Source organism: Amblyomma mixtum, chromosome 3 (assembly GCF_055824585.1).
Source record: "Amblyomma mixtum isolate Tamu chromosome 3, ASM5582458v1, whole genome shotgun sequence".
Taxonomy (NCBI): domain Eukaryota; kingdom Metazoa; phylum Arthropoda; class Arachnida; order Ixodida; family Ixodidae; genus Amblyomma; species Amblyomma mixtum.
The window spans coordinates 343,146,823-343,218,911 of NC_143014.1; the positions used below are offsets into that span (position 1 = coordinate 343,146,823).

The 72,089-nt window shown below is 46.8% G+C and overlaps 1 protein-coding gene across 1 annotated transcript; it reads right to left on the minus strand.

Annotated features, from left to right (window-relative positions):
- Positions 1-10,076: 10,076 nt before the first annotated feature.
- LOC149356178 (uncharacterized) lies at positions 10,077-38,391 on the minus strand. The gene is made up of 7 exons (XM_089576271.1): positions 38,208-38,391; positions 38,039-38,127; positions 33,173-33,385; positions 31,390-31,417; positions 22,953-23,014; positions 14,000-14,222; positions 10,077-10,189 (listed from the first exon to the last, which is right to left on the minus strand). Exons 1-7 carry the CDS (start codon positions 38,389-38,391, stop codon positions 10,077-10,079), a joined length of 912 nt encoding a protein of 303 aa, XP_089432397.1.
- Positions 38,392-72,089: the final 33,698 nt, after the last annotated feature.

Genomic DNA, 72,089 nt, shown 5'->3' on the forward strand with positions numbered 1-72,089 from the left:
CACTGGCAAGAATCTTCAGTAATTACGATATTCAAATCTGTCATGTGCCTACTAACAAGCTCAGACAGCAACTCGTGCAAGTGAAAGACAAGCTTGAACGCACCAGATACCCCGGGGTTGTGTACAAGATCCCTTGCCAGGGTTGCGACGTAGCCTACATCGGCGAATCTCGGGATTACAGGAGACGGCTCAGGGAGCATAAAAATGACGTTGCCAAGGGGCGCACCGAGGAAAACGCCTTGGGAGATCACCATAAAAGCACCGGCCACATTATCGCTTGGGACGCAGCCAGTATCATATCCACCGAGAAATCATTATCACCCCGCCTACTCCTAGAGTCATTCCATATCCAATCAACTCCGCACGCACTTAATCGGACACGTGGGCCCATGCCTGCAGCATACGCATGCTCATTACAGCGACCTTCGCTTGTATAAACGCGGCCGATCCGTTTTTCGTTTTCATTGTGAACAAGGGATCCGTAGGGGTCCCGAAACGTCTTTGTTTTTTACCCTGTTGTTCTTAAATTTCTTGGCGAGTGTTAGGTTTTTTAGAAGGACGTAATTTCCTTGCCAGACGAGTTTTCGTCGAACTCTGGACTACGTTAGTCAAGATTTGTCTGCCATGAAACAGCTCAAGAAATATCACATGAGCCAGAACTGTGTTGCATTACAAAGACAAGTGACCTCGGGTGGCGTTCACGGTTCATCCAAACACAAACCATCTCAAAGCTAATTATCCTCCCAGACTGACACTCCCCGAAGGAAATTTGAGACAAACACGCATTTCTACAACGCATCTGTCCAGGCCATTATCCTGTTTGAATGCTCGTTGTGAGAAAACTAGGACTGTTACTGCTCAGCAATAATACCATTAGATCGTGCTACGTAATATTTAAATGCCGCTACAATCTTTTGTTATCGTGTTTTCGTCCAGGTAGCTTGCTGAAGGTGTTCCTTGGCACAGCCAAAAGGGCGCCGTAGCCATGCACGGTGGGAGCAAACACCCCGCCCGCTTGACTCGTGGCAAGGACTAGCAGTTAGCTTTACGTTTACACGGCGTTTATTTTTACTTCAACTTATTAGGGCGCAGTTATAGTTGATTACATCTACACGCCGTAGTTTTGTTGTGGCTTGGTATTGTGGAATTTTGTAGCGAAAGCTACATTGGCCACGAACCTGCGATTTCGCTGTGGCGGTGCTCCGAGGAGGCACAGAGACCGACCTTGAGCCGTTGCCTAGCAACCGCCGCAGCTGGCAGACGCCACGCGCTCGCTGCGCCATCTGGCATGACATCACACTGCGCCCCTCGCCGCGGACTCGCTGCCGCCGTTTGGTATGACGTCACACCGCTTGCCTCCGCTCGCTTCGCCAGCTGTGTCGCATGCCTGATAACATGTGTGAGGATTGAAAAGGAGATCTCGCGTGCGCCACAGCCACAGTTCAGGCGGCAGTATGGCATATCCTGGCATAGCCGAGCTAAGCCACTGCGAATTTTGTGGTCCCCTTAATCACTCATAATGCGCAGCATTTTAGTTTTCCATTCCATTTGACCTAATTAGGAGCAACTCATTTAAATGACACGTTGTTTTAACTTCGCTGCAGTACATCTCTGCAGGAAGGCCCAGTCCACTTAGCCCGCTAGTGGTGGTGATGCTTACCACAGCTAATAAATCAATGCGGCGGCAGGCTGCTCTGATACTAGACGTGTTTCTCACAAGTTGAACACTAGGCAGACGGTCAGGACGCCAGAGGATGTGAATCGAATGGTCCTGAAGCTATAAATTCGGCCCACCTGAGATTTTTTAATTGACAGCATTTTTTTTGCGGCAAGGTGCTCTAAAGTTCGCCAGCACTGGTGCATTCATGACAAGTACTTGGAGTTTGATTCACGTGAACTGTAGTGAATGCTTGAATCAGCCGTAGCATGAATATAATAGTGACTACTCAATAGCACTAAGTTTAAACACCCAACCACAGCCGGGGCGCAGTAAGCCGGCTTTTGCAACGTGTGTCACAATATTGTCACGTTGTAGTGACGGCAGTCCAGCGGTCAGGAAGACACCAACCAGTCTTGGAAACAAAGCTCTTTATTTGGGCTGACTTGCGCCCGCAAAAGAACTGAATCACTCGGCGGCGGCGTAAGCAACAAACGTGCTCGTCAGTCGTCGAACTACGAATGTCCGCAGCTCGCGGAATCGCTCTATTTAAAGCCGGCGAGGAAACTTCCAGATAACAGGTCAAGATCATCTACAGTAATCTGGAAAAAACTAGATGCAGCCTTTCATGGCTGCGATCAATCGAGATTAGTCTAGTCGCTTCTCGCATCACGAACAGAAGTGATAGCGACCCTTTCCTGCAGCCTTGGGCGTGAACGAACAAACACTACAATGATACATGGCATTATCCCCATTCCAAAGAAGCATCGTCTCGATGCTTTAAAATGAAAATAAACACGGATAATGAAAACTTCGAGTCTTTTAGCGTTCATAATATTGCTTCAGGCGTACGACATGTACGACTTACGGGTGTTTGCGGCGTCGCTGAGATGCTGTCGTGCCGTCGCGGATGACTTCACAGTCGAGGTGACCGATGCGACGGAGAACCCTGTACGGGCCAAAGTAGCGTCGCAGCAACTTTTCACTCAATCCACGGCGGCGAACTGGCGTCCATATCCAAACACGATTACCTGGCTTGTAATGCGTTTTCGTCGGCGCAGATTGTAGCGTCGGGCGTCGGTGTGCTGCTGGTCTTGAATGCGAAGCCGCGCAAGTCTTCGGGCTTCCTCGGCGCGATGAAGGTAGGCGGCGACGTCGAGGTTGTCTTCGTCAGAAACGTGCGGGAGCATTGCGTCGAGTGTTGTCGTGGGCTTCCTGCCGTATACCAACTGGAATGGGGTAAACCTGGTTGTCTCCTGGACGGGAGTATTACAAGCGAAGATCACGTAGGGCAGAATGGAGTCCCACGTCTTGTGTTCCACGTCGGTGTACATGGAGAGCTTGTCTGCGATCGTCTTGTTCAGACGCTTTGTGAGTCCGATGCCGTGTCTGGCAGTAGTTTAAAATGACTTGCGCCAGCTCCGCTGTAAATGCCGTCCCTCTGTCTGTGATGAGCACTTCGGGGGCGCCGTGCCGCAGGAGAATTTCTTCGACAAAAAATTTTGCGACTTTTGTTGCGGTACCATTAGGCAACGCTTTTGCTTCGGCGTATCGGCTACTGTAGTCGGTGGCCACGATGATCCACTTGTTACCTGATGATGAAGTCGGAAAGGGGCCGAGGAGGTCCATTCCTATTTGCTGAAAGGGCGTAGTTGGAGGTGGTATGGGGTTCAGGAGTCCGGCTGGTCTAATCGGAGGCGTTTTGCGTCGCTGACACTCACGGCACGTTTTCACATAATGGGAAACGTCGGCAGCTAGCCGCGGCCAATAGTACCCAGGTAGCACACGGCAGCGGGCCAATATTGGAAATCCACTGGCAAAGCGTGGCCCTAACTAGGCCCAGAGTTGTCAGTGAGCATCCGATATTGGTTGTGCCAGTCCTTAGCACATCCAACAATGGCCCTGGTTGTCCGTCGCTTTACCAGTATTGGCTGAGCCGTTATTAGATCCTGGCTATCATGGGCCAGGTTTGCCAGGATTGCCCCACTGTTTGCCATTGCTGGCTGTGCCATCATCGAATCCTGGCTATCATGGGTCATGTTAGCCAGTGTTGTTCCACTCTTTGCCAGAATTGGCTATGCCATTTCCGGGAGCTGGCTATGTTGGCCTAGGATTGCCACCGCTTATCCAGTGTTCAAAGTATACTGGCAAACGTTGGTAAACATTGTGTCATCCATTAAAATGGGTTCAAAATTATTTTTATTGTCGAGTACCATATCAGCAGTTCATAATTTTCGAACGCGCTAAAACATGCGAGTTCAAAGGTTTGGTTTTATTTATTACTATATTTTAACCGAACACATTTGCAGTTTGTGAGCAAAGCTACCCACGATTCCGTTGGAAAAGCTGCACTCTTGTTGCGCAGTGAGCAGCAATGATACGTTTAGGAGAATTGCGATCGAAGTCCTGTTGATCAGAATTAACGTTCTGATTACACCCGAGATGCCTTCAACAAAAATTGTCAACAGGCGCTTTCAACAAAAATCAAATAAGTTTGATTTGATTAAATTTTTGGAATAAAAAATCACTTTTTTTTATTCGCTCTAGGAATTCACTGCCGCAGTGCGCAGCTGGTGTCTGCTTCATGGAGATCGCGATACAAACGTAATAGATTAGCGCAAGTGCATTCGCTAAACCGAAATTGTGCTCAGTTTTGGCAACGTCCAGAAACGAAGCAGTCGCCTCGTAATTTCGAATTATGCGTTGCGCTCGTGAAATATTAGGCGGGTGCTTCATAAACGCACGCGGACATGTGCTAAGCGATTCCTACGCTTCCCTATGTCGTGCCCTGTGATCGCGCCTTTCCCGTGTTTTCTGATTTGCTATTTCCTTCCTTTTCTCCAAATCGTATTCTTGGAAATTGTTGTTTTTTACCATTTTATTCTTCTGTTGCGTAATTTGCATTGGGGGCAATATAGCTCTTGCTCACGTCCTTGCATATTTACTCGCAAGTTTTTTTTTCTTTCGGACATGACCTTTATTGATGAAAACCATCGAAAGTAGTTGCGAACCACAATTCAACATGCCTTTGTTTGTTTTTGCTTTTTTTGCGCGAAACTTCCACACCAACAAACAATTTGAGGATTCTTCGACGACCACTGAATAAATGGACTGACAACTGGCGTTAGACGCATGTTAACCTAGCTTGTTTGGCGTATGTACGGCACATGAAACTATGAAAGAGCGCGCATTCTGCTTGGATATTTTTTTTTGCTTTATATTTTTGTTATTATGTGGTAACATTTTAAGCCATCTTGAACTAACAGAAGCGACATCATACGGTCCCACAAAATACGCGATTGTCTGAAGTTGTTTTGGCGAAATTCATCTTGAAGCTCCAAGTTTTTCACTTCAAAATTTTCGGGCTTTTGCTGCAGCTTTGTAGCAATACTTTGACGCTTCCGTGTTTCCCATCCACTTGTTCCTTGTAGGTATTGCTTTCCGTACTGCCTGTGGCCATGTGACTCGTTCTCCAAAAAATCCAAACCCTTTTCACGTGTTTTGGCCCCTTTCCATCTCTCTTTCAAGTCTTCCCATATCTCCCCACCTGTTCTCCGGGCCGCGCCCCTTTTTTTAGGTAGCGGGCTAACCCCCCACCCCACGAAGCGCTTTTTTTTCTTTTTGGTTGTCACTTCCTCAAAGCTATTTTCCCTCGCGCGCAGCTACGCGCTTCGCTTTTCGTGCACCCTTCCACGATCTCCCTGTCTCCACCTTTCAGCTCGAGGACTTTTCTCGGAACCACAAAACCTGTGTAAAGAAAAATGACTCTATCTCCTCCAGCCAACCCCTCCCCCCCCCCCCCTCCCACCATCGTCTCCACTGCTCGTCTTGGAACCGCGCGACGCATCACAATAAGACATTCTTGACTCCACGGCGGAGCCCAACCAGGTGCACAACCAACAGGACGAAAATGCATGCACACTCGAGCTAGCACCGTTCATAGTCTGTGCACGCAAAAAGCCACGCTCATATATTAGGAGAGCTCCGACGCTGTTCGTACCGCCTGCAAGATCTTATTTGTAAGTACTAAAACCCTTTTATCTTGTTATACGTCTGGAAGTTAAAGTGGTTGTTGTAGTAAATGTTGCTTTCACTACATGCGCCTTTCTTTTTTCGGCAGGAAAAGAGAGCGAGCCAAAAAGCACGAGGACTACTTCTGTGTACCCACTCTCATTGCGAAATGGCTTGCTTGACGTCGTGCGCAGTGGAATTGTGGCCGAATGGTGAGAATTTAATTTTTCGTCTTTGGTGAGATGAACTCACTGAAGATTCACTACTTTGGCTAACAGCGGGTTTGAACTCATATGACCTGAGATGGGATGCATTCGGGAATATGTCCTTTACCGCTTATGCTCGACGGAAATCAGAACCACTTAATTAACTTTCCACTGCAGACGAGTTGGTAAGAATATGTGTAATACTTCCGTACTGTTTCTTTTTGCCTTCTACACTTGCAGACTCAATAGAAAATCCGCAATTTCTGGTTAAAGCTTGTGCCCAAATTCTCTCGCAATGAAAAAGGGCATTACTCTGGACTATCAGACTAATATTTTTGTGTGGTTTGCAAGTCGCAGTTTCGAATCCAATTATAGCATGCATGCGAAGCGACTAAGGTAAAACAAAGGTACCCTGAGTTCCTTGCGTTCAGCCTATTTCGCAAAAAATCGCAAGCCGTATTTTTAACCCTATTAAAAAAAACTGATCAAAAATGTTGTTTTGACGTCCATGTGGAAGAGACGCTACAACCTGTGCATATTTACTTGAATAAAAAATTAGCTCGCAATTTAGAGATACGAGTTATGATATTAAAACAAAATAATACATTAATCTGTTTTCAGTATCACATTAATTTGCTTATCTCGCATTGAATATATTTACTGGGAGTGCGACACGACGCATTGGACTAAATTAAACCATTTGGTATAAGAGAAGTTTAGTAAATTAAATTCCACTTTGTGCAACTAATGTGGTGCTGGTTCTTAAGAATAAATTTAAAATTATCCTGTAAAATATGTTGCTAGTGTCTTCACGATGACTGTGTTTCACAAAATTCGGTGTTAATCATTTTTGTTTTTGTTCTGTGATGGCCATAATTCAACTTACCATGACATGATGCATCTCGATCGTTGCAGGCTTGGCGCTTTGTGAGGCCATCGTGCAAGAGCTGGATGAGGAATTTGTTTGAACGCAGTCCAGCAGCCCTCTTGCAAGTGGAGTGCAACGATTACTTCGGATATGACTGATCAGTTCACTGGAGGACAGCTCCGTTGAGCATTTTATGGATGCCTTAGCCGTGCCGCAGCAGCTTGCCCAGATGCTTTGCCCAACCTGATCGGCACGCACCAAACTTGAAAATAAATTGTTTTCCCACAGCCTCTGCCACCATCCTCTTGGGCCCCCTTTCTTTACTCCCCAGGGTGGCTGGTGGTAGCGCAAACCATCCTGTGCGGGCTAAAAGCCTGATTCTTGTAACTCAAAGCAATAAACGGGTCTGTTTTCTGGAATTCTTTCGCACCCTCTATTATGAATATTTGCTCGGTAGAATGGTATGTACATCCATCCATAATTGCATGTGCCAGCGTTCGAAAGCTGGATGACATTATTCGAAAGCTGGATGCCATTATTCGAAAGCTGGATGCCATTATTCGAAAGCTGGAAACCATTATTCGAAAGCTGGAAACCATTATTCGAAAGCTGGCTACCAATGTTTGAAAGTTGGCTACCAATGTTTGAAAGTTGGCTACCAATGTTTGAAAGTTGGATACCAGTATGAGACCTTTGCTGGCCCATGCTGCAGAACGAACATAGGTACTGCGTTGGCCGCTTCATCGTCCGAACATTTGCCCAAAACTGGCATGAAAGTAGGTCCAATGTGTAAAGTGGTAGCGCTCGGCCGAAATGCTAGTGTAGGATCGATGTTCGTGCCAATTTTTGCCAACAGTTGACCGACCTTCGGCCAATGTTGTTGTGCTGCCTGGGACTTCTCCTGGATGAGATGCAACGTGCGAGCAATCCCGAGATGCCCCGCAGTCGGCACATCATGACATGCCTGCATAATTTCTTCCCTAAGATTCTTGGGCACGACAAGATGTACTGTCCTGCTGGGCGCGAAGTTCTTCAGGAGTACATTATTGTGAAGGACGAAGGACGACAGTTGGCGCTTGACCCCCCGGGGAGGCGATGCGGTCTTGCCTTTCAAATAATCAACTAGGCTTTGCAACTCAGGATCCGAGCGCTGCTGTTGCGCGAAACTGCTGGCGCTTACCGGTCCTAGGAAAGCGTCGTCGTCTTCCTCTTCCGGTGCTGCGTCTACGGGGGCTCGCTATAGGCAGTCTGCATCGGAATGTTTGCGGCGAGATTTGTAGACTACAGTTATGTCGAATTCTTGAAGACGCAGGCTCCAACGAGCAAGGCGGCCGGAGGGATCTTTCAAATTGGCCAGCCAGCACAGAGCATGGTGATCGCTCACAACCTTGAATGGTCGTCCGTATAGGTAGGGGCGAAATTTGGACGTGGCCCAAATAATGGCGAGACATTCTTTCTCTGTCGTCGAATAGTTGGCTTCGGCTCTCGACAGTAAACGGCTAGCGTACGCGATAACTTTCTCCTGTCTGCCATTTTTCTGAACGAGGACCGCTCCTAAGCCTACACTGCTTGCATCCCCAGTCAAAACGCACTACAGGAATTTACGACAGAAAACTTCTGTAGTCTGTCGTATTTTGGGCATGTAGTATTTGTGTAGTCTATCTTCTGTAGTCTGTAGTGTCGTATTTCTGTAGTCTGTCTTCTGTAGTGTAGTATTTCTGTAGTCTGCCTTCTGTAGTGCATTTCTGTAGTGTGTTGTATTCCTGTAGTCATTATCAAGTACGCTTTATTTGTTAATTAATATGCAGTACAGAGCAGCAGTCTGACTGAACATTCCATGCATTCCTGCAGTACAGCCAGGCACAATAACATCTCACTTGGAGCAAATCGACTATTTATTAACATATATACAGGATTTTCAGTAGGTCTCTCTTGTCGACTGTCCTAGCCGAAGAAAAAGAACAATAATATATATAGTATGCATACACAACAAATGCATGCAAATGTTACAAAAGTCATAAGTGGAATCTCAATTATGCATTTCCCTTTCATGGAACGATCCACATTTAACGTCAAATTGGCAAGGGCCCGACGTAAATCCATAGGAATAATTCATTAAAAGCCTCAATTATACAACTGAAGAATATGCACACCCAGCTTCATACGATGGCTGGCGGGAACCGTCCGGAATGTGAGAGGCATTGGCATGCAGAGCACTTTATTGGCAGGAGTGACGTCAACCAAGCTGTTTCCAAATAGAAATCAAGACGGAGACGTGCATGCAACGTGTGACCAAGTGCACCATGGCCTGTAATGACGGGTCTGCCGACGGCTCAGATTGAGTCCGTGCATGCAACCCGCATCCATCAGTGCGAGGCGGTCCGCCTGGCCAGTTTTTCCACGCGCTTCACTTACGAGGACGTTGGGGAAATAAACTGCTCGTTCATACCACCATAAAGTTATTGTAGAGGCGGTAACAAGATTAGACATTTCTGTGATAGTTGGTGGCTAGTTCAAAAGCGCTTCCCGCTACATCTTGAGTAAAGCGCAGGTTAGGCCTACAACACCAAGCAAGCAGTGTACTGTCAGCCGGCAGAACGCACATCACTGCAGAAATCGTGCCAAAGGTGAACATTGTGCTTTCTTTTTTTCCTTTAAGATACGAATTCTTAGTACAGATACTGCTACTTGCTTCTGCGTAGTGACAGCGGTTCTAGAGAAAGTTTGAACAGAAAGACATGTCCTGGCATGGCCGTATATTGCGCGCTGCACATCTCCGAAGGGTTGGAGTAGTCATATTCCTGGCGTGTCGTTCATATAATTTTTTCAAGATTCATCCGGCATCTACTTAATGTGCAGGAACAGAGCGCTTGCATGCCTTGTCTAAAGCTGTCTCTTCCACGCTGAAAAGCCTGGCTGCGCGCGGTCTCATAAGTCTCAAAACATGAACGCAAAGGGAAGATCGTTTACTTTGGATGACAAGAAAATAATCACAAGATGCTATCTTCAATAACGCCCAGTGAACATTAGAAAACACTCCCGATCCTTGCTTTTATGTGTCTGCTAACATGGTACATAAGTGCTGTTAACAGTCTGGTTCATAAATATAATCTTCCGTGCGCTCATCTGAGCAGTCGACTACCCTTAAGCAGAAATTGGGTAAAGCAGTATCTCACTATAGTAGGAAAATTCCAGTAATATTTGCAGGTTATTCCAGTGCCTAAGTGTCCCATACAGATAGTTAGGAAATACAATCAAGTTTACGAGTTTTGTGAGCACATGAGCTTACCCAATCTATTCATGCATATAACAGACTATTGGCTTGAACAGATATTTACCGCCGCAGGTCACAGCACTTCTGTGCCAGGTAGCGCGTCACCTTCTTGCGGCGCTTTTGCAGGTCCTCAGCCGAGCAACCCTTCTGCTTCAAATAGTGCCAGAAGGAATCTGCGCAGATGGGGTAATAAGTAATGTTAGTGTGGTTGAATATAAAAAATGAGCAGATGCTGGGGCAGTGATCGAATAACGAGCATTAATACACCTAACATAGGTCGCCAGTTCGAATCCGTGCTGCGAGATAGGCTCTAATTTAACTACTAAGTTTATGTTGAACGACAGGCTGAATCGTATGACACCATCTGGTACATTCTGTGCCAAACGGTTCACCCACAAATATTACACGAATGTCGAGACTAAGCAGCCAGACTTTAATGCCTGCCAGACAGATATACATATACTGATCGACATAGTTTAGTTTCGAGCTGTGGTGCTCGAACATCACACTGCCACCTGTTATTATTTTATTCCATTATGTAACCACCTCGGTTCCCATGACAACTGCTTGGATACACTGCTGCATTGGAGGCTGCCATCTTGGATTCTATCCATGGAATCAGCACAACTCTGAGGCTCAAAACGCAACCAGGCTCAGAACGCAACGCTCTAAAATTACTACCTCGGGCCAATAGCTCTGGGGAACAAAGCTTCAGACACTGGTGCATAATATTACACTTCCGATACACCCAGCAAAGCGGTAGAGAGAAAAGCCCTTTAATGAATAACAAAATTTAGCTGGAGTTTAAAAACCCACTTACACTCGCGTAGGTTTGGGACTTGGGGGAAAAACAGGAGAGAGGTGCAGCAAATTGCAAAGGTTTTCAAGAAATCTCAAAATTTCAAAAATTATACGGGCCCTGAATTTGGGATGGCATGCACGAAAGTGGAGACAAATGGAGTGACGAAGTTCCTTACACAGAGTGTGCATTGATGAGGAATGAAGTGGTTTTAGTGCTTATCTGGGAGATTAACAGCAAATAAAGTTTATTGCGCATCTCTGCTGGCTATGAAAGGGTAACCGCCAAATTCAGAAGTGCGCCTCAACTCGACACCCCATCTCCACTCTGTGGAGTGGAGAAAACAATTGCTCTTCCATTTGATGGGCAGTTAGGATTGAAGAATGCTACTCGGCATTTTTGCAGACGAGGAGCTGCTATAGAAACCTTCTTCCAACCCCAGTCCCTCGAGGAAGCATGAACGGCAAATGAAGGTGAGAAAAAGGCGAAAAATTGCCTTTGGCTATAAAAAGAGCATGGCATGTCTTTAAATGTCTTTTGTCACGTTGCACCCACTGATCTCCACTAGGGGAGCTGGATGCCGCATCGGGCGATCGAAAGTGAAGCCACCGGAAGTAAGTGGCCTTGTCCCGGAAGTCAGCCTTTGGCAGTGCATGAAATCGGACCTCAGCACGGTTTTTCAGTTCCAGTTTTGTTTTCCCACTTAGCATTTCGTCTTTTCGCCGTTCTCGTCTTATTCCATGACAATGCCTTCCTGTTGCGCCGTCAACTGAGCGAGGAAACCAGCGGAATCTTCGGGAATGGCGTTTCAAAAATAAGGGCCCATTGCATCTCAATGGGACTACAGTAGCAGACGACAGGACGCCGCTACGCACAGCAAGTATGGAGCCTCGTCTACTCGGCTCGGTGTCGTCTCGTTTGCCTAGCTTCGCCAACTGTGCTCTTTACTGCGATGCTTGTTCCCACGCTCAAGCCCAAGTTATGCTATCAATGGGGGATAAATATAAGAAAGAATAGACGAAAACCTTCACCAGGCAGCTGACATTGCAGTGACAATTTTTCCGAATAATGTTTAGACAAAACCGGAGCGACGGCTAGGCTACTATCTGGTGAGGTGTCGACGGTGTTCGGTTGGTTCACATTAGCGCCTCCAAAAGGTATGGTACTGCTTTTTCGACGGAGCGTGTCATGTACTGTTTCGTATTGTAGCAAGTTAAGCCTGAATGGTCTTTAATTCGTGGTGCTTGGTGCAGTTGACTTCTAACAGCGCTTCTCACGCGCACTGCACCATTCGCCTTTCTTGTCAGTCGTTCCTCTCGCGCTGTGCCTTTTCTTTGCTGCACGAAAATTCGGTTTTAAGGTGACCTAGCCTCATCGTCATTCCACTACTTCTCCTTTACGCTCGGAATACAAGAACCAGGCAAGAACATAGTGTTTAATGCACGTACCCCTTTGCCGAGGCAGGGTGAGGCCTGCATGCCTGTTTTCTTCGCTTTCGCAGAAATTACAGGGTTCTGCACTGTTGGGACTGAGGCATCCCACCGCTGCCACCACTGTTGGGACTGGGAGTCCGAGCCAGGAAACGGTCGAGGCGACGGTGAGTCAAATGAACTTTATGTACAGTATGTACAAGGGCTTTTACATGATACAAGGGCCAAGAGCACCACGGGCAGCACAAAGACGAAGGGCGGCCCCGGCGGCGAGCGTAGCTCCGGCGTGATGGCTCTTCTGCTGCCCGTCTGCTGCTCGGGTTCAGCGCGGCTCCGCTTTTAAAGCCGCTGGAAACGGTTACGGCAGCCAGCCGTTCAAATCCTCCAATCACTGGCCACCGTTCAAATTAGACCAATGGTCGAGGGGCGACGGCCGATGACGCGTCGGAGGAGCCCGCACCGACGGAGAGGAGGGAAGGAGGAAGGGTCCGTGTCGGCGCCGGCGTGGCTGGATGAGTCACGCTGCATGTCGCGACTTGTCCGAGAAAGTCTGGGCCTGCTTTGAGCGTCGGCGAGCGCGCAGCGCTTGTTTAGACAGGCCCGCCAGCGAAATGTGGGCGCCGGCACGACAGCACACAATGCTCACATTTCTCGCGTTAGCTTGCTTGTTCCTTTCATATAACAGCAGACATCACACGAAAACAACGCAAAAAACTGAGAACGAAAGGGCGAAAGACACGACTTTTTGCATTGAAATACACAGCAGACACCCGACTTCCGGGACAAGCGGTCCAACTTCCGGTGGCTTCACTCGCGCTCGTCTCGGAAAGCGGGAATGCGGCATCCAGCCACCTAGTGGAGATCAGTGCGTTGCACCACATTAAAAGCACAAAAAACCTCACCGTTTATTAGCCTAGTAAACCATCTTTTGCAAGCTGCATGAAGAAAGCAACAGAAAAACTACCGGAAACGTTTGCACGTCTGGCAACCTTTGCCGCCAATGATGTAGCGTCTATGTAGGGATTTACTCATCGCATGGAAAACTGCCACAAATGGAGTAAAAAACTGCCGTTCGTCAACTTGTGGGAGCTTTCGCTGGCCTGCAGAGGCCATCGGCGAAACTGAGAAGTAGCAAAATGGGTTTATGGGGTTTAACGTCCCAAAGTGACTCAGGCTAAGAGGGATGCCATAGTGAAGGGCTCTGATAATTTCAGCCACAGGGGGTTCTTTCATGTGCACTGACATCGCACAGTACACGGGCTTCCAGCACTTTGTCTCCATCAGAATGCGACTGCCGCGGCCGGGATCGATCCTGTGTCTTTGAAGTCAACAGCTGAGCACCGCAACCACTCAGCCACTGTGACGGCAGCAGAAAAAGAAGATTCCCCAGAAGCGAACAGTGCATGCCAGTTTGGAGCCCAGGGGGTTTCTTTTGAGCCACACTGTGTCGTTCTTAATGGATCTCTAGTGCTCCAAATTTCCTGGACATGAGAAGATTTCTGGTACTGCCTCCTTCAAGAAGTAGGACTTCCAGGAATGCTCTGGAGTCCCAGTATAAAGCTTGGAAGTGAACCCCCTGGGCTGTAAAACTTGTGACAGAGACTGTACCTTATACAGAACACAATGGGCCACATTGCAAACTAAAACAAAAAAGTATAGGACACTAGTAAGAGTTGGTGATGAAACACATGCAGCTGAAAGCAGATTTATTGAAATGCATAGTGCACTGCGATAGTCTAATGATTTTAGCTTACCTGACACTGAAGCCACCTTCACTGGGGACAGTGGAGGGTACGTTTTTGTCAGCCCTTTCGACAGGGCATTATTTGACAGAGTGCCTGTCAGGCTCCTCTGCGCCTGTGTTTCGCTGCCCCACAGGGACACGGCCAACTGTTTACAAAAGGTGGAGTTCATTGCAGACCCCAGCAGCCGCTCCCATGTGCAACTACTTAAGTAATTGCCATGGCCAACATGTACCTGAAGAACAGTTATGAGCAAAGCATAAATGGTTTGTAATATTATTTTAGATACAGAGCTCACTTGACCTAAAACTCCGCTAATATCAGAATACCTATTTCTGTGGCCTATGAGGCAAAACAAAAGACATGTAAAAGATGTAAGAAATATGAAGCAGAGTTTTTTAATGTGATTCCTGAGGAACAGCTTCAGATCATCTTTGCAGATGCAATCAAGCACCTCTAAATCTTCACTTATTCATCCTAGCAGTAACCAAGTGACAACATATGCCCCTCACAATTTGCAACCTTTTTGCGGAACATCGCAAGACCAACAGGCTAAGGACTGCTGTCAGGTGGGCGAGTTGGTACTCATTCTTTGCAGCAAACAGCACAGAAGATGGCGGTCTAAAAACAAGAAATATATATGGCACAGCACTAAATGCGTGACAGAAAAATACGATTATAAATTATTTAGCGGTCAATAGTGAGTACCCCATGGTGATTCATGCATAGTGTCTTCCGGCCGCATCATTGTAGAGACGAAAACATGCCACAAAAATTAAGTGCCTTACTCTTTTAATAGCTACACGGCTGGGAGTTTGACTCGAACATGGCAAGCATGCGGAAGGCAGCAAATTCGATGTGGACAAGTAGTGCGTTCGGCGACGGCACAACCAAAAGGATGGATGCATTGAGGAACACAAGCTGCAAAAAGCATGCTACCTGAGGCAAGTCATGCCAGTTTCCTGAACCGGAAGAACAGCTGCTCTGCTATGTGATAGAAGTGCAGATCAATGGCTACGCGTTGACAACAGACATGCTGTGCGATTTCTTGTGGGACGAGCATGCACCAGCCAAGAGTAGGAAGACTCCGTGAGTAATGACTGAATGTAGAATAAATGCCATTCGCTCCCCTGTTGGCGCTCCCCTGTTGGCGCGTATATGGGCGACACCCTGAAAACCGCAGCCCCTACACACGTTTATGCAGAATTCAATGTGGACGAAACCACTCTTATCTACAAGCTGTTGCCAAGCAAGATGACACATAACGAAGATAGCTGTGCAAGGAAATGGAACAAGAGCATAAAAGTCATGAATGCGGCAAACATGCATAGGACAGAGAAACTGCAGCTCCCTATTATAGGAAAGGCTCTCAAACCTCACTGCTTCAAGAATATCCAAATGCTATAAGAAGGGGTGTGCGAATAGTGGTTTTTTGATTCGAAGCGAATAGCAATTTCTTCGAATAATTTCGAAGCGAATAGATCGAATAGTACTTCTGGCACTAAAAATAAGGCTAAATGACAGTAGGCATTTCTAAAACCATTTATTTTCCTAACACACGATGGCATTACATACTGCATATGGCTTTATTTAAAACCATGCTTCAAAATTTTAAGAGAGCACCTAAAGTGAGTTAAGAACAATTTTTACCGGTTTGGAAATAAAAAATTATAACACAAAAATACCGTCTGCTTTCTAATAAGAAATTGGAGATAAAATATAAAAAATTGCAGTATAACAGAACGGTACCAGTAGTACAACCAATAATTGAAACCATAGGAGTAACTGCACTACACTGCAGCAAGAGCACTGAGAACAATAATGAAAAAAAAAGGACATTCTGCACTACCGGTGACCAGTGGTCGAACGGGTCGAATGTCCAACACTGAGCTAGGCAATCACGTTCGGTGCACCGACTTGCCACTTGCGTTGCTTGCGTTTCTATAGTTTAGGATCCTCACTTCTTGGCTTGGATTGCGCCTTCTTTTCGGTTACGCCGATCGGACTGCTGCGTCCAAAGATGTTAAAATGGAACATAGGCTGGCCGGACCTCCTAGAAGCACTGGCAGCATCGCACCATCGCGTATCCAAAGCTCCCACAGCACCGACAGGTTGGCCGTACTGTCGGGGACAGAGCGTTCAGGACGCGCTGCCCATGGATCAAATGCATCGCCGTCACCTTGCGGCCGGAGATTGGCGCGTCTATTTCGCTATCCGAGGGGTGCTCGTAAGGAAACATCGGCTCAGCTCTGTCTCTCTTGGGTTTAGTGCGGCTATCTGGCGCTCTTCCCGGTCTATGCCGTCACTCAGACAAGGCGTGTCGTACGATGCATTTTTTTTTTTGCATTTCACTAGCAGCACACGGCTGCTGTTTGCCGGAGCGTTTCTTCGTTTATCAAGCTGAAGGATCGGAACATCGTTCCGGTTACATTCCCAGACTAGCAAGAATGGAAGCGGCTGTACAAAACTCTCGCGCCGCAAGCGAAACGTCATTCGTACCGCTCGCGCCTCCTAGCGAAATTGTCCCCGGTAGTACCTCCGAGCAGCACTTAGGATCGCGCTTCCAAGAATGCTCTGAGTTGCGGCGACGGAATGCGGCACACCACCGAAGACGGCTCAATGCCCTGATTACGACGGCGTTCCGCTCCCACCAATGCGCAAGCAGTCAGAATAAGCAAGAAAAGACGCAAGTCATAGATGGATGCGATCATTTCGTTCTACTAAAGTTCGTCCGCAGCCTCCCCGATGCCGAGCGTTAACGGCAGTAATCCTCAACGGGTGCACAATAAGCTTGACGTTATCACACGCTAAATCAAACCTAAATGTTCTAACTAGAGAGGACGTGGTAGCACTCCACAGACTGCCAGCAAAACCAGGAAACACACCAGGGATTATAATGCGCTGTGCTCGCCAAGAACTTAAGAATGCTTTCATGGCTAAAAGGAAAGCTTTGAATGGACCTGACGAGAAGCGGTACATCTGTGAAAATATGACGTCTCGGTCTAAGAAGCTGCTTACATTCGCTAAAGAATGGGCGAAAGGAGCAGACTACAAATTTGTGTGGCACACAGGCGGCAAGGTTCTCGTGCGCAGGGCTCCAGGTGAAACAGCCACAGTTATCAAATGTGAAAGTGACTTAGACGCTCTACATTCGTAGACGTCCTTTCTAGTTTGTAGCTTTTTGAAACTTTCTCTCCTTATGGACAGCTTGCAATCTATACCAAAAGAACAATGGTTCACTCTTCATAACTTGGGTTCAAAACGACTGAGCTGTGTTCATATGAATGTCCAGTCACTAAATAAGAAAATTCCAGAGTTGGAGGCCTACTTTGCTGGCATAAACATACACTGTGATGTTGTTATGTTTAGTGAAACATGGTGTAATGAAGATTCTGAGGTATTTAGATTGCCCAATAAAAACACATTTTATTTGAACAGGACATCAAGACGTGGCGGAGGTGTTGCAATGTTGATAGATGACTCTATGAAAACTGATTTGCTATCTGATTTCTGTTCGGTGACCGATGACTACGAAATGCTCTGTGTTGAAGCCAATTGTTTACTTTTTGCTACATGTTATCGGCCCCCTGATGGAGACCATAGTGCATTTTTCAATTTTCTTGAGAAATTTTTTGTCTTTGCAAGTCAGAATAGGCAGAGAGTTATTATTGGCGGCGATCTCAACATTGATATCAAAGGTGCTACTCGCAAATCAATAGACTTTGAAAGACTACTTGCATCCTATGGATACGCGAATGTTATAAAATCTGAAACAAGGATAACTTCCACGTCAGCTACTTTACTTGACCTTTTTATCACAAACTACGATCTGCCATGTGTCTCCAGTGCCGTACTAAGCTGCTGTATAGGCGACCATATGCCAATATGTATGTCCGTTAAAGCACCCGAAAGAGCACCGAATACGAAGAAAGCATGTATAAACTTGCAAAGCATCACTGAAAACTCTCTAGAGGCTTTCCGCATCGACATACAAGGTACTTGCTGGGATACCGTGTTTTTACAACATACAGCACAGGAGGCTTATGATACCTTCATAAGTCACTTTGTGACAGTATACAGGAAACACTTTGTCTCTAAAGAGCAAAAAATAAATAAAAAGATTCGTAAGCCTTGGGTAACCAATGAGCTTTTAAGGAAAATTAGAAAACGAGACAGGTTGTATGCGAAATTTCTAAAAACTCGAGAACCCTCACATCTCAAATTGTTTAAGACCTTCAGAAATAAGTTAACTAAGGAGTTAAGAATAGCAAGAGACGCGTATTATATTCAGGAACTTGTATCCTGTACCGGACAGACGGCTAAACTCTGGAACAAGGTAAATGCTCTTACAGGACGGAAACAGAAGGGGGAACAACCACAAGAGATTTCGTTAAATGGACGCTTAGTGAGAGACCAGGAGCTTGCTGATGCATTTAATCAGTACTTTGTAACAAAAGATACAGACCAGAATGCTCGTCCTAGCAATGACCTCACAGCACCCAGAAACAATAATTCCATTTTTTTCGCGCCAACTGACAGTGAGGAGGTGTGTTCCATTTATCTCAACCTTAAAAATTCACGCAGCTGCGACATGGACGACCTACAGATACGGCCTGTTAAATATGCCATACGTGAACTCGCCCCTATACTGGTGTACATTTATAACATGTGTATCTCTTGCGGGGTTTTTCCCGACAGAATGAAAACCGCAAGAGTAATTCCTATTTTTAAAAAAGGCGACAAACAGAATATAAAAAACTACCGTCCAATATCGATTCTCCCCATTTTTTCTAAAGGTTTTGAGAAAATTATCCTCAGTAGGCTGTCTTCATTTTGCAGTAAACACCAGCTTATAACCGAAGCACAGTATGGATTTCAGAAAGAGAAGTCCACAGAACTAGCGCTTTTAGATCAGAAAGAGCACATATTAAGAAACTTTGAAAACAAGCTTTTAACTCTCGGTATATTTGTTGATTACACTCAGGCGTTTGACCATATCAATCACAATATTCTCCTCAATAAACTAGAATGGTACGGCGTAAGGGGCACACCTCTCGCTTTATTATCTTCCTACCTCAAAAACAGGCACCAATTTGTCTCATTAAGCGAATTCAAATCGCAAACCCAGAGCATAATCTCAGGTGTACCACAGGGAAGTATTCTCGGGCCGCTACTTTTTAACATTTATGTTAATGATATAGTATCGATTTATCAAGAAGCAAAATTTATAATGTACGCAGATGACACGAGTATTTTTTTATCGTCCCGCAATTACACAGAATTAATAAGAATGGCAAATGAACTTCTCGGGAGACTTTCGATTTGGTCGAAAAAAAATTGCCTACAGGTTAATTGCAGTAAAACAAAAGCAGTAATTTTCCGAACTCAAGGAAAAGAAATCCCACAGTACCATAATATACTGTTCGAGTCTATGCAAATTGAGGTTGTTAACTCAATTAAAATTCTTGGTGTAACCTTCTCCAGCAGCCTACAATGGGACGAGCATGCAGATTCAGTCCTCAAGAAGCTAAGCAGTACGGTTGGTATGCTAAATCGCAATCGACACATTTTTCCTACTTTTGTTAAAATACTTTTGTATAATGCCTTGTTTGCCTCGCACATTAATTATGGTCATTTAGTATGGGGTACAACGACACAATCAAATCTTAATAATATATTAATCATGCAGAAAAGGGCTCTACGTATTATTGCCAATGTATCCTTTACGGAACACACTGAACCACTCTTCGAGAAGTATAACATAAGAAAGATTCACGACATTTACACATACAGACTTCTGCGGGATTTTTACTATAGCAGCAGGAAACATAATTTTACGTTAGTGAAAATCGCGAACCTGCATCAGAATGTACCTGCCTACACCACACGCCGCGCAGAAATATGGAATGTTTCGAGATACAGAACTAATTATAGCAAACAGATGCTTGAGAATAATTTACCAAGGTTGTTAAATTCTCTAATTGAAATGGGTATCGACATTCTAAGCATGAACCCGTCAAACTTTAAAGCCTTCATACGCTCCTATACTGCATAAAATGTAATATAATATATTTTTGTCTTTATTATTTCCTTAATACCTCTGTCTCTCCTTCATACATATTTGTGAATGTTTCTATGTTTTGTTTTGGGCTTTCTTTATTCACTTCTTGTGTTTTGATGAGCTGACTGCCACCGCCGCTCTGCCAAGTGTACACCAGGATGCAGGACCGGTCAAGCCTCCAGGAGGCTTTTTGCCTGCCATCCTCGACATTATATCTGTATGGTGTAATGTTGGAATAAATATTTGAATATTTGAAAATGAGCCCTTCCCATTGAAGTAAGTATACACTTCGGCGGCATCAAGTCCCCGCGCTGCCGCTGAATTTTTCTCGCCTCCCCCGGTAATATGACGGCTTGCTTCAATGCTGCCGAGAACAGTCGCCCATGTTCGGTAACCATGATTCGTCACCTGATTTAGTGAAGCGGTAGTGCGGTAGGACTGCGTGTTTATTTTCGCATCTGTCCTATCAGATAATCTTTTCCGCAGCTCTATTGGAAAAAAAAAGAGTGTGTGGGGGTGGGAGGGGGGGGGGCGATGAACGAGGCGAAGCGATGCACGCGTTCGAATACTTGCGGCGTCCGAGCTCATCGATAACGTCACCGCCAGCCAGAGTATATAAAGGGTTCGCTGACAACAAACATATAAAGGTTCGCTGGCAACAAACTAAAGGGGTGATTGTGTATCTGTCCTCGCTTCGGCGAGCGCGGCTTCGGCCGCTTATCTGATTTTTTCAGCAGCATCCGCTCCGGCGGACGCAGTTGTTGCTGCGACGGGCGTCTTGTCTTCCCTTTTTCTCTTTGCTCTGATCTCTTACCTCACCTCGATCTGCACGTGGCAGCGGTGGTGGCTTGGCTCGAGCCAGTAGCAGGCCCGTGCAATTTCTTTTTCATCCTTCTCTCAGTCACAACAACAACAACAACAACAAACTAAGGGAAGAGGTGGTGACGAAGCGCGGCTACGGCCGCTTATCTGTTTTATCAGCCAGCGTTCGCTTTGGCGAACGCGGTTCTTGCTGCGACGCGTGCGTCTTTTCTTTCCATTTTCTCTTTCTTCTGATCTTTTAACTCTCCTCTATCTGCACGTGGCAGCGGTGGTGGTTCGGCTGGAGCCAGTTGGCAGGCCCGTGTACTTTCCTTTTCATTCTTCTCTCAGTCGCAACAACAACAACAACAACATAAACTGAGGTTTCTTGTTTTGAAGCTTACACGACTGTCGGCTGTGTTCTTCCTTCATTGCGTCTGCCTCGACCCGGTGGCAGCGACGCGGCTTATGGCAGCCTTAGTGCGCAGGTTCGAAGACGGCCAGAACACAGGATCTTTCGCAAGAGCTCGTCGCCCTCACCTTTCTTTCGTTTGTCGCTGGGTTCGCACCCCGGCCTGATCGTGATTTGCGTATTGACTGACCCCCGAGCGTTGAAAGCGCGATAAAAAAAAGCCATCTATGCGGCAATACTCGGAACCGAAACCACATAAAGCAAGCGGGCAAGCGTCCCAGTAACACTATTCGCGCGAGACGAATACTTCGATATTTCGAATACCGAGAATTCGGTTTGAAGCGAATATCGAATACCATGCTATTCGATCGAATATTCGAAATTATCGAATATTCGCATACCCCTACAATACACTGCAAATGACAAGGCAAGGATGACGCAGGAAATATTCAAAGCAGTGGCTGACAAAGCACGACCCTAAGTTCGAATTAAGCAACAGAAAAGTGCTCTTGATTACAGATAACTGTTCCGCGTACACAGTTCACGTACAGCTGAAGACTATTAAGCTTGTGTTTGTCCCGTCAAACACCACGGCAGCATTGCAGCCAATGGTTCAGGGCATCAATAAGTATGTAAATTTTTAAACGAACGATCACGAACTGTTTCTGTCACTGCAGCTTCAGTGTGGCCAATGTGGGCCCAAGCACGGAAGCAGCTAGCAAGCCCAGTCAGTACAAGATCATCCCTGCAGGACTGCATGATGCACAAGAGGGCAGCTTCAAAGGCTTGGTTTGGTTTTGTGTGGTTTAACGTCCCAAAGCGACTAAGGCTATGAGAGACGCCGTAGTGAAGGGCTCCGAAATTTCGACCACCTGGGGTTCTTTAACGTGCACTGACATCCCACAGTACACGGGCCTCTAGAATTTCTCCTCCAAAGAAATTCTAGCCGCCGCGGCCGGGATCGAACCCGCGTCTTTTGGGTCAGCAGCCGAGCACCACAGCCACTGAGCCACCGCGGCGGCTTCAAAGGCTTGGTCAACGCAAATAGAAGTGCAGTGGTATGCAGTGCTCTAACCAACATCGTGCATGTGACTAGAAAAGAACCTGTCGTCGGTGAAGAACACGAGAAAGACGAGGGAGAAGAGGCGTTGGTGCAGCCCTCTGCTTTGCAAGTGACGGAGGCAACTGGTGTCGCGCGCCTATTTTGCAGTTTTGAGGAGGGCAAATATCATGCTCTGCATCACGTTCACGCTTCGAGAGACAAGGTGATGACTATTACTTTCACAGTAAAATAAGCAGTAAGTCACAACAGATCATCACCAATAAATATTTTGAGTTGCAAGTACTTTCTACCATGATCTCAATTTTGGCTTTTTTTTCAATGACTTTTGCTTCTTAAAATAAAACTTAATTTAAACTCATTATCCTTGTGAAATGTGAATTCAAAAACTTTTACTGAAGTAAAGATGTGTATGTAACCGAGGAACAATACTAAAATTTTTCCAGGTCACAAGCATTGGACACAACCATAACACAAAAAAAGGCATGCATGGCATCTAATATGCCAGTCAATCAGTACCAACTCGCCCAAATCACAACCTTCATGAGTGTAATATGCCTCAAGAAATGATTTTTCTTCCCCTTCACTGCTGACAAGTATAACACGAAGAACTTGGCAAAATACTACCCACCTCTCCTGCTTCATTTAGGACCCCAACAGTTGGGTCAGTCTCTTGTGCTGCCGGCCCAAGAGCTGCACAAAAACAGTGGGATAATTAACAACCAAAAAACGTAGTTTCTTTTTCTATTGGCTCGAAAGACTGCTTCATTACGTGCTATGCTATTTGATCCTTTGTATGCTGCAGGAACTGGTTTCCAATGGTTTATGATAACATTCGCACGGTAGTGACGGCAGTCTGACAGACAGTGAAAGGCTTTCAATAGATGTTCTCTATTCGGCTGCCTTGTGCCTACAAAAACTTGACTTGGCGGTGGCATCAAAGGTCAAATCGACGACTGCTTTCGGCCGCACTCAATTTATAGCTGGCAAACAGCTTATGAGATAAAGGGACGAAAGCAAGCACGACAATCTGAAGCAACATGGAAGCAGTTGCACATGGCTGCGCTCATTTAAGAATGATAAACCTAGTTCCATCTCGCGTCACATTGTGATAAAGCTGCATGCCGGCGACATTCAGCACGGACAAACATTACAACCTCTCACAGAAATGTCACAGGCTGCTATCTTTCTCAACACCAGCTGTTGTATCAAGTTCTAAGTTAAGGGGAGACGAGGGTCTTAAAACAGACCTTTTTATTTGTGGCTAGAATGTCATGAAAGTTTGCACACAGATGCGTTTTTCTCTTCTGATTTCAAAAATGTAGTCATAATTGAGCTTGTAGTCTTAGATCAAAAGTTATCTTAAATTCTAGAGTGTAATTAGGTAATTTCTTGCGCAGCTTTAATGAACTCTCTCAATGCATTTTGTTGCTTTTAATTACAAGAATTGATAGCCAGCAAATTCCCATACCCGATGACATTCTTAAATTTTTGGTTTAGGCCACGTATAAATAGCAATTTACAATAAGCTTAACGAGTTGCCGTGTAAAATAGTGTGACCTCTTACTCTCGACATAGTATGTCAGGATGACATGCCTTTAGAGAAAAACGAAGAATGTCATCGGGTATAGAAACTCTCTGGCTATCTATTCATGTAAATAAAAGCAACAAATTGCAATGATAAAGTTCATTAAAGCTGCGTAAGAAATTACCTAATTACATTCTGGACTTCCCAAGATCTAAGAGAACCAGCTCAATTATGATTGCATATTTGGAATCAGAATAGAAAAATGCATCTGTGTGCAATATTTTTGATTCCAGCCATAAATAAAAAAGTTAGTTTTAAGACCCTCGTCCCACCTTAAAAAATTGGGTAGGAGAAAATATCTCAATTTACTAACTTGTAACATGTTTCTCACTCTTTCTCGAAGGTTGAGACCCTGACTTACACTCGAGCACTTATTTTCAGTTCATGTGAGCTTGAAAAGAGAAGAGTACTGTCAAGTTACAGGAAAAGCTTCACTTTTCAAGACCACAAGTCCCGCTGAAACTGCAATAGAATTTAAGGCCTCAGCCCTTCCTCACAGGTCACATGAGGAAAGCGTGCTGTGTTTATTTTACAAACCAGCCAGTTAAAAAGGTCCCCTCTACGGCTGCGCCAGTTGAAATCCTCTCTTAAGATCTCGTTAGAGGGGAATTGCTGTTGAAGATAATTGTAGGATGCTTGACGTCTTGCAGATTCGTTTTGCTCAATCACATTGCAAGAGGACCCTTCTGGAGAGGTTAAACTTTTATAGCAATTAAAAGCACAAAGGAAGATACAAGCAAGGAGAAAAGATATTTACACTTGACTGGCTCGTACTTCTACGTGACGAAACCAGCCCTCGGTCCTGCCGAAGCAGCGGGTTTTAAATCCTATGTCCCCGCTCTCGGTGAGAGAATAACCAATCAGGTACTGCACACACATCCACCCAATAACGTATTGGGGAAAGAAAAATACAACCAATGAATGATTGGGGAAAGAAGGTAACCCCTCGCGATACGGTACACATATGTACATTTTCTACGATCACTGCTGCGAGCTTCGCGAACATTCACTTTCCCACTTTCCCAACGTCCGGTTGACTCAAGTTCCAGGAAAGCCACTTCAATCCATCTGTTTCTCATCGTCGCTCCTCATGCCTGCAGCTAGCGTGACAATACGTCAAAGCACGCCGCTGCCGACATAGCACAAAAGCCACGCGCTGTGACGCGGGTAAGCTTCGCTGTACACACGTGCACACAGGATGCCACCTAACGACTCCGTCCATGAGGGGAGTTTGACGTCTCCCGTAATCCCCCGCCATTCGGCGCCCGCCGGGTTGACTTCTCCCGCCGGGTTGACTGAGCCCTTTCTGTGCGGTTGTGCGGAGGGCCTAAGAAAAAGGACGTAATGGGCATTCCCATAAAGCGACCGGATGCAGCAAACAAAATACGGCACCGCGAACTTCACTCAGCCTTTCTTTTAAATGACCCTCTAGAACTGGGGATGGAGGATGTACCTGTGCAGCCAGCCTATCTACATTACTTGCAGGGCCAAAGATGGCTCTGGGCCCCTATGGGCATTAGTACACCCCATGCATTATTGATTCTGAACATAAAAGCATCGCTAATTTAAAATTTTGGATAATTTTAAGAACTTGTGCCCACAAAGACAATTGGGCACAATAGACATTCTCCCACACTGAACCGCTCAGCGGAGAGCACACTTTTATCCCTCTCCCATATGTCTTCACTTTAGTTCATCTGAACTGCCCTCTGTCCCATTTTCCTGTCTTCGGCTCTCAACCCCATCTAAGAAGGGATGACTGTGTCAATGAGCAGCCGCCAATGAGTATCCCTCGAGTCGAGAGCAAATAGTTTGAAAAGAGCTAGATGTTAGGCTAGTTGGATTTGACAAACTATACATATTTAAATATGATATTTTTAGTGCAACCAGGTCAGCAACACAAAGAATGAAACACTCTTCTATTGCTGGTGTTTGTCTTTCGTTCATCGCGTTTCTGTCCTGGTTGCGCTAAATAAGTATAATTTGTCGTAAATAGTTTTCTTCCAGTCAGACGAACCTTGACCTTCTTGGATCCTTCATGATGCGCATCCCACAAAACTTGACGTTATCTCCACTATGCATGAGAGCACATCAATGAAACAGCTGCACGTGATGCAGCGAAGAGCTCCCTTCCCTATCCATGAGGCCACCCTTCAGGACAGAACATGCTCTGAAGGTTGCCCACAACACGATATTTGGTCACAAGCGAACCTGCATGCTGCCAATGGCCTGCCGAAGCTTGGTAATCAGAAAAGCCGGCCACACATGAAATTATATGTTCCCAACCCAAGTTACGCCTGTTTTTACTTCCAAGGCATTATTACTGACGAGGGAAGCGTGGAAATGCATCTAAGAATAGCTTAACATATTTCTGATCCTTCTTTCTTACGTTTTCTTCAGCGTACAGTCGGGGACAAAAGTCTCCGGACCACGTGTTCCTCTAACGAAGCCGATAGCTCTGCTATTAGTCGGCTGCTGGAGACCACACTTGTGGAGGTACAAGTTTTTTTTTTGTTCTTTCATCTCCACTAGTGCGGTATCCAGCCGCTGTCTGATAGCAGAGCTATAAGCTTCGTTTGAGGAGCACGTGGTCCTGAGACTTTTGTCCCTGACTGTACATACCTTTTGACCGTCTTGCCACCGGCTGTAGGCTGGAGCCGGCAACAAAAAGCGCTTCGCATCCAGGGTCGCTTACTGTTCACGAAACAAGAATGACACATTAGTCAGTTGCATTCAAATATCCTACCTTCTAAAATAATTTTCAAATGAGGAACAATAGCACAGCATTTCTACACAGTGCCAATCCAACACAATGACAATCTTGGCAGCGAGATAACAGTTCACATGGCCTGTAACGACTATTTCCAACTTTACAGGAAATATCCAAGGCCTGTCATGCGAATAAATGGCTTTGCTATGAAAACAAGCCATGCACGTCTACAGTTGTGCCTTGCTAATATGAACTCAATATGAATGCAGTGATATAATTGGCCGAAGCTACTTTGGAGCCGCAAAAAATGCTTTTTGGTGCACAAAAGTGATTGTTTGGCACAGTCAAACACATACTGTATTTTCCAGTGCATAAGTATTTTTTTAGCTTTCTCATTGGTGCAACTTATATACGGTGAAAAAGGACGTGCCACTATGCACCATCTTTTGCCATTTCTAGCAATTATGTTCGAAAAGAAAATTGATGACTAAAAGAAAAAAAACAGTTGTTGCAGTTTTCATGTAGTGCGATCCACTACCGTGATCGGCTTACGCGGGCACTCAACTACACCTGTGCAGTGGTAGGCATGTGCTCCCCATGTCCATCTGCGCAATACCTAGATAGCTCACTGCGGATGCACTTCACGGTAATGAACAGTTGTTTGGGGGGGGGGGGTGCCGCTGGGCGCCCCCTCCCCCATACCAAAGAAATACTAAAGAAAGCCATACTAAAGAAATAAAGCAAAAATTCTATGCCACGAACAACGCATTTCCAGCGTACCAGTCGCGCGCTACTGCCTCTTCGATTTAAAAGGTCAAGCAAGATGCTACAAACTTGCGCAAGCATTGAGGAGTGCCTTTACACAATACAGAAACAAAAAGCTATTAAGCTAGCAAATTTCCACATGAGGGACCCCTGAGTACCTCAGGGGACCCTAGGCGCTGCACTGAAAAGTGGCGAAGACGAGCGACAAGCGCAATTATAATCTTGTGCAAGCACTTGCGCAACCGAGTGAGAGGTGGCTCTCTGCACTGATGAGTCAGCGGCGTGCTGCTATCGCAACAGCACCTAGCGGCATGAGCTCAACAACCGATGAGCGGCAACTAGGAGGGACAGAATTTGCGCACTCACAATTAACAAAGGACTGGCATGCGCCGAGCACCGGTCTCTTCACCAGGTGCACGACCGCGATAGTGCGCAGTGATATGCTCTCAGCTGCTCCAGCAACCATGCGCGATGGATCAGTGACTTTTGCCCCCGATAATACATATTAACAAGGCACGGCTGTATGAACAAATGCAGTGCTTCCAACAAGAATATACCTGCTATCTGACAATATTTAGTGAGATTCATTCACTTTAGGGAAAATCAACTTGGCTTAGCTGGACTCTGTCCAGAACAGCAGTAGCAGGACCAGTGCATGGCAGTGAAATGATGACATACTGTACATTTCATACTGCTTAGAACGGACAAATTAAGGCTGTAACATTAAAATTCTTAAAATCACCAGCAAGGCTGCAGTTAACAGAACTCCTGCACTAAGGTGAACATGTGCCTGGAAAGCATAAACGCATAAAAAGTTCATACCAGCTGGCTGCGGCAGAGGTGAAGCTGGGCCGGCATGATGGCTCGGAGTCCCAGGAGCAAGTCTAGGGACTGGAAATTTATTGACCACATAAGATCATTTCATTTTCAGTGAAAGAGTTTATATTTAGTGAAAGCTTTGTTCCTTTCAGGAAAAATCAATTAGGCTTGGCTGCACCCTGTCCAGAAAAGCAGCAGCTGGACCAATCTATGCCAGCGAAATGATCAAATAATGTAGCGCATTAACACAATTCTAAGTCGACCCATTCTTTTTAATTTGAAAATCTGAATTAGTAGGCTCGACTTACAATCGAAACCAAACCATAGCGCCATAAATAAAGGCGAAAGAAACTAGATACCAGGTATGCGCGTGGTTCCAATTTTATGTTTGCATTCGACCATCCTGCTTTTTTTTTCAGAAGGCTTTTGCTTTTACTTTCAACAATGCATTCAGCAGTAAAAAAATGCCGATAGTTGATGGAAGGGCCGAAGTTCCAATCGCGACGGCATTACCACTCAGAATAGCAGCACTTCTGGGGAGAGTTGGTAGCTGATGGAAGAGCCGACGGTGCTCGCATGTAGTTTCTTTGTGACTTTGTTTGACGCATTTGACAACTGCCGGCCACGTTTTACCATTTTTTAATGAAGTGCTTCATCAATCACCATTTGTGCTCTGGGTCCGTTAAGCGTCCAGCGCTTGTTGACGGCTACATTTAAGATGGCTGCCATTCTTTGTGCTGAAGGAACGAACAACTACGTGCCAGGCTGCAAGTTCGTTATCTCAGAATGAGTGATACAGGCAGGTGTGGCAGCTGCAGTGAGGCAAAACTTGCAGTTGTTCCATGTGATATCGTGCCGTGGCTGTTTGCGAGTGCAGGAGTTCGTGAACAACCACGTAATTTGGTTGTTTTCGCAGTGAGGGATTTACCTGGATGGCGGTATTAGAACGACGTGCTGTCAGACCGCAGAAGCGACGACTAAGGCAGTGCTAGTGAAGACAATGGAGCAAGTGTTGATGAGTAGCCCAGTGACTGACACATTTTGATTTTGGAATGTGACCACGGCCATGCCTGCATGTGGCTGCCAATAGCGGCTGACGATAAGTGGCGGTGGCCAGATAATTCTATCACATTCTACTTTTAAAGGCGAAGCTTAAGCAACCTCCAAGTTTGTTTGCTTTTTTCTGACACGCAATACGGGGGTCAACTTACTATCATGCAAATTCGGTACATTTCATGCTGCTTAGAACGGACTAGTTAAGGCCCTAACATTAAAATTCTTGTTGCAGTTAACACAAATTCTGCACTGAGGTAAACAACATCAGGGTGTCTCAAAAGCATGAAAGCACAAAAAGTTGATACCTGCTGCCTGTAGCGGAGGTGAAGCAGACGCAGTCTGTGGAGGACTGCTGCTGCTGCTGGCACACTTGCTAAGGGTCTCAGAAGCACGGTTGGGGACTGGAAATTTAATGACCACCTCAAATCGTTTCATTTTTAGCGAATATCTCTGACATTCTGCATATTCTTCTATTTTTTAATTTAGTTTTATGCAACTTGACTTCCCTGCATTTCCCTTTATATTCTGCCTGGCTTAGTGTTTTTTGCATCTGAACTGCATCTTGCATACACTAGTGTTATTTAGCCTTCCACTCTGTATCAGTAAATGTAACTGACAGCACCCAACTTTTCCAGTGCAATGGAAAACTTGCACCCCTATTACACGACCCCTTTAAACACCATTTCAACTGACTGTCATTTCAACTGAATAGCAGTAAGCTGTGTTACAAGCCAGTGCCAACAGCTATTGAGATCTGAACTACACTTGAATTTGACTAAAGTCAGCGGCCCAAATTGAACAGGTCCACTGATAAGATGGACGTCAATGGACCTGTCACACTCGCCTAGTCAACAGAATTTCTCACAACCAAACACACAAAAGGCTGTTAAGAGTAAGTTAATCAACAACTTTGCTTGAAACTGCCCATGTAACAGGGGTATTACTGTCTAAGATGCTAGATTCTGCAACAGCTTTGTTAGAAATGCTGCAGAATATTTTTAGAAAAAATTTTTCAATCAGTGGATGCACCCGTTTTTATGCATTCCAATTTTGGAAACCATGTCAGAGTGCACAATTGCATACCAATTGCATACCAGGAAAAGTAATGTACCAAAGTGTAATGCAAACCTGACCTTCCATATAACAATTTCAGTTTTAGTATACAGCAACATCCATTTGAGTTTTCATGCCCGAAGTTGTTATGGCGCAGTGACATACGCCTCGTCGACAAGTTTCAGCGGATCATGTTTACTGCTTCATCCAATAAATGCAAAGAACTGCGACGCTGTCTAGTGACACAAGCTCAATGCACTTCATTGCCAATGTAATGAGCATAACTTTTCATTGAAATGCACACTAGAGAAGGCGTAAACTATAATCAAAGAAGAAAGCATTGAGCCTTTTGCAACAAATCAGTAATGTTTCACCGAGTTGTAGTCACACGGTGGGATACACCGATAATGGCAAGGTTTCATGGAAACATAGCACTTTAGTTTGTTTTATGTTTTCAATGGCAATATAAAATTATATTCATTGTTCCTTGGCACTGCAGTGCTCATTTTTTAAAATATGAAGAAATATCGTTCCTTTCCACTAAAATTTCAGCACATTTTTATCAATAGTAGGTTCCCTGAAATTAAAAAAAAACATTTCGAACAAAACCACATCAGGCATGATCGGCAATTTTCCCCAAGAAAATTGGGGGCAAAAGCAACAGACCCCACCTCTATGTTCTGGTCCTTGCAGCTCGGCGTGGGAACGCCACCTGACAAAACACTTTTGGCATCGAAACCGGCACAGAGAACCTGTTTCAACACCAGAAGTGCTTTTTCAGGTGGCACTCTCACTCGTTCTTTTCGGCTGCGGTGGAATGAGACAATGACTTGCTCACAACGACCATGCTTTAGGTGTACTCCAAGGATGACATGTTGCTTCAGTCATTTTTGTCGTTTTTTTTGTTCACACAGTTGGTCACGTGGGCGCTGGCCAGTGTAAATAGTGCTGTAATCTAGATTCAATAGCAAATGCTCAAACACCTGCAACCTCACTATGCCATTCTGCGTTGCAAAAGAGCTTTACGAACCTGCTGCTCCAGGTAGTCTTGGCTGCACACATTTCGCACTTAGTTGCCCATGGCCGGATTCCAATACGGAAGAATCTGGGAAGAATTTACAAAGAGAAGCATCAAATTACTGAACAGACATGCCAGGTTCAGAACACTGAAGATGAGCACACAAATTGTACAGAAATGCTCCCTGTCTTCTCATACCTAAAATTACAAAAGTAGAATCAATTGACAGTGCACAGCTGTCTTGATGCAACCTAAACACTGTGCAGCTGTTTTTCACATGCAGTTCTTGAACTGTTTAAATCCTACTAATAGTGAGCACCTCCTGCAGGAAGGCAGCCCTTTTCCACTGTTAGCCAAGTATACGAGGTCTGTTAGAAAAGTATCCGACTTTATTTTTTTTTTTTGCGAACACCTGATGGATTTGAAACAAGCGCGCTTGCACCAGCCGACCTTGAACCTTCGTGCGCATGCACGAATTTTTTCCGGCTTGCTGATAGCGTCAGTCGCTGGGACGCAGCGTTAGAGTGAGGCAGTGCGCAGTGCTCTCGTCGGTTTTTTATTACCAGAAAAATAGCGGAGCGACAGGAGCAGCGCTGCTGCATCAAATTTTTCCTGAAATGGGATGACAACCAAGTGGAAATTGTTCGGAATATTCAGTGCGGCTTTCGGTGAAGATGCTATGAGCAGCACACAAATTAAACAGTGCTACAATTGGTTTAAAGATGGCCGCACATCGGCGGAGAGCGAGCCACGCTTCGGTCGGCCATCAACATGCCGAAATGACTAGGTCATTGCCGAAGTGAACGCTGTGGTGATGCGGGACCGTCGTGTGACTATCCGTGAAATCTTGGAAGAGGTGGACATCGGAAGCTTTTCTGCACATTCCATTATCCCCGAAGATTTGGCCATGGAGAGGTTGCGGTGAAATTCGTGCCGAAGCTGCTCACGGTGGAGCAAAAGCAACTTCGTGTTGAAGTCTCGCAGGACATGCTAGATTACACAAACAGTGACCCCGACTTCATAAACACCATAATCACTGGTGAAGAGTCTTGAGTGTACGGGTACGACCCGGAAACCAAATCCCAGTCGTCACAGTGGAAGCATTTCATGTCACCGAGACCAAAGAAGGCCCGCCAAGTGCGCAGCAGTGTCAAAGTGATGCTGACAGCTTTCTTTAACTCCCTCTGTGTGGCACACCACGAGTACGCACCCTACAGGGTCAAACAATGACCAAAGAGTAGTATAGGGACGTCCTCCGTCGCCTACGTGGTGCTGTGCGGCGCAAGAGACCGGAGTTGAGGTCAATAGGAAATTGGCGCATCCATCACGACAATGCTCCTGCACATTCCTCACACTTGATTCAGACCTTTTTGGCGAAAAACCAGACTCATGTAGTTCAACAGATTCCTTACTCTCCTGATATGGCCCCCTGCGACTTCTGGCTGTTTCCCAAAGTCAAGAAGACATTGAAAGGAGCGCGATTTCAGACAAGAGAGGGCATTATGGCTGCAACGACAGCTGAGCTAAACTCCATTCTGAAAGAGGCCTTTTCGGAATACTTCCAACAATGGCAGCACCGCTGGGAGAAGTGTGTGGAGTCCCAAGGAGACTACTTTGAAGGTTATTAGGTTTCCAACGCTCCAGTTATGCCAGTTTTTTTTCTTCGCCCAAAGGTCGGATACTTTTCTAACAGACCTCGTATAGCATCGCAAAAGCTGTCACTTCGTGACCAAAGGTGAAAGCCTATGCGAAATAGCAGACGGAGGGCACCCCCTCACAGAGTGGTGCAAAAAGCAAACTTGCTAAACAAGCAAGCGTTTACAGCACAAATTATTCACATACCTTATCAAAAATTTTCGCACAGAGGGCCTTCTGCAGCTCCTTGTTGAGGCTCTCGAGCTCTTTAACTCGTGCCTCCAACTCCGCAACCTTGGGCTGAAGGTTTATTCTCCTTGTGCCCTCAGTACCTTCCATGTCGCTTGTGTGCTCCATTAGTTCATCTTCAGCCCTTCTTTTTGCCAGGGCCCTAGCCCTGGACTGAAGGTTCATCTTGGTCTGAAAAATAAAGACGTGCTTAGTCAAATTCTTGGTCCTTCACCAAATGAAGTGGATGTAAGCTCTTTGCAAGCAGGATGAAATACTGACTTATCAAACGAATGATTTAGGCCTTATGGGGCTTAATGTCCCAAAGCGACTCCTCTAGCATTTCGTCTCCATCGAAATACAACTGCGGCGGCTGGGATCAAACTCGTGTCTTTCAGGTCAGCAGCCGAGCACCATAACCACTGGTCCTAAACCTTTTCCCAAGCATTTTAGCCCACGGAAAGCGAACTACCCCGTCAAGGGGCAGCTTGTACCCCGAGAAAACTGGTACAAAAATGAGACTAACAGAAACTCCTCTGGTTAGACATCACATTAGAACGTGACAAAATTGCAACCATGAAAATTATAACAAGTCATTTCGCCTCCTGTGCAGGAGCTTTGTTCACAGTGAAGTGATAAAAGCTGTATTGGATTTAAAGAGAGGGTCAGGAAGCATATGTACACTGGGGGTTTACTTCAGTCGCTGCCATTCAGGGTGTCATTAGTCATATGCATAATTACAGTTCTGTTGCAGGCTCAGGTGAGGAAAACTTTTTTTTTTAGTTGGCAGTATGCGCAACCACATCCCCCCATCAAAAGTCGTAGGCAGATAACACACAGTGTTCGGCAAAACCACTGAAGGCACCATTTTGTTTCCAAAGCCATTATGCTCTTTTCGGCGCATCACATTTCCACCTCGCTAATGCAAACACAGAGAGTTGAGCAGAAAACGATAGGGCAGACTGGCTTGTAGTGACATACATATGAAGGCTATGTTGTCGGCATCATTTTAGCAGCATACAGGCATCAAGCCAAGACCAACAGTAGGCGAGAGGGCACGGTGAAGCAGTATTACGAGCCCGAGGAACTGAGTGCACATGCCCCGCTATCCACTGATTACGACGAGGGGGCTGGATAAACGCAATATCTGAGACTAAACAACGACAAAAATGGCACAGAAAGAAACTGGAAGCACCTCTTTCGCCTTCAAACAGCAATACCCATGAAATTAATCAGAAATTAGGAACAGATTCTTTTCACAGCAGAAAACTAGACAAGTCACTCTCGCACTTATTGCTTCCTAACCTAAGAATAAATGAAGCCTCAAGAAGCTCCCCTGCTAGTTGTCGTTTAGAACGGCCAAGAACTTTTGTTTTTCCAAAAAGAGGATGACATTTGCAGCTCAAACAATGCTTAAGCAGGTTGTTAGAATGAGATGATTTAAAAGAAGCAGCGTGTTCAGTTAGGCGTTCACTGAAGCAACGACCGGTCTGCCCTATTTAGACACTGCTACAACTCAGAGGGGCCTCGTAAACAACACCAAATTTGCACGCAACGAACATGCATGGTTACAAGCTTGATGCTGCAAGCCAGTCTGTTATGGCTTTGGCTTGCCAGTGCGCAAAGGCTCGACAGTTTTCGAGGTGCCTAGAAAACAACATCCACACCAAACTTGCTTGTGATCCTCAGTGGACAGCTGAGCATGCATTCAGTTCCTCGAGCAGCTCTTTCCTCATTGGCGTTACATAACCCTCCTCGCAGCGCCGCCCTTCCTCCTCTGTTCTGAGGGTGTGTTCGTCGTATTTTCCCGTTTTCGTTTGTTTACTGGATGTTTCTACTGTACTGATCTGTGCACCTTGTTTGAATTCTTCGTAGCGGCGACTTGAGTTTTCCCGCGTTGAGCTTACACTGACACCGCGAAAACGTTACCACGTTCAGGAACTGCAGGATAAGTGTTGCATTTGGCATTCGAGGGAAAAGGCAAGAAATTAATTTATGTTTTGAGCAAGTGCGGCAGGAAACAAACTAGATGCAACATCACTATTCTCTCTGTAGACTTTCTGAGAGCTGGATGGATTCCTTCTAGGACTGTGGCAAGCAGTAGGTCAATTGCACACAAATTTATTGCCCTCTGGTGCAAAGTAAGGAGTGCAAATATAAAACTGAAGTCGCCGCTACGAATAATTCAAACAAAGTGCACAGATCAGTGCAATAGAAACATACAGTAAACAACCGAAAACGGGAAAATACGACGAACACACTCTTAGAGCGGAGGAGGAGAGGCGGCGCTGCGAGGAGGGTTATGCAACGCCAACGAGGAAAGAGCCCCTCGAGCTAGTAATTTTGCTTCCGTAAAGCGCTGGATTATGGGGGGTCTAAGGAAGCTGCAGCCCAGGGCTTAACCTCGGACAGCAGGAGAAGGGGCCTACTTATTCTAACCTGCTTAGTATATGGAACCGCGGGCAATGGAACTTCGAGCGACACGTATGAAGCGTATGAAAACCAGAACGAGAAGATGGGCCCCCCACCTTATGTAACTACATTTAGCCGAATCAGTTGGGCGCAGCTTGTCGAGCTGCAAAAACAGGAATCCCCTGCTACCCCGGAGGGGGCCTCCTTTCTTACGAAGCGATATACGCGTTTGTGCACGGATTCCGGAAGGGTTTTCGTGGTTTTCTGTCAATCCCCCCGTCCAGTGGCGTCTGAAGGTGTAGTGTGTTTGAGAATCCTAGTGTCGGCATAACAGGTGGGACTCCTGCCTCGCCACCAAGAATTCTGCTGGGATGGCTTTCATAATCCGCTAAAAATCCACTAATTAATTTTTAAACCCGCACATATATCCGATGTAAAAAATACTTTCTTGGCGCCCTCTGCATGGCAAACAAATATAAGGCAATGCAACGCATTAGTGTCACAAGTATGATTAGAGCAGGGTAGGCAAAAACGCAGCAAAATTTGAAGCGGCGTCTACGTGTGCGAGTATCATATGGAGACTGTTGAGAAAATAAAAGCGCGCAGTAGAATGCTTTTTTAGCCACACGGGTGGATGTTCGAATTTTGCACAGATAAGACATTTGGTCGTCAGAATTATATACAACACCGGGTTTTCTTCTTTAGCTTTACCAAATTGAAAAACTAATCAGGCTGTGCTAGCTTCTTGGAACTCCCACAGTTTCACTTTGTGCTCCGGCGGCCACTATGGGCTTTAACGTCCCAAATCAAGTCCAGCTATGCGGGACGCCGTAGTGGAAGGCTCCAGTCAGTTTCAACCACCTCAATGTGACCGCCATGACCGGGGTAATTTATTTTGTTCGTTCTTTTTTCCTGGGATCGGTTTTGTAGAGCCAGGTGAAATTTAATTTTCGAGTAAATAAAACGCGCAGAACTGCCTCACTTCTCGGTGGACACCTCAACTGTGCCTTGAGGGGAGGGAGGATGGTGGGAATGAAAGGAGAGAAAGAGGTTCCGTTGGTTTATTGGTTTATGGGGGTTTATGTTTGTGGGTATATGGGGGTTTATGTCCCGAAGCAACTCAGGCTATGAGAGATGCCTGAGCGAAGGGCTCCGGAAATTTCGACCACCTGGTGTTCTTTAACGTGCACTGACATCGCACAGTACACGGGCCTCTGGACTTTTGCCTCCATCGAAATTCAACCGTCGTGGCCGAGATCGAACGCGCGTCTTTCGGGTGAGCAGCTGAGCACCATAACGTTACACTGATCCACCGCGGCAGCAAAAAATAAGAGGTGCCGTTGTGGAGCGCTGAGGAATAATTTCGGCCACCTGGGGATCTTTAACGGGCTCTGAAATCGCATAGCACACGGGTAACGTTTTGCATTTCACCTTCGTGAAAATGCGGCCGCCGTGCGGCTGGGTTTGAACCTGGGTACTCGGCTCTGCGCCGAGCACGCTCACCACTGATCCAGGACTTAAATGCTGCTATTCAAATGTGCCCCGTGAGAGTAGCAGTAAACGTTCGATGTATAATCAAATCAATTTAATAACTTGCAATAATACCCTCTCAGGACACTAATTAATGAGTGTTTCTATTTCCTAGTGGCTGCCGGCAGCCGGAGTACCCAGCTTAACTGCAGGAAGCTGGCTTAGCCTGCTTTTCTTTAATGCGTGGGCATTAAAACAGTGCTGCGAACAAAAATCCCACTGTCGGCTTGTGTACGGTGTCACTGAAAGAGGAGAGTAAGCGGCGCGCGCAGCGCACTGCAATGCAGCTCCGCAACTTGTCGGTAGGTTTGCGTGGCTCTTCTGTGGCGTTCGGCGCTCGGCCACAGATGTACACGTGTCGCGCGTTCCAAGAGTCGCGTTGTGTTTTGTGCGCTGTAAATGTAATGCTACTGCGTTACTGTTGCATGAATCCTTTTGGTCGCACTTAGTTCTTTTTAATTAGGTATAATTACAATGGAACATGGGATTTATTCGAGTAGTGTAGCACGGGGACAGGGGGGTCAGGGGTGGGAAAGGGAGAGGGGGCCTACATTCTCATTAGCCCAGGGCCCCCATTTTTCTTTACCCGGCCCTTTCTTTCAGTAGCAAGTTAGCGCTCCTCCTGTGTCCTGTTTTCTCGCGCTAAGCCCACCAGCAAATCAAGAAATCTACTGGAACGACGTTTTTATTGCTGCCGTGTGACCGACAAGTCCTGAAAGCTGTGCAGGGAAAACGTGGAACGCGTGCATGAATCTGCTAGGCTCATCACTGATCCAAAAACTGAGCAATAATATCAAGAACATGGACACAGCACACATGCTGATACTGGTTAAACGACAATAGCGGTTAATGTGGACTAAGCGCATAATGTTCAGCAAGCACAGGAAAGCCGGTTGGACGCACCTTCTTCCGCGGCGGGCCTTCCTTGGAGGAACACTTGCGCGAGGCCATGCGCTTGTTTTGACGCCACGTCCTCATTTCTTCTGCAGAGTCTGAAATTTTTACCGCAAAATTATGATAAGTGAACGCCAAAACCGTGTTCGGCAACGCCGGAAAGGGTCCTAACACTTACCTGTCATGTGTACAATGGTGGCCTTGTAAAACCCGCCCCGGGTGGTGCTGTCGCCTTCCCAAAAAACATCATACGGCTTCCCTCTTTCGAAGTCGTCTATGTCATTGGGAGAGAAATTTCTAACATCGGCGTCCGATACGACGTACCGCTTATTCTCCCCTTCGTACTGTACAAGCACGAACATCGTGTTGCTTCAGCAAAGTGCGTGCTCACCTCAGTACCTCTGGCCTGCGCTAAGCGGATTCTCCGAAGCGGTATGGCTACGCCTAGTCATGGCCGGCAACCGAATTGACCAAATGTCTTCGTATTTGTCTGAAACCAAACCGCACCACTTTTTCTTGTAAACAAGCATTTAACTGTCATATTTAATTAACATTTAATTTAGTCTATTAGGAATATATGATTAATTTCGGTTTTTTACGCTAAGGTTTTATTATTGTTTTTACTGAGTGCCTTGAGTGTAGCAAGCAATGTGCGCCACCATGTTTGCGGTGATAACAAGAACTACTCTAAAGCCCTACTGGCGTGGCCAACCTTATCTCTACGGACTTAATGGCTCTTGCTTCCCACACTCTATTCTAGTTCACTGTATCTCTATTGCAATGGTTTATGGATGATTTGATGCCTTCGCGAGCTGGCCCGCTACAAGCTGCATGTAAAAATAAAATATATCCGGCTTAAAATCATGGCCGCGGCCTAGATTCGAGTAAATATACTATATAGCTAATTTGATCAGGCAATAATGCTACTGTACATATTCGCAAGACTTTGTGAATGCTGTAGAGGGCAGCAAAAAGTTCATGTCCCTTATAATGTTCAGGCGTATTAATGGTGTCAATCGCAAAAAAAGAGAGACGAAAACAGAATTAACTGATCAACAGCATGCATATGTCTTGCAAATTCTTTTCAATAGTTAGAGTGTACGCGTACACAAGCTATATAATAGTTGGTTATTCTATGGGTTATTCATAACACACGTGTCGTGACGTGAAGAGGGGTGACACAATTAAATAGCATGTAGCAATAGAATGATCAATGCAAGTTGACGGCGTCTTCCTTGTTTCTTTTTGTGTGTTATACGTAGTTGCATCGTTATACAGTTACTACATTATTTTTTTGCTCAATTTGTGGCACGTACTATCTCGATCGAAAGAATCACGAATAACGCGGCGCCTGCGCGCTCCGGTGTTCATATTTCTTTTGATCGCACTCTTGCTTGATCGACGTACTCGTCCTAGAAAGCATCACGGACGGCTCTATAGCGTCTTTTTCCTACCATCGAAGTAAAAGCACGGTGAAAAGAAAGGCGAACAGCTGAGCGCGTACGCTCCGCGTTGCTCGCGTTTCTTTCCATCGCGATTGTACGCGTATGTATGCTTAGAATTGCAGGCAATGCGCATTTAAGCGGCACTGTCTCCTTTCGATATGCAGTCACAGCGTTTGAACTGCGAATACATATATTCACTTCTACGTTCATACACAATTCCCCAAGTCAGGCACTTGGGTCACCCCCTTTTGTGAAGGAACGAGTATGTGCAGCGAGGCCGGTTCACGCAGAACCTTCGTATTTATAAGCGGTACGGTGGAAAAGTGACGAGTTCAACTTCAAGGGATATTGCCGCGAATCTTTGTAGCGTTTGTTTGTTGTGTTTATTTGTTCATGCTTCAAGGCTGCCGGCACGCCGCTTTATCGCTTCGTTTGTGACGCAAGACGCGCCTAGAATTATCTCGATTGATCGCATCCAGGCGGACCCGATTCTACTTTGTGCCAGAAAGTTCTAGAGCCTTCCGCGCTTTATCTGGAAGGTTCGCTATCAGCTTTGAAAAGAGCACGGCCGGCAGCGGCGGGGATTCTGTTCGACGACCGCCGAGCACGCTTGTTGCTACGCCGCCGCCGAGTGATTCAGTTCTTTGCGGGCGCAAGTCAGCCCTAATAAAGAGTTTCGTTTCGAAGACATTCTCGCTGTGTTCCTGTTCGCCGGACTTCACTCACCACTACGTGACATCTGGTGGAGGTGCTGACCTGCTATGCCCCCCAAGATGGAACCTGGTGCACAGCCAACGTCCGTCGTGCTTCGCCAGCCCCGTGAGCCACCGACTTTTCGTGGAGAACCACACGAATACGGGGAAGACTGGCTGGACATGTACAGGTGCGGCCAGAATAATACGGAGCGCGCGAAAGGCGGCCAAGCTAGCAGAAACTGCATCTAAGCGCCACCTATCAGCACAACAAAGACACCCCTGGCTATCCGCGCGCAGCGAGAGTGCCTGCCGCCGAGCCCCCCTCTTTGCTGCAACCCTGCCGTTATCACTGTTCGAAAGATGCTGAGCTGGTTCGGGCCACACCACCAGGTGCTGCCTTCATCCAGGCGTGCTCATTTCAGCCCCGGTGTCGCGCGCCGTCAACTAAACCATATACTAAACTGCAAAGCGGTGGCCGCGCGGACTGAAGGGCCGAGATAACACGCAATGCCGAAACGGCCGTCTTGCGCCCGTTTACAGCGCGCGCCGCTCCTCGATGCGAGAAACGGGGAAACGAAGCTCATGGCGCTGTCAGCTGAGTATCAGTCGATCATAGAGCAAGGGATTGCATGCTATATGCTGTGATGTTGATAGGCCTGCGGAAAAAGTGGGTCCGTGCTACCGGCGCCATCTCGCCGCGTCCAAATTAGGATAGTTCCTTTCGCCACTGCTAGGCAGCGCGCATAACCACGTTTCCGCTGCTCCGCGACCCTTCCTGTGCTCCGTATTATTCTGGCCGCACCTGTACGACCGTGTAGCAGCGCTGAACGCCTGGGACGACAGCCCTAAGCTTCGTAACGTTTATTTTGCATTTAACGGCTCGGCCAGAACGTGGTTTGAAAAGCACGAATCTTCCCTCATGACCTGGACGACCTTCAAGAAGCAACTACTGGCTACGCTCGCTAGCGTCGTACGCAAGGAAAGAGCGGAGATCTTGCTGCAGTCTCGATTTCGACGCCCAAACGAGACCGTCACTGCGTATGTGGAAGATATGAAACGGCTTTTCAAGCGCGCCACCCCTGACATGAACGAAGAAAAGAAACTCTCCTTCCTAATGCGAGGCGTGAAGGAGCAACTCTTCGCCGGACTGATCCGGGATCCTCCAACAACCGTCGCCGAGTTTGAAGCTGAAGCTTCAACCATCGAAAAGACCCTGAACGCCCGGACCCGGCACTACAACCGACAACTTGAAGTGCTGTCGGCGAGCCCCCAGAAGATACCCCTGCAAGTGGTGGTAACCTTCGTGATCTCATACGCGAAATTGTTCGCGAAGAACTTCGCCGACTGCTGCGATCGCCAACACAGCCGATGCAGCAGACTCAGGTGGTGTCGTTCACGGACATCATCCGCGAAGAAGTACAACATGCACTTGGCTCCACGTCAGACGACACCAACGGAAGTTGTAGCCATGAACTACGCCGCCGCACAACGCAGTCCTGCGCCTCGACGAGACCCCCCAAGCCCTCTTCGACGCGCACCAGCTCTACAAGAACGACGGCCCCAAGCTCCTGCGCGCCCGCATTACGACCGACGCAACAGCCTTAGGAAATGCGACGAGTGGCGGACTTCCGACAACCGCCCACTGTGTTTCCATTGTGGCCACGCCGGGCACATACTTCGCCACTGCCCGTACAGACGCATTGGGCTGCGAGGTTTCGCCATCGACGCCCCTCGACCGCTCCCCGGCCTGCGACCACAGGAAATTGACGACTACCTACGTAGAGGGGAGTACATGTCTTCCAGCCATTTTTCCCGCTCCCCGTCGCCGTCCACCACACGATTTGCATCACCGGGCCGAAGCTACGCTGTGGCGGTCCGAGGAAGGTCCCCTAGCTCTCGTAGGGGAAACTAACTAAAGAAACCTGTGGAGGTCAGGTTGCTTGCCGAGGAAACGACGAAGATCCTCCAGCGACCACGCCGTGTGAAGACGCCGCACCTACTGTGCCGACGACGCATACAACAACCTCGACCACGTCGCGAACCGCCTTCAAAACTACGCCGCCATCAGGAAAAGCTCCGACCACACGCCCCACCCACGATTCACATACCCGACGAAGCCGTAAGCCGACGCGGAGAACGACGTGCAACTCCAGAGCCAGGACATCCGATTTAGAATTGGTTATCGACAGCCGGAAAGTCACCGCTCTACTCGACACAGGAGCCGATTATTCGGTGATGAGCGGACCATTCGCTGCGCAACTGAGGAAAGTAACGACCGCTTATGACGGCCCAAAATTTCGCACCGCAGGGGGCCACCTCATTACGCCATCAGGACGATGCACAGCGCGAGTGACTCTCAAGGGACATACCTATCCCACGACCGTCGTAGTGCTACGACAATGTTCCCGCGATGTGATCTTGGGCATGGATTTCCTTACTGAGCATGAAGCGATCATCGACCTGCGATCCAAGATGATCACACTTTCCACGGATGAGGCCATTCCTTCGATGAGAACTCCGGAACATCACGTTGCGCTCAGTGTCCTGGAGGAACAAGTTTGTGTCCCACCCCGCTCAAGCGTCATCATCACCGTAGGCGCCACGGAAGCGAGTGACACTGAAGCCATTATCGATGGGAACAGGCAGTTGCTTCTCGACCGAGGAATAAGCATCGCAAGAGGCATCGCACATTTACGCAAAGGACAAGCTACAGCGAGTGCTTCTCGTCATCGCCAAAGGTCCGACAAACGCCGATTGCCAAGCATCGCATTATAACCGACCTGCACGCCCGACCTCTCCGCCAGACCCGCAGGGGCACCTTGTGTAACGAGGTGTTGGTGCTTGCCACCACCACGGACCCTTAGCCCCCATACCGAAGCTGTCATCCGTACCGTGGCGATAGGTTGAAAGGTGGAGGGAAGAAACCTTGAACGGTGGCGGTCGAGGAAGTGGTCAATCCTCGGCCGATGGGCTCCTCGTCTGTCTACCAGGCGGGGAGTCCTGGGACCTTCCTCTGTGTATAAAGGTGAATCAGAGGCGACAGACTATGAGGAACCTCATAGTCTGTGAGGACAGACTATGAGGAACCTCAGTCTGTCAGTACATGCCGTATGGAAAAATTTGCAAAAAAATCTGATCGGCCCCCAAAAAGGGGTCGCACCGATGCGAAAAAATTGATGCCACAGAAACAAGAAACGTTTCCAAAGTTTTTCATGGTTCACTCAAATACAGATGAACCTGTAGCAAACTTGTCTGCATTTGTGATCGCCAACACCCTAAAAAGGTGTGTAGGCAAAGACTACAAAGCAAAAAAGCAGCGAACCGGAGATCTCCTTGTAGAAATAAACACAAAAGAACAGAGCACCAAACTTATGTCGTTACAGAATCTTGGAGAAACGAGTGTAGAGGTAACCCCGCACCGCACCCTGAACCACTCAAAGGGGGACAAAAATTTCAGATGAAACTAATCGTTCGCAGCACGTCGGTGAGGCCGTCGGAGAGGTCGTCGTATCGGGTCGCCACCCCCCGGGCGGGCGCGTCGAATCGTCGGGTGGAAGCTGTTGACTCTGTACAGTGGCGGCGGCCCTACCACCGGAGGACGCCGTCTTCAGTTTTCCCGGCGAGGGGACGTGCGTCTGAACTGACCAGATGTTGAGGGCCGACTGGGCGAAGCAAAGCGCCTCGGGGATGGCGATCGCGATTGGTGCTGCTGCGAGGCCGGGGACAGCACGTGAGCGGCGAGATACTCGTCGATGTCCTGCGGTCTTTCACCATAGCGAGGTCGAGGCGCGTCGGGCGGGAATCCTCTCAAACCCATACTCCGGTACGGGCAATGCCGTAGAATATGGCCAGGTTCCCCGCAGTGGTAGCAGAGCGGGCGATCGTTGGGCGTGCGCCACACGTGCGCTTCGCTGATAGGAGGGCGCAGGTTCTGCTGCTGCTCGACGGGGCGCACGTAACGGTGGGATGTTCGAGGTCCGGCAACGGGGCGAAACTCTTGCGGCATGGGGGCAGGTCGGCGCAGGGCATCGCTGTAGGACATGACGTGTGGCTCCGGTAGTGGTGCTGGTGGTGGCTGCACCGCTCCCTGGATTTCGTCACGGATGACGTCCCCTGTAGAAGGTATGCTTGCCGACGGAGCATCCATGCGGAGGTGTCGCAGTTCTTCGCGGGCAATGCTCCGTACAAGCTCTCGCAGCGCCTCATCCTCGGGGCCTGGCAAGGGCGCGAAGTATTGAGTGGCCGCTACATTTGCCTGACAGCCGTATTGGGCGCTCCGTTCCAGCAACGAACGTTCCATGGAGGTAGCTTCCTTGGCGAAGGCGGCGACGGTTAGCGGAGGGTCGCGCATGAGGCCAGCAAACAGCTGCTCCTTCACCACACGCATAAGGTGCCGCACCTTTGTAGCTTCTGGCATGGTAGGGTCCGCCCGATTGAAGAGGCGTGTCATGTCCTCTATAAACATGGCCACGCTCTCGTTAGACTGCTGTGACCTGGAGCGAAGGGCAATTTCAGCGTTTTCCTTCCGTTGGCTCGAGCTGAATGTGGCGAGCAACTCACGGCGAAAAGCTGCCCAGTTGGAAAAGGACGCCTCGTGGTTCTCAAACCACGTTTTCGCCAAGTCGAGCAGTGCGAAATATACATTCAGCAGCTTCCGCTAGTCGTCCCACTGGTTGAATGCGGCCACACGGTCGAAATTGGCCAACCAGTCTTCTACATCCTCGAACCGGTCGCCGTGGAAGGATGGTGGCGGCCGAGGTGCCAGAAGGACGCACGGCGGGGCACTGCCGGAGGACTGACCTGTCTATCTGCCGGTGGTGGACGTCATCGCTCTCACAGGCCTTGTCAGTGGCTCAAACTCGGGTTGCAGGCCTCGCAGGCGACGGCTCGTTTTGTGAATGGGTGTGGCGTCCGCGGGTCGGGGAGAACCGTCACGGCTATCGTCGGGGTCAGCGTACATGGAATGGAACCCAGCACGGCTCCACCAAATGTCACCGACAAACGCAGCAGAAAAGCGGGAAGCACAGCGTTTCCTAGGACGAAGCCCGCCGAACCGCCGAGCTCGTGCAGAACAAAGACGAGGCTCGGCCACGCGCTGGGAGCCAAGGTTCGGCCACCGGGTGGCGCCGGTAGAGTGCCAGCAGTGTGGCAGTATTTAGGCTTCGGTCGCGTTCACTTTTTCTTGTTGGTGCGCAGTCGCATCCAACCAACCTTTCTTAGGAAACAACAACAACGTGAGGCCGGCATCACCGCAAGCACTTTTGCTCCTGTTACAGCGATGAGTACTCCTCGGCGCAAGTGGTACCGTCAGTACTTGGAGCCCGGACAGCCGTGGGATGTGCCGAGGCAGACGGTGTACAACCATGAGCTGGTGAGAGCTCGACGCGCTCACGCTAGCAACTTGGATAGTGTGACACAAGGCGATGAGTCCGACCATGCTCACGGAAGCCGATGTTCGGACAGTTCCGGCCACTCAGCAGACGATTCTAGCTCTATTGATGGCAGTGAAGCGCCTGACGATTTTTTTTCTTGCCACGAAGAGGCAATCGGCGATGTTGGTCACCCTGTCGGATCAGAACCTGTGGATATGTGCAACAACGGCCGCTCTGCGAACGGAGACGAGTTGGCGTCGGTCAGCTAGGTCGGAGAGAGTACCGAAGACAGCCGTCCCAACTCGGGCGAGTCGACATCGCTCACTGACGTCGGCGAGCGTAGCGAACGCGGCACTTCCAACACGGATGAACGGACATCTTTCAGTGAGGCCGACGAGAGTGGCGATGGTGGTCCTCCGAACGAAGAAGAGCCAGCCTCATTCAGTGAACGCGACGAAAACTTCAGACGCCATTTCGAAAAATGTGCCGAAGAGACCCTGCCCAACTATAAACAAAGCGCAGGCCATTCTTCTAATTTTGACGTACGTTGTACACGTAGGCCTCTCTTGGACCCAAGTAGAGGGGCTGTTGAAGCTGATCAACATGCTTTGTGGCAGTGACGGGTTGCCTGACACCGAGCACATGTTTAGAAAGATGTGGGAGGCTGAAATTGACTCCTTTCAGGTATACTTCTTTTGCCAAGTTTGTTTTGGTTACTTTGGAAGCAAGGGGAGGAAAGAAACAACGCACGCATTCACATGCGTGCACTGCAATACCACACAGACGGTGCGGCGGCTGATAGCAAGAGGCAGTTTCTTTCTAATTTTCAACTTGAAAGAACAGATCTACGACATCGTTTCGCAGTACTCTGGGATACTGTTTCAGCGCTTGAAGCAAAGGCCTCGACTGTACCCTCCATGTACGCAGATATCACAGATGGGCGGCTGTATCGAAGCACAAGAAGCCAACTGAAAGCAAAATGGAGTGGCCTGACAGTCACCATGAACACGGATGGGTCACCAGTGTTTAAGTCTAGTAAGGCTAGTGTATGGCCTGTTCAGCTACTCATAAATGAGCTGCCCTTCAACACTCGGTTCCACAATGTGATTGTGTGGGCGTTGTGGTTTGCGAAGACCCATCCTCCTCAACACATATTTGTGAAGGCGTTTGTCAAGGCATTTAATGACATTGGCACCATAGCGTGGAAGCATGGCACTGAAACTGTGCTGTCCAGTGTGACTGTGGCATGCTGCTGCGTCGACTCACCAGCCAGGGCATCTTTGCTTAACATGAAGAAGTTCAATGGATATTTCGGGTGCTCCTGGTGCCTGCACAAGGGAACTCCTGTCGATGGTAAGCCATTTCTATTAGGGAATCGGGCTTGTGTTCATGTTATCTTGCATTGTGGTCTGCCAAATGCTTTTAAATTAAGGGGTCTTTGTTTTGTATGCTGAGTGTCAAAGGTTTGCTTAACCTGTACATCAATATTTTGTTATATTTTTGCAAACTAGTAATTTTATTATTTTGCACTGTTTATTCATGGCATAGGTACGTGTAATGTTTGCGAGGTGGGCACGTGCATGAATGGCATTTGCAATGTAATCTTTTGTATGCACAGTGCCTGACATTGTGGCATCTGCTCTTGTAAACTTACTAGTAGCATCACGAGGCTCAGGAACAGTCCATGTCATGAGAAAAACTTCGTCATGTGCATAAATGGGTGCTGTACACTTTCTCCAACTTATATCATGGCTTATAGTTGGTTAAGCCTGGCAGCATTTCCCTTGACAAAGAAAGGCAAGTAACATGAACTGTTGGTATGACCAGTATGGCAAAAGACAAAACAGAATATGTGGAGGCCAGATGAATGAGATTTTGGTTCTTCTGAGCAGGGCACGGAGTATATGGAAAAATCAGTCTATTTTACGTTTTTATGTCTAATAAATTGCGAAGTACCATGTATTAAAATGCTTATTAATGCAAGTTGACATTCATCCTGTCATTTCACCTTGAATATTAAGTTTTCTTTATTGTATGGCGTACAATTTAATGGTTGTGTATAGTCTGACATTAAAGATCCAGGTACAACATTCTTCGACATAAGGCACGACACAAGATACTTACCATGATTGCAGTCTTGCACTGCTAGCATTGCTTTCATGTTTAAGGCATCCAAAAACCTTCGTGTACTACACATAGCCCTGATGCACGGTATTAAAAAGCCTCACAAACAGGCTGGTGCCAAATTCAGTGCTGTGATATACCACTGCACATATTTAAAGGGGCTCTATAAATCTGCTGTATGCCTTGGATGTTAAAACATGCTGCTTTACGAATATTGACCAGCTAGAATATTTTTAATGTTTTTTTTAGAAGCTGAGCAATCTGTAGTTGAAACTTGAATTTCAGCAGCTTCGTGCCTTTCCTTCTCCTCTCGTCACTTTTTTTAAGCTGGAAGGTAGACGCTCCTCCGCCGACTCCACTTCTGGGAGCGGAGCTTCCTGACCTGCCAGAGCTATGCCGCTTAGTGGCCGCGGCCACCATAGCTGCCTGACGTCTGAAAGAATGTAACCAATAGTCAGCTCTCATACTCAGGTGCACCTGCTGGGGAGGGTGCGAGCATGAAAATGAAAAAGTTGCTTTATGCTGCGTGTTGAAATGTATTGTTTGGGTCAGGTTTTCAGGAGAGCACAATGAACTGATTTAGCCAGTTCCACTTTCCTCGGAAGCGTTTTCAGAGCCCCTTTAAGAAAGTGGCTGTAGCGCACTGCACGACAAAGAATTTTTGTTACTCCATTGATTGTGTGTCAGTGCTGTAGCACAGGCAATCGCGTAATCATATTTACAGAACTTTTATTTCACTTTAGCAGCTGATATGATTTTCTTGATAATGATAGCCTGGTTGTCTGTACTCACAATGAAAGCACAGCATAGAATGAACACAGGCATAATGGAAGGAAAGCAGACGACTGTGTTTGCTCCTTTGCAGCCGTCTGTTCTGTTTTTGCACCATGATGTTGTAGAATTGTAAGTGCTTAATTCCTGTGCCTCTCTCTTGCAGGCATGGTTCGGTATGTCCAAGGAGGCGAGCCAGCAGCTCCACGCACACACACTAATATGCGTCAAGACATGCAGTCTGCCCACAGACAGTGCCAGACCGTGCGTGGGGTGAAAGGACTTTCTCCACTTGTCAGCCTCCAAGGCTTCAATCTTGTGTGGGGTCTGCCACCTGATTATATGCATTGTGTGCTTGAGGGGGTAACACAACAAGTAACCGAGATATGGCTGACTGCTGTTAGAAAACCTTTTCATATTGCAGGCATGTTCATGAACTTGAGCATCGCATTCAGCAACTGAAGCCTCCGATTATGTTCTGCCGATTGCCTAGACCAATTTCAGAGCGTAAATATTGGAAGTCTACTAAGTGGATGTTCTGGTTACTGTATTTGCTCTCCCTTGCTTAAGGGGTTTGATCCCTGAAAGGCACCTAAATCATTTTTCATTGTTGCGTCAAGGCCTTTTTCTGCTGGTTCAGACCTCCGTGAGCAGTGTCCACCTCACTGAAGCAGAGCAACTGCTGTCGTCATTTGTGAATAGGTTTTCACTTCTGTATGGAGAAAGCAATGCCTCATTTAATGTGCACCAGTTGCAGCATCTTGCTAAAAGTGTGGAAATGTTCGGGCCTCTGTGGGTAACCTCCACATTTTCATTTGAGAATGGCAATAGGCAACTGGTACATGTCACAGCTGCAAAAGGTGTGCCATTGCAGGTGGCGGAGCATTGCGTGATGAAAATGTGGCTCAAGAATGCAAATAGGTTTGTGGGCCTGTCATCAACTCTCTTGCAGAGAAAAAACAAAATGCTAAAGGTTCGTGACATGCAAACAACGGGTACAAATGTGCTAGGAGCACCACTGCAATCGATTCACTTGGAGGACGCTGTCGCTGGAAGGTTCGTTACTCAGTATGGAGAAGTGCCTGTCATGTTACATTATGCTCGATTAGAGATAAATGGCATCGCCATTCACAGTACTCAATACAATAGGCCTGAAAATACTTGTTCTTACTGTGTGAGGATGATTGACGGCATTTACTGCCTTGTGAGAGACATCTGCTCTTTCAACATAAATGGCCAAAAGGTTGCACTCGTGTGCCAAGAGTTGGTAATCTGCCAGCCAGTCTTCCGAAGTGTCACGTACATGCACCGCTGTAAGCGTGCTCCTGCGAGTCGAAATCTCTGTCTGTACTCATCTGATGATGTTACTGCCCAGTGTGTATTGCTTGAAATGGAGAATGTTTCTTATGTTTGCGATATTGCAAACATTTACAACATAGATTGAGTTAAAGAAGGATTTCAGTACCTCGGTACTGCCATCTTTAAATGGGGAATAGGGGCCTAAATATTTCTATTACTGGAGTCACAATTTTGAAATCTTAAAATAACATGTATTTTGAATGAAAATTACAAATATGCTGTTTCTATAACAACTTTAAAACTTTAGAGCTGTAATTGTATTATGCAGGGTTAATTTCACTCTTGCTGCATTACATGTTGTCAGGAGAAGCCAGTGCCATGCATTTTAGCAAAATCGTTGCAGCAGAATTTCCTCAAAGCTCTTGACAAAACATTCACATAACATGCGTTCACTAGGGCCAGCTTTGCGTGAAGTTTAAATGGAATATTTGAAATCGGTACATACAAATACATGCTCTGTGGGGGTTTAATAATTGTGATTTCATGAATATTTTTTCCTAGACCTTTTTCTCCATTTAAATATGTTTTTTTAGTTTGGTTATGTGTTGTTTAATGTCCCTATGCGACTGAGGCTAGAAAGGACACAATAGTAGAGGGCTCTGGAAGTTTCGACCAGTTACGGTTCATTAATGTGCTCAGACATTGCACAGTACATGGGCCTGACGCATTTCACTCCACCAAATGCGACCACTGTGGCTGGGATCAGATCCATGTCTTTAGGGTCAGCAGCTGAGGATCATAACCACAGAGCCATCGTGGCAACCCGTTTAAATAAGTAAATAAGTGTGCTTTGGTTGAGCAGCTGGAGCTACTTGTCATGATGACGATGTTTTTCTATATCACAGGGGCATCTTGGCCAAATAGTGCCATAGCGTAAGGTGGGGCCAAGATTCATTTTCCAAACATTCCCCCCCCCCCCCCCCCCCAGAAGAGCACATCACCAGACCAGATGCAGACCCTTTGCTTTTCCATCAGCAGTCAGGTTATACTCATGCACTCATTGCCAGTAGGGATTTAGCTGCACACCTCTTGCATATAAGGCAGATGTTTAAACCGCTTTTCCACTGCTGTGGTATAGGTGCCTGGCATCTTATGCCAGTCCGTACTGAATGCCGCAGGGGATCGAACCATGCACCTATCACATACAAGATGAATACTCAAACCACTTGGTTACAGCTGCAGTTTAGGTACCCAGCATATTTTGCCAACTATTTTGCATGCTATATCTGATGTGATCCAGTGCAAGAGACTGCACCTACCAAAGTAGTGTTTCTATTTGATGCTGTTGCTCTGTGCAAGCCGGTCACACAGGCATTACATTGCTTCAGCACACAGCTGTACAGTCAGTCCTTGCTGGTGTCATCATTATCAGCCTGACTACACCCACTGCAGGGCAAAGGCCTCTCCCATGTCTCTCCAATTAACCCTGTCCTTTGTAAGTTGCCGGTGTAGAATGGCAGAACATTGGCGAGCCATGGGGCCAGATGGAGGGTAAAGACCTTCATGTTATAAGCTAGACCATTCACAAGCACTATCTTTGCACATGATGTGCTTGATTGACAAGGTCCATTAATAGGCAGTTGCCAGGCATAGAAGTAACCCCACCTAAAGTGATGTGCAACAGAGTCAGAACTTACTTTTAGTGCAACCCTTCACCACAGAAGAAAGCACTAAAGGTACGGCTGTGCTGCTGTTGGTGACGCAGAACTCAGAATTACCTCTTTGGGCTGTTCATATTCTGCTTGACCTTTATATTTGTCATTCATGCAAAAGGATAGCTTCGACTCAACTACTGCAGTTTTTACAAGCCAGCTGTTTTTCAGTGTGTAGGCGTTGTTTTTTGCCCAGAGGTCGCATTTACATGAAGTACCATTTTGCAAGGATCCCTCTCATTCTTCATTTTGTGGCCCTGTGTCCTGCCTGTTGGCCTCCTGGCCTTTCTGCACACTCCTGACAAACCATCATTGGCCCCAACAAGTTCTTAGCAAGGACATGCTGTCATCAATTTTTCCTGTTTGTTACCTGAAAATGTGTTTAGTTTACCTCATATGTAGTTACAGCACATGTAACCAGCATTTTGTATTGTTCCTGTACTATAGTTTGTGTTTCTGAAACATGTTTGCTTCTTTGGCAGCGTATACATATTGTCATTTCCCCATAACAATATTGTCATATGCATATTTTGTTGATTACGATTGTGGTTTTGCAGTGGTGTGATTATACCACAAAAGTTGTGGTATACTATGTTCTGCATTGCGAGTACCCCGGTACAGGAATGCATGAATGCGGCTGTGTACAGGCGTGACCATAAGTAAACGGAGCACGCTATTGCGTTCAAAGTGCAATCACGCTTTCTCCATTGGTAATGAAGAAGCATTGTTTGTCTACAAGAAAGCCCACCAACCTCCTCTACCAGCGTGTGCGTACCACTGCTGGAAATTTCAGTGAGGTGACTCGTCAAAAATATTCGAAGACAGTTGCGTGCTCTGTTTACTTTTGTCTGCGCCTGTACATATTTTTTTGCCATTTGTAATCACCAAGCATGGTTGGTAAGTTCACCACGGTTTCTTTGTTTTTCTGTGACTGTATTGTGTGCCATCACTTAGGACAACAATTGCATCTGATAGGTGAAGTATAACTATAACAAACGCAGTTTTTGTTTTCCACATGTGCATTGTGCAACTATGCTGTCAGCACAGCTGGTGCCTATGGTGGTTGGTTGGAGTAGTTTGTTGACTTTACCTATTGTAACAAAAGTATTTTGTTTACATTGAATTTTCTGCAGATGATGAGGGCTGTGTTCACTCTGACCTTACGAAAGGTTTGGGTTTTCTGTGTTGTTATAAGGCCCTGGCAATAAATAATTTATATGCCTACTTCCTGTCCCAACATTACTAATCTAGTGCTAGAATGCACAACTGCAAGCTGCAGCCTGCAGTGAGCAGTCATGCCTGATGATGTGACTCACTTGGGGAAGACTGGCAACTTTTCCTGAAGATATAATAGTCATGCAGCTCCAACAATACTAGCTCAGTGTCGTTTGGTGAAGAGCGTTGCATGTCAAATTATAAGCACTATTTGAAGGGCACCGATTTTACATTGACCAATTTGACGCTGTAGAGAGCATCAGTGGCAGAAAGGCGTGACAATGACAGTTCCACTGCTCATAAATTATTCGTTTTCCAGGAACGTCATCATGCTCTTCAAATGTGCCAGTTATTTGGCAGCCATAAGGAATGAGCAAAGGAATATAAAAGTGGTGCCTACAGACCCACTGTATACCTAAACCTAGCCATTGAACGCAGCACTTTGCGAATTGTCTGTAAAACCTAGATCATATAGCGGATTGATTCAGCAAATTATATATTTCACGTGAGAATCAAACGAGCAGGCGAGCTGCAGGTCACTGTTGTAGGTGTGAGGAACAGTGTTGTGGAGCTGCTGCCCGATCGCAAGCGACTGCTGGTCGCATGCGATCAATGGCCAGCAGTATATACGAAAAAAAAATTTATAGAAATAAACGAATGAACAGCCCAGCCTTTGGCAATGCTGCTGTAAGATACTATTGCAGTTCTTCTTCATTTTATTCCCTCTTTTAGGAATCCGAAAAAGCTACCCGGGTACGTTTGCATTAACGAGAATTTAGCGCTTCGGTAATGCCGAGTTTTCCTCAAGTCGTGTGTCCGTGGCAATGCATACCACTGCATCCAAAGTGTGGTAAGGAACGTTCTGAATTTCACTGAACACATTTTTATTTATTTTTTAGTCCTAATATAACCTACGTATTTAAATAAGGGCGACAGAAACCAGTGCCAGGGGAGAAGAAAACAGACATGACACGAATAAATTTTTGTTCTAAACAGAAAAGTCTAGAATACTAGTGGTTTGGCCGAGGGCACTTCATATTTTGTTCTCTTTTAAGCAGCCACACACAGCACTGACTAGACTTTAAAGTCGACCGTGATGACCATAGACCCATCCTCATTGACGCAGTCTTTTCTGATCTGAGAGAGAGTACCGCAGAATGTGTGTTGCCAGCCAAAATAATCGTGTCGTGCTTCAACCACATCCACCTTACGCATCAATCTGTCCGTTTCACTTCTAATTATAGTTACCCTTAAGTCAGATACCTACGGAAACACGCTTTGGAGGGTGTGACCAAACCGCAAAGAAATTTCCAACAAGTCTTTTCCGCTTTGCATGATCACAGCCATAGTTGGTTGGTTTGGTTGGTTTAGGGGTTTAACGTCCCAAAGCGACTAAGGCTATGAGAGAGGCCGTAGGGGTGGGCTCCGGAAATTGCGACCACCTGGGGTTTTTTAACGTGCACTGACCTCGCCCAGTCCACGGGCCTCTAGAATTTCTCCTCCAAAGAAATTCAACCGCCGCGGCCGGGATCGAACCCGCGTCTTTCGGGTCAGCAGCCGAGCACCATAACCACTGAGCCACCGCGGCAGCTACAATCACAGCCATAGTGAAATACAGATGTTCGCTGTGCCACTGAGTGGACTCGCCAAGAACGTTGCGGTCAGCCAGAAGAGGTGAATGAATTGTTTTCATGTTGCTCACAGTCGGAAGAGCCTGCAAGTGGGGGGTGTGCCTCTCCATTTCCGTCGCACAGTGTGGAAACAGAAGATTCAGGGAATCTTTGTGCAAAGGTCGGCCGGTGCGTCCGCATGTTGCACACAGGCTAGCGATTCAGTTGCTGAGACATTCAGTCTTCGCAGGATGTGCCTTTGATCCACTTGGCAGGGAATGCGGTCTCCGCTGTCCCGATTTTCTTCCTAGGAAATCTGCCGAAGTATATCGCCCATTTCCCTCAGGAGGCAACCGTGTTTCGACACTTCCTCGGAGAGAGTTCGTTCATCTTGCTATGAAATGCTGGCGGCTGATCCTGCTGAGGTTCCCTCAAGAGCGCATTGAACTCTTCCAGGGCGGTGGTGACGTCACGAATCCCGAAGACACCGTCGTTCCGAGGTGGCTCTCGGTGGTCTGCAGCAGTGTTCATGGCGCCGTGGCAACCGACGTTGCAGTGCGAGGCCAGACCAGCGTGCGGGACACTGTCGCCACATCGCGGACATTCGACGGTGTGGTAGGAACAGTCCTCCTCGTAGTGTCGCACGACGTCTGGCAGGGCTCCTGATCATCGGAAGCCTTGGCCCTCGTTCCAGCAGAAAGCCTTGAGATAAAAATAGATATAAAAGCGATTCCTCTTTAGAATTGCTTCAAGTCGAAGAGTATTTACCAGCACCCGTGTGCGCCGAGCTATTTAACGACGAGTACAGAACGTAATAGACAAGAGAACAACGTTGCAAGCTGTTGGCTCAGCACGCATTCCTTTAGCAAGAGCAGCCTTAGCCGGATGACGTCATTCCTTCTCATTAACGAGTGCTGGTGTAAAGCTGGATCGCTTGCTCGTGTGCATCGGCGTTCGGAATGGTACGCGGTGTTCAACTATTATGAGGAGGCACTTGGATGGAATTTTGTTTTGCATTTTTTTTTAATAACAAATTGATGAGAATGATTCCCCGCAGGGAGGCGTCTGCAGCATGCAGAGTGGCGACACCACGGGGTTAACCCGAGCATCCGCAGGGACATCCCCGCAGGGGGATGATGGTGAACAATGCGTCACCACGGACCCGAGCATCCGCGCTTAGCCGTGCGTGGCATCGCCGTGTACGGGGAAAAGGGGATCCTGGTGGTTGAGCCGATGCCGAGCGTTTGGACTCTTAAGGCCTCTCGGCGGAGGCAACACACCACTTTGGCCCCAGCTTCCTGTAGACGGCACCTCCGGCCTGACCCGACCGGGGGAAATCGGCAGTCGCCTTTTCCTGTTCTCCTCTCTATCTTTCACTTTACTATTTCCTTTCTTACAACTTTCCTGTATCCTCCTCTCTTCTTCGTTTTTTCCTCTTTTTCCTGGCGGCGAGGGTTAACCGTGTGTGACCAACTACCCTGAGTTGAGTCATATTAGGTTATAGTTAAGGTGTACAGCTGGCGTGGGCAGGACTTGCTTTCAAGTTCCTGTCGCGTCCCCCTGTTGGGCTCCATGGTGGGTGGCTGGCACCATGACCGAAAAACCTCAATTTTTTATGGCTCCCCCCTTTAAAAACTTTATCGCTCTCTCAAGAGAGGGCGGACCGAAGCAGACGACTTTTTTCAAAAAAGAAAAGTATCATTTCCAAAATTTCACGTCATCCATAGCAAAGCAGAAGAAACGCAAGCAAGGATAATATCCCCATTCCAAGTCTCAAAACGCTTGACAGATGCCTTAGGCCTTGGCTACAAGGTGTCAAAAATGGCCAGTGGCGACTTACTTCTTGAACTGCGCGACAGCATACAACACTCAAAAGTTGCAACAATTGTATCCATTGGGGACATCCCTGTCTCTGTGACCCCACATCGGTATCTGAATACTGTACGAGGCGTCATCCCTGGAATAGATTTTGTCCACCTTTCTGAAAAGGAAATGCTCGAAGGACTTACTGACCAAGAAGTTATAGATGTCCACCGGATAAAGATCCGGAAGGATGGCAAAGAAGTGGACACCAAACACCTGATCTTGACATTCAACATGAGCACATTACCCGAATCCATTGAAGTAGGCTATCTGAAAATAAATGTAAGACCGTATATTCCCAACCCACGCAGATGTTTCAACTGCCAGAGATTTGGCCACGGCTCACAGAGTTGTCGCGGCCGCAAAACTTGCGCGAAATGCTCTTCGAAGGACCACCAATCCGAAGAATGTGTTGCTAACCCACGGTGTGCAAACTGTGAAGGCGACCATGCTGCCTACTCCAGGGCTTGTCCATCCTGGAAGAAAGAGAAAGAAATCATTACTCTCAAGACTACGCAAAACATTTCTTTCAAAGAAGCAAGAAGGCAATACTCTCAAACAAACAAATTCTCCTTCACTGCAAAAACAAACTTCGCCGATGTGGTGAGTGGGCGCGGCGCACCACACCAGGCTTCGGCACCCGTCCAGGCCACACGTAGTGAGCCTGGGGCGGGGCCATCCGCGCCGTCTGGTGGAGTAGCTCACGCTACTCCGCCTACCCCAAAGGAGGGGACGCAGACTCCCGGGTCGGCGGGCCCAAAGACCTCTTCCCACAGGTCAAGGTCAAACTCAAAAATCAATGTGCCTCCTGCACGGTCGCCCAGTGCCTCTACAGAGGCGATGGACACGACCCCGGGCAGCCCCTCGCCGTCCACGTCGGACGGTCGGCGGAGCTCCCTGGATCGGTCAAAAAAAGACAGGCCCCGAGTCACGGGGCCATAAACAACTTGATCTAGCTTTTTAATCAGTACAAACACAAAACTAAGATGGCTTTCATAATACAATGGAACTGTAGAGGAATGTTGAGAAACTACAGTGATATAACTCATATTCTAGGGTCAGTGATGCCTCTAGCCCTATGTCTCCAGGAGACCAATCTTTGTCCACAACATTCAAATATCTTAAAACATTATACAACTTTTAGGCGTGATCGCGAACATGCAAATAGACTATCGGGAGGCGTCGCAATCATCATCCAAAGCGGCGTCCCGGCTCAAGAAATCAAACTGAAAACAAAACTTGAGGCGGTTGCGGTTAGCGTCATCAGCTACAAAACCATAACAATATGTTCTGTATATCTCCCCCCACACATCACATTAACATGCCAAGATCTAGAAGGCCTGATCGATGAACTGCCGGAGCCATTTCTGGTAGTTGGCGATTTTAACGCTCACTCTCCGTTTTGGGGAAGCGAACACTGTGACTCTAGAGGCCAAACAATCGAAGATTTTATACTTTCGAATAATGTCTGTCTTTTAAATACGGGAAAAGCCACATATTGCTGTCCAAGCTCAGCAAAAATGAGCTCTCTCGATTTAGCTTTCGCATCACCATTACTTTTTAACGATTTTAAATGGGATGTTTTAAATGACCCCATGGGCAGCGATCACTTACCTACCGTCATCAGGCTCTCATCGTCCACTCCAATCATCCCCACAAGGCCACGGCGCTGGAAAATTCAGCTCGCCGACTGGTCACTTTTTACAAAAAGCGCCACTCTGGAAAAGGAATTTTGTGACGACCTTAGCACAGATGAAATTAATGAGAAGTTTACTGAATGCATAATATCGGCCGCAACACTCGCTATACCACAAACAACAGGACTTGCACAAAAGAAACACAAAGTGTGGTGGACAAAAGAATGCACATTAGCCAAAAAAACAACAAAACAAAGCCTGGAGCGCTCTGCGTCGATGTCCCACTGCAGAGAACTTACTTACCTTTAAGAAGGCAAAAGCCAGAGCGCGGTATGTGCGAAGAAATGCAGAGAAAACCTCTTGGCAGAAATATGTCTCCTCAATAAATAGTTGAATAACATCAAAGAAAATGTGGGAAAAAATTCGTAAATTTACTGGTGACCATACCCCTTTCACACTTCCTCTCTTGACAGCACCCGGGACACAAACATCTTTAGAAGAACAGGCCAACATACTGGGCGAGCATTTTGCTGAGATCTCAAGCTCATCCAACTACACAAACACATTTCAGAAACAGAGAGCAATAGCTGAAAAACAAAAATTTCCATCTGGAGCAGGTGTACATGAGGATTATAACCAGCCTCTCAAACTACAAGAATTAAATAAGGTACTATCTTCTGGAAAAAAGACACCACCAGGACCAGACAACGTGCATTACACCATGCTTGCACATCTCTCCGAGGCTGCTGTACAGGCACTGTTAAAATTCTTTAATAAAATCTGGTTAACTGGAAATATACCTGACGAGTGGAAAAAAGCAGTCATAATACCTTTTCTCAAACCCGGAAAACCACCGACAAGTCCTAGCAGCTACAGACCAATAGCCCTCACCAGCTGCATTGCTAAATCTTTCGAAAGTGTAATAAACATTAGATTGACCTTCATACTTGAATCTCGGCAACTATTAGATACACACCAATGTGGGTTTAAAAAAGCATGCTCGACCACAGATCACCTTGTCTGTCTAGAAAACACCATCCGGTAGGCGTTCATCCACAAGCAGCACTGTATTGGGGTCTTCTTCGACTTGGAGAAGGCCTACGATACTACGTGGAAGTTCGGCATCCTCCGTGACCTAGCAGAGCTAGGTATTCGCGGCAGGATGTTGAACTGCTTGAACGACTTCCTGGCTAACCGCACATTCCGAGTCCGCCTAGGAGCAACTCTCTCCATGACTTTCACCCAAGAGAACGGCGTACCCCAGGGGTGCATTCTAAGCACGACACTCTTCATAGTAAAAATGAATTCCTTAGCTAAAGCAATACCCAAGTCCATAATGTATTCAGTTTAGGTAGATGACCTACAAATAGCATGCACGTCCTCCAGCATATCAACCTGTGAGAGACAAATACAAATCACACTAAATAAACTAGGTGCTTGGGCAGACAGAAATGGGTTTAAATTTTCTCCTCAAAAAACTGTAGCTGTTCTTTTCTCATTGCGACGAGGCCTACAGGTCGATCCCAATCTATACCTGAATCACACTGCGATACCAATTAAACAAGAACACAAATTTTTAGGCCTAACTTTCGACAAGAAACTCACATTCCTGCCACACATTAGCAACCTTAAAAAGAAAGCTTCTCAAGCCCTCAATATCTTAAAAGTTCTCTCACGTAAGCGGTGGGGGTCCGATAGAGCAAGCCTTTTACAAATATATCGCTCTCTCGTGCGCTCCAAGCTGGACTACGGGTGCATAGTATATGATTCGGCAAGAGCATCCTACTTAAGAAGATTAGACCCCATTCATAATCTTGGTCTGCGCCTATCATCTGGAGCATACAGAACATCACCAGTAGTTAGCCTTTACGTGGAAACTAATGAAGCCGCTCTTGAGGATCGAAGAATCGCCCTTACATGCTCATATGTCTTAAAAATCCGTTCTCTTCCGAAACATCTCTGCCATCCAATTGTTACCAAGTGCCCATCTAAAAGATTATTCATCAACAAACCACATTCTATCAGGCCATTACTACTGCGCTTTGAAGATAAATGTGAAGAGCTAACAGTACTAGATGCCCTACCGAATATTGCACAAAGGAATGAATATTTACCACCATGGTACAGCCTGCCTTCAGTATGTGACCTCACAACGACACATTTAGATAAAAAGCAAACGCCAAACGATTACATATTACAGGAATTCTTTGCACTACAAAAAAAGTATGACACCTACATTGAATTTTATACGGATGGCTCAAAAACAAAGTCACGTTGGAAGTGCAGTATTCCAAGGAAAAAATAAACAGATAATGCGACTACCAGAATGCACATCGGTTTTTACTGCTGAGTGTTATGCCATCTTTGTAGCTGTAGAAAAAATAGTAAGAGAGAATATCAAAAATAGCATCATTTACACCGATTCCCTGAGTATGCTTAAAGCACTGCACTCCAGAAATGCAGCTGAACCTATAATAGGAAACATCATACATAACATAGTTAAAATCACAAAACAAAAGCATAACATTAAATTCTGCTGGGTTCCTAGCCATGTTGGAATTGTAGGTAATGAGAAAGCAGATGTATGCGCTGCGCAAGCCCGGAATGGCCAAATAAAGCAAGTGAACATACCGCACAGGGATTGTTTAAAATTTATATACAGTAAACTCAAAAATAAGTGGCAGGCTGCATGGCAAGAGCACGTAAACAACAAACTACATTATGTGAAGCCAATTTTAGGGGAATGGCAATCATGTAGGCATCAAGAACGTTTTACCGAAGTTATTTTATGTCGGCTCCGCATTGGACACACCCACCTCATGCACAGCTTTCTGCTAACCAAACAAAACAAACCTCTCTGTGAAATGTGTGGTGCCGAACTCACAGTGAACCACATTTTAATTTCATGTGTCAAACTAGAAGAACTAAGAAAGAAATATTTTACAACATTTTATAGTGAAAGACTCCCATTACACCCCATGTTACTTTTAGGCGATCGTGCACTGGTTGACATCTCATGTATTTTTAGGTTTCTCAAGGAAGCCAGCGTTTTAAACAAACTCTAAGTATAAAAAGCTTCACCTTTAACAAAAACTCCAACCTTGTGTTTGGCGCATCATAGCCTCAGTTGCTTTTGCGCCATTACAATCAATATAACTAACTAACTGATGAGAATGATAATCACCTCGTTCTCATCAAATTACGTTTATAAGTTTATTTCCGGAAATACTAACAAGAAACACTTATAAATGTTAAAAAAGGCATGTATAATGCTATTAAAACATTTAAGAAGCCGCCGCCGGCCAGGTTTTGCACAAGTGCACAGGTTTTTGTTACTTTTTATGTACGATAAACAATTCACAGAAAAAGCGAAAAACAAAGGAACATCATATGTCCTTGGCGGCGGCAAGGTGAGTGGCTGAGGGGAAGAAAGACCCACAAAAAAGTTAAGAAAATGGACGAAAAACTAAAAAGGCTCAGACACCTAGAGCGCAGGCGACACCGAACTCAAATCAGAAAAGGCGCCTGTAATGCATTAAAAGAGATAAGGGCCGAAAATAGGGGAAATTTACTTCAATAAAGAGCATTGCTCTTAGAAAAACCTATAAATAGCAGTGCCATGTAAAAAGGAATAGAAGATGTATATGACAATGAGTGAATGAGAAAAAAAGTTCAATCACATAAGAAATAGTTATTCAGTCATACAAAAATGTTATGCTCCAGTCATACAAAAAAAAACATACTAAAAAAGAGGTATGTGTGCATGTATATGCATCCACCCACACATATTTGCATGTGTGTGCCCGCATAAACACACATGCACACATATAACAAAAAAGGTGATTATGAACGGAAAAAAATGAGCTGGTCAGAAGGGCACCAAAGTCACACCAATTGCGCACAACGGCTTAAGACAAAGTGCCAATGCGGGTGCTTACCCAAATGAGATCCCTTACAAAAAGCCCAATTTACTCTGCTGCCTTCCTGGTGCCAGCACAAAGGAGCCCATGTGATCCAAAAGAGGGACCCAGAACCTTGCAAGGTTTCTCCCTGGAAAAGATCTCCAGCAAGGGGGTGTACTTCTCTCGCTTGATCTGACACATGTGCTCCAAAGTCTCGGTGCTGTAGTCCCAGGTGACTACCGCATTCAAAATGTACTTGCGCTGGGCAGGTACAGAATATCTGGTCTGTGCGTGGTCCCATCACGATTGGTGAAGAGTCTCTCGAGTAACCTGGGAAACGGGATGAATTTCTAGTAATTTGGCGGCAATTGCGTCCGCGATGAAGTTATGACGTTTAATGCGTGGGATGCTAACGGAGTCGCACTTGCCAGTGATGTGGGGGATTGTTTCTGGCTTTCGTCTACATCGATGGCACAGGCCGGACTTTGGATCAGTAGATTGTTTGTTGGAAAGTGATCGACATGGTTAAAGCCCCGCCCGCAGCCGTAACGCCTTTATATTGTCCCTTTCTCCCAGATAGCTGGCCCCTGGCTTCAACCAATTGTTGCTTCCAGGTTCCTTGCGGAAGGCCGCTATGTCCTTGGAAATGTACTGGTCTTCCCATGCTGCAAAATACCTGCGCCTAGACTCTTTGAGGGCTTAGCGATGTCCACGGCGTCATAAAAGCCTTGAGGTACGTCTAAGAAGTCATAGAGAGCTTTTTTGACATTGGGGAGACACTCTTCGACGACCGCGTCCACCCTCCCAGAGCCTAGACGCTGCAGCCTCGCAAACGTCTTAAGTTGCACCTCAGGTGCCAGCCGAGCTAGATTCACCAAGCCGAGCCCCCCCCCCCCCCCCACCCCTTTATATGGAAGATGAGTTAGTAGATGAGGAAATGACATGGGGAGATGCAGTTGCCTCCTTTCTACCTCTTTGCGGTTGTGGCGATCCAGGTATGTCCCCCAGGCCTTGGATGCAAGAATGCTGGAGGTTGGATACAGCAATTTTGGAACCAGAACACTCTTAAGGCAGTACAGTCGCTGTGTAGGTTTCAATTGAGCCAATTTGAGAGCATCAAGCTGTTTCTGAATCCCATTAACTGAAACCCAGGGTGGCCTATTGACAAACAATTCTACACCCAAGTACTTAAAGGCCTAATTGACCGAAATTTTGTAAACCGCAAAAAGGTTGCTTTTTAATAGTACCCCCCAGATTAAGTTACCCACAAAACTTTACGTCGCAGTTTGAAGCAGTTAAGGTGCCAACGGCGCGCAAAAATCAGTTTTCAATACTGAAACTGGAAAAACGGGTGCCATTACCACCCGCCGGAAGTGACGCACGTTTGAGACAGGAGTTCGGGGAGGCCCGGAGCGTCTGCTCGATGCGGCTCGCGCAAAACGCTGATACCGGTGGCGCGATGAGAGTTTTTCTTAATATATAAGGTTTATATGAAAGAACACATTAGAAATCACATAACACACCTCTGCAATACGATGAACCTCACGAGAAAAAGTTTTAAACGCTTTTTATTTGCTGTGGTAGACTCGAAAAACTTCTCACGCAACCTCGTCGAAGACGATCGCGCCGCGGTGCTGGTGATCGCTGTTCGCCTTCAATTATTCGATTACAGCTTGCAAAAAGAAAGTTATTTAATTGCGGAGGATGTAAAAATAGTCAATTATGAATGCAAAATGGAAAAAGTTCTCGTAATATCATGCTGGCATTTTTTTGCGCGCGCACGCTTGCCAACAGCACATCTGCGCTGTTCTGTGTGTGCAATATGGTTATTGTCTAGATAAAAAAATGTCCTGCGTTCTCCTTCCCTCCTCGTTTTTCTCCCCCAAGGACAATGTTCCTGCCTGTGCATGGTAAATGGGAGCACGTGCAGTGAGCGTGAGATAAATCAATAAAAACATCTGGATGTCACAAAAGGAAGATAAGTGTAGTATAAAGCGAACGAATAAACCAGAAGAAAAATTTTCTTATAAAGGCGTATATATTTCTCTTCGCGGACCACGGCGTCAATACGGGGCTGGTTCTCGTCCTGTGCGCGGCTCGGCCAGGCAAATCACTGCGCGTTGCAAAGTACATACACCGGTCACAAATGAACAAAAGCTTATGCGTTGCGTTCATTGCTGTACTTACCTAGAACCACTCGAAGCCCGTGTACTGCGGAGACGGAAACGTTTTCTGAATCTGTTCGACCATACAGCTGGGTTGAACGACGCGGTTTCTGAAGCCCAGTCTACCATAAGCCCACCACACAAATTGCAGGTAGGCAGTGTATCTGTACCGACTGAGTAATAATTGAGAACATATATTGAAAATTAGATTTTGTATGAATTTGAAAAATAATATCACCCAAATACCTTACGCGTTCAGGTCTCTGACATCCTGAAAACGCTGATGATAATGTAGAAGTTTCCTGTATTCTCATGAATGAATGGCGTGAGGCAGTAAATTATAAATTCCCCGTTTTAAGTGCCGCACGTGCGGCCATGCAGGATTTTCGGCAGGACCTGCGAGTCTTCGCGGCAGCAGATGCACTCGGTGCACGACGACGGCATTACTGCGCATCGGCCAAAGCTGCACCTGCAATAAACGCATGCATGTCATCCTTTTCGAACGAAGCAAAATTAAATTCCTGCTCTGCCCAAAAAACACGTAAGCGCGAGGGATATGCGTTAGTCGCCCACCATTATATTTCTTTGAAAAAGAGAGGGGAATTCACCGTAAACCTGAGCTTATGGCAGTCGCTAGCAGCTTTCGAGATCGGGTGTAAAGGGCCGTAGCCGGAAAGGCAGAATGGTGGTTTCCGAATTATTCGCATCCGCACTGAGTCCACATCCCTGCTCTGAACTCAGCTAGAAAGGGAGAGCGTGAATTGCGAGGCGGCAGTGGGCCTACAATAGATAAGCTCGAGACCAGTGCTGGTAGGGGGAGAAAATATGGATTCACTGTAAACCTTTTTCAAAGTATCATTTTCTTTCGATAAATTCCTTCTGACGGGGCATCTACCGCCTTAGTTTTCGCAAGAGAATGCGAGAATGCAGTCTGAAAACGAGATCATTTGGTTAAAAGGTACCCCGGCAAAGAAGCTACATAGCCGGCCTCTAGATTTTTGCAAGTTGAGTGTTCAACACGTGCAAGCATGAATACTTACCAAGCCGTGCTCAGCATCCTGTCAAGTGAAGGCGTTAGACTTGCGGTGACGGCTGCGAACTTTTGTGCCACTCGGCAGACTCGTGTATCCGGGACATAAAATCACAAGGAACAACGCCGTATCTGCAGTCTGCGTCCGACGACGCATCGTGATCGGAACTGGCGGTGTCCGACGACGCATTGTGATCGTAACTGGCGGTGTCCGGCGACACATCATGATCGGCACTGGCGGTGTCCGGCGACACATCGTGATCGGTACAGGCGGTGTCCGACGAGACATCGTGATCGGAACTGGCGGTGTCCGACGACACATCGTGATCGGAACTGGCGGTGTCCGACGACACATCGTGATCGGAACTGGCGGTGTCCGGCGACACATCGTGATCAGAACTGGCGGTGTCCTACGACACATCGTGATCGGAACTGGCGGTGTCCGACGGCTCATCGTGATCGGAACTGGCGGCGTCCAGCGACACATTGTGATCGGCACTGGCGGTGTCTGACGGCACATCGTGATCGGAACTGGCGGTGTCCGGCGACACATCGTGATCGGAACTGGCGGTGTCCGACGGCACATCGTGATCGGAACTGGCGGTGTCCGGCGACACATCGTGATCAGAACTGGCGGTTTCCGACGGCACATCGTGATCGGTAATGGCGTTGTCCGGCGACACATCGTGATCGGAACTGGCGGTGTCCGGCTACACATCGTGATCGGAACTGGCGGTGTCCGGTGACACATCGTGATCGGTACTGGCGGCGTCCGGCGGCACATCGTGATCGGAACTGGTGGTGTCCGACGGCACATCGTGATCGGAACTGGCTGTGTCCGGCGACACATCGTGATCGGAACTGGCGGTGTCCGGCGACACATCGTGATCGGAACTAGCGGTGTCCGACGGCACATCGTGATCAGAACTGGCGGTGTCCGGCGACACATCGTGATCGGAACTGGCGGTGTGCGACGGCACATCGTGATCGGTACTGGCGTTGTCCGGCGACACATCGTGATCGGAACTGGCGGTGTCCGACGACACATCGTGATCGGAACTGGCGGTGTCCGGCGACACATCGTGATCGGAACTGGCGGTGTCAGGCGACACATCGTGATCGGAACTGGCGGTGTCCGACGACACATCGTGATCGGAACTGGCGGTGTCCGGCGACACAGCGTGATCGGTGCTGGCGGTGTCCGGCGACACATCGTGATCGGAACTGGCGGTGTCCGACGACACATCGTGATCGGAACTGGCGGTGTCCGACGACACATCGTGATCGGAACTGGCGGTGTCCGACGACACATCGTGATCGGAACTGGCGGTGTCTGACGACACATCGTGATCGGAACTGGCGGTGTCCGACGACACATCGTGATCGGAACTGGCGGTGTCCGACGACACATCGTGATCGGAACTGGCGGTGTCCGGCGACACATCGTGATCGGGACTGGCGGTGTCCGACGACACATCGTGATCGGAACTGGCGGTGTCCGGCGACACATCGTGATCGGAACTGGCGGTGTCCGGCGACACATCGTGATCGGAACTGGCGGTGTCAGGCGACACATCGTGATCGGAACTGGCGGTGTCCGACGACACATCGTGATCGGAACTGGCGGTGTCCGACGACACATCGTGATCGGAACTGGCGGTGTCCGACGACACATCGTGATCAGAACTGGCGGTGTCCTACGACACATCGTGATCGGAACTGGCGGTGTCCTACGACACATCGTGATCGGAAATGGCGGTGTCCTACGACACATCGTGATCGGAACTGGCGGTGTCCGACGACACATCGTGATGGGAACTGGCGGTGTGCGAGATGTTTGTGTTTACTGTGTGGCAGGTTGCCGGAGACCGACTACTGAACAGGTAAAACGTAAGTTTCAGTTTCGGTTCAGTCGAGTAAAATAGCGTATTTGCCTGCTTGCTGCAAGGCAATTCTACTTGGAACTAGAGGTGCGAAATTTAGCGAAGGAGTTCGTAACAATTTTAACCAAAACCGGTGGACGAATGCCCAACGATGTACTAGGGAAGGACAAGGCAAGGTAGCAGGCACATTTGAACTGGCCATTTTTTGCGTCACCTCACAGTTCCTATGCTCCAAATTAGAGTATTGAGCAATTTTATCAGTCAACCTACAGTAAAAAGGAAGCGATACTGAATCTTCTATTTATTTTTCCCAAGAAATCCGGTACAGGCCATAATGAGAGGCTTTATTTTCCTGAAGTGTGGCATAAGGCGTTAATCAACAAGTGCATATTCATGATTTCTTTGAACATTTAGACAATTCTAGGCAACAGCATTTATTTACCAGGTGAGTACACAAATAAGACACATTAAAAGAATGGAAAAGAAATTACTCAAATATCAGCAGCATCTGCCTTGCAAATAGCTTTGTGCTGGAGCAAAGCAAGTTGTGATTATATCTTGCCAGTGATTGCAGTCCTGAAGATGTACAGTATTACAGAATGACAAGTATATTAACATATGAAAAAAAATATACAGCAATCCTATAGTCTGTCACAAAGAAAGGTCATTGTTTTTAAACGTCTTTATTAGCAAAAAGAAAACAAAGGTTGCATCTCACAAAGGTTTTGAGATGCAGTGCAGCTTTCACTTCATTTTATACGTAGCAGTCAACCCAGCAGAGGCTGCGGAAGCTGTGCGCTTACAAAACCATCTTATTCCGCCATGTATCATTCATTCTTCTCGAAACCTCGCTGGGTGGAAAAGGAAAGGGCAGTGCAAAATCAAGTGCTATCATCGGGAACCACGGCCGACGCTGTGCGGTGGAGAATGTTTGGGCCATCTGGCTATAGTTTTCAGTGTGCGAATTACTTTTTAGGAGCGCATGGTGCCGGAGCAATTGGCCATACTAGATGCGTATGATACCGTTGCATGCAAGTTTTACTTCTCGAAGTCTCGATGAGTAGCAGGGTTGAGAATATGGCAAAAGGTAGAAGTGCATGAGGTTGCGTCATGCTACTTGAGCCTTGTCGCAACAAAATGTGCCCTAGTTCAATTCTGTACGGTGAACTGCCTTTTAGGCGGGGACTTATGCTGTCCGGACAGGCATGCTAGCTTTGGCAGCTATGAATGAAACAGTATAGCATGAGGAGCTCTGAGGCATTAAAAAAATTAGAACAGTATAAACACTGCTTGGCAATACCTTTGGCAGACGCATCTAAAAGGTGAACATCAGGTGAGCAATATCCTTAAAAATTAAGCCATGGCTGCTATTCAGTCAGCACTCACTAAAAGCGCCACAGCTCGGAGGCTTAAAAAAATCCTTGAAATAAGTGCTACGAGACCAATATGGATTGAAAACCAAATAAAAGTTGCTCATGCCGTTATTTTATTACACAGAAAAAAATGTATCCAGGCTAGGCATGTTCAGTAGAGAGCAGATTGGCGTAACACACAGTGAACACAATGTGAAAGGAAATGAAGTCGGGTACAATACAGACCCAGGTAAAGATCTGATGCCCAGAAAGATGCAGGTAGAGGATAGGCATGGTTTGCGCACTGCAGAAAAAAATATGTTAGGATTTCGGCGTAGTGAAACCATGTAGGATGCACAAAAGCTTTTGCATAGAGTGGAAGTTGATAGAGACTGTGCAATGCGCAGTGCAAAACTGTGCTTCAGTTTAACACGAGCCATGATTGCTTGCGTCAATCGCAGAGTGCTCTTGTGCAGGGGCCAGCAAAGGTGATCTGCTCGCGCTGGCGCCGGTTTGAAATGAATGTATCATGATGGCGAGGAAGGATTTGTATTGGAAAGAAGGAAAGGTGTTGGAAGAACCATGCCAGCAAGGCATAGCGCAAGAAAGAACAGAACACAGGTACAAGGAGGACGACAGGGTGGAACACTGAACTACCAACTATTATTTCAAAAAGAGCTGAACTAGTATTTAAGAGGCAAAGGTTGACAGCTCAGCGCTCCGTCCTGTCATCCTACTTGTTCTTGTACTTCCAGTCTTTCTGGTGGTGTGCCCTGCAAGCATAGAAACAAACCAACTCTCGCAACAGCAAGTGTTGCTTAACTATACCGTACCCTAGTGGAATGCTTCCTAGCAGGTATTAAATCTAGAGCGGTGAGTTGCCAACAGATCATCCTTGGATGGCTTGTCACGCCCAGCAGTAGTTGATGGAGGGCACGGTTCGGGTCCTCCACTGGCTTCCAGGGCTTGTTTGTAAGTCCCATGACGTGCGCACAGCTCCAGTGTGTGCTGCAGGAGCAAGTGCACATAGCCCGTGCAAAAAGAATGCAGTCACAGTAAAGTTTTTGTTTGCATTCGATTGAGGCGAAATGCTAGATGTCCGTGTACTGTGCGTTGTCACTGCACGTTAAAGAAGCCCAAGTGGACGAAATTTCCGGAGCCCTGTACTTACAATACGACGGCTCTACCTTCACAGCAGAAAGGCTGGCCTCTCCGTTCTTAACCTTCCAAAACCTCCATGAAAAGCGCCTCTGTCAATCAAATCGGACTGCCAGGTCACGCCCATGATTTTCAGTGCAGTGCAAAGCTGCAATGCGGACTCTGCAAAGAACATTAGTAGAAAGTGAAATTGCAAGGCATTCATATATAAAACAGAAGAAACCTTAAGGGTTTACAGTGAGCCATGTCCACCATAAATAGGCAGCATTAGACGACCTAGTAAAGAGTAAAGCAACATGATATTAAAGTAACAGGAAAATGCGTGTCAATGCAAGGCACTGTGAGAGGATGTTAGCTGCACCAGCGGATGAAGCACAACACTAACCTGGCTTGCATTCCAGCATAGCTCTAATCAAAAGTCTTTGGAGCGAACTGGTTTATTAGGCTGTGAAAAGCGTCACAGTCAAACACCTGTTCCTTCGTAGACAGCTGAGGTATGTCTTTCAGCAATGAAGGGGCCTTTACTATCTCGCACAACTTGCAGTGGGCATCACATCCTTGAAAAAAAATTCAGTTATATAAAGTGGCTTTGTAAACAGCCCACAATTTTACGTTAGCTACCTTCATTCATCCAGTCTCTTTCTTCTTCACTGAGGTCACCATGGGCACACTTAGGAAAAATTTTGCAGTCATGTTGGTGTAGATTCGCCACGTGCCTTGTGAAATCCATTTCGGTGTAATTTCTTGTGGACGTCCGTCGCTTGAATCCGCACTCCAGTACAAGTGGTTGACGACATCACGTGCCCACCGCTCGAGCACCTCTGTACCACGGCACTTAGCAGCTGAAAGCAGCTTCTTTTAATTCCTCAAATGACATGTGAAAAATCTAAGCACATTTGTCTCAAGGTAGGAAATAATGACAAGAACCATAGAGGTGTTCTTCACTTTCGCCATATGTCAGCAGTCGAAAAAGCCGGATATTAATCTTCAGAAGAGCCCGTATGGCACTGTGCCTATAAGGGATAATTCTGCTGATCAGACATTTACTCACGAGCAGAAACTCGATAGCCCGGGTTATGCCAGCCACTTCCATCCGCACACTATTATCAACCTCATTCACCTGCAGGACATAGGTTTGCATTACTGAATAGTGATTGTAACTTTTATCATGTTATGAAAGAAATGAAATGCACCTGAACAAGCTCTGTGTGCAAGATGATGCCGTTTTCTGCGTCAGAGTGTACGACATGTACTTTACGTTGAAGCCTCGAGAGTCGAATCTACCATCTCCTGCTAGACTCAAAGTTTTTTTGGATGCCTCACTGAGACGGGCATTCTGTTCATCTGTCAAAACCTGCTGAAAAACAGTTGCAAGATTTCCGTGTGTACTTTATATCCAAATGGTAGTTGTCAACACAAATGTAAACCTGACTTACCTTACGCACGGTTGGAAACAATACGCACTTCTGGATTCTGAAGAACAGGTCTGCACTAGGAGTTGCAACGCCAATGCTGGAAAGAAGTCGCAGTGACTTCTTTGGGTTGCAGCCCGTGAATAATATGGCACTTACAAAGAGCCATCAATGGTATATTATTTGTTATGATAGGCATGCAAGTAGAAGTACTAACATGACAAGTTGGCCGATATTCATCTTTAAAACCAGCAATACGACGGTAGAGGAAGAGGCCAACAACACAAGCGCTCACTTGAAAATGAGAGTTTAATGGAAAGAAAGGTACATATGTCTGCAGGACAAAAAAGAACAAACATCAGCGCAGCCACATTTTGACGTCTGCTAATCAGGGTGGATTACACAAGAAAAAACCAAGAAAGATCAAATCACTCGAAGACGTGAGGCAATGGTTATATACAATCAGAAAATGCAGTTTGATCCGGGAATAGTGCGACAGAATTCCCACTAATACAAGGGCTACTTTGCTTCATTTCCCAATATAATATGGCTACTTCAACTCATGTACGAACTGATTAAAATGAGTGGACAAAGCAGTTGGGTTTTGCAATCCTGGTATGCAAAGCAACTATGGCAGTGGTCAGGCATGCTGGAATGCTGGTCAGTTCTCAAAGAAGTTTATTAAACTTCACTTTTTTTAAAACAGCTGCATGCTATAATGTGAATGCCGTGTTCTCTGCCCCAGCCAAGCTCTCCCACCTGTGTCCTGCCATCGAGAAATGAGAACGCACAGGACCTAGTAGCCAATAGAGAGCAAAGTGTATGGCATTAGGCACGTATGTAATTTAGTTGAGTGCTACAAAAATGTAGCTTATATAATTCGAAAGGTCTGTGGCTAAGCGTACATTGGCGAAACTAGTTGCTTAACGTACAGTTCATGGAAGCTAACAATTTCTCAGGAACCACCATGCATTCAAACATGCCTGACCACTGTCGCAGCTGTGCTGAGGAAAGTAAGAAAAAGCGCTGCACATCAGTATATCAGAATGCAGCACTTCTGCTAACTCTTCAAAATCAATTCATATGTGATTTGATGAAGGCATATTACTATGTTGTAAAATCAAGTAACACGTGTATTAGTAGGGCTTAAGACACGCTAACTTCGGATGAAATTGCATTTCTTGATGACAGGTAAACACTGCCTCATGTCTTCGATTGGGTTAGCCTTCTTAGTTTTCTCCTGGTTATATACTTTTCCTTTTTGCTTTATTTTTCTGTAACCCACCCTGCTTAACTGACCTTCAAAGTTGCTCCAATGATTTTTGTTTTGTTCCTTTTGTGCTCCATGGATGTGTACTTCTTTCTTTCCAGCAAACGCTCAGTTGTGAGTGACTGCTTGTGTTGTTGCCCTCTTC

What these genes read in the sequence shown, in the direction of transcription:
- LOC149356178 (XM_089576271.1), bottom strand. Translation starts at nt 38,391, where the DNA reads ATGTTCGTGCTTGTACAGTACGAAGGGGAGAATAAGCGGTACGTCGTA. An exon ending in TCCTAAATGAAGCAGGAGAG is followed by an intron (nt 14,223 to 22,952) that starts GTGGGTAGTATT and finishes ACTGTTCTTCAG; the next exon opens with GTACATGTTGGCCATGGCAA. An exon ending in GAAGGTGGCTTCAGTGTCAG is followed by an intron (nt 10,190 to 13,999) that starts GTAAGCTAAAAT and finishes CCATCTGCGCAG; the next exon opens with ATTCCTTCTGGCACTATTTG.